This window comes from Nicotiana tomentosiformis, chromosome 6 (genome assembly GCF_000390325.3).
Source record: "Nicotiana tomentosiformis chromosome 6, ASM39032v3, whole genome shotgun sequence".
NCBI classification, from domain to species: domain Eukaryota; kingdom Viridiplantae; phylum Streptophyta; class Magnoliopsida; order Solanales; family Solanaceae; genus Nicotiana; species Nicotiana tomentosiformis.
The window spans coordinates 24,916,430-24,988,518 of record NC_090817.1 but is presented as its reverse complement, the minus strand read 5'-3'; the positions used below and the strand labels follow the sequence as shown (position 1 = coordinate 24,988,518).

Here is a 72,089-nt window from a genome sequence, read left to right as displayed (position 1 = left end):
CCTCCCTAAGTACTACAATGAAAGACTAGCTGAGGAAGTAAGGAAGAAGGCTTCGACCTAAGCTTAGTGACCTAAAGAGGAAATGATCTTATAACAACAGTCTCATAACAACGTTATATGCACTCCATAAGAAAGTGTCCCTACCGTGGCTAAGGGTGGCATGTGGGCCGGTTAGGACCGGGACCGGCCCAGGACCGCAAGCCCACATGGGCGGTGGGCCTAAACGGTCCTAACCGGATAGGACCGGGACCGTGGGGTGATGGGCCGGGTAGTAGGCCGGTCTCATAGGCCAGGCCCGCGAGACCGAGACAGTTTGGGATCGGGACCGGCTGAGAAGTGGGCCGGTTCAAGCGGTCCTAAACGGTCCTAAACGGGCCCAACGGATAATTAAAAAAAAAATTGACTGTTTGGCCATTTAAAAACTAGTCGTTGGCTATTTGCAAAATAGTCATTTAACCTCCCAAATTTTGTTTTAATCCCAAACTTTTTATAATTATACTTTTTTTCTATTTTCAACTATAAATACCCTCTCATTCTTTTATTTTTCTCACAAAATCATCAATCTCTCTCTAGTATTCTTCTATAATTTCTTACTTAATTGTTACAATTTGTGCAAAATTATGAAGTTGGTGAATTGAAGTCTTCAACGATAATTATTTTTCAACAAGTTGTTTGTCAATTCGGTAAACTCGTTCCAACTCTTAAGTTTTAATATTATAATTTTGTTTGTTTTATTTACTTTGCTTGATTAATTAAGATGGCTTATTCCTTAAAAAAATGTTTAGTAAAAATAAGGAAAAATTCAAGAGTGGTGAATCTAGTGGCCAATCTGTTCCTCATCCACTTCCTCCGGCTCCCCGGCCCAAACCTGTTACTCGTCCTACACCTTCTATTCTTGATAGCGATAATAGTTTATTACAATTTACCGAGAGTCAATTTTGCCATAATATTGTACCCGGTGAATAATTAAACCATGAATATATGAATGCTCTTTATGGTAATCCAACTATTGATGAAAATGATGATGAAGAAATAGATCTTGATGAAACGCAACCGGATGACGATACACCCACTAGTCCTGCTCCTGAAGTTAACCCAACTAATAATAATCCAAATGATCCCCCGTCTGACCCTCCTGTTACTGCCCCTACTTTTTCTAGACAACCTTCTAAACGGGCAGAAAACCCAACTAATAATAATCCAAATGATCCCCCGTCTGACCCTCCTGTTACTGCCCCTACTTTTTCTAGACAACCTTCTAAACGGGCAGAAACATCTCTTGTTTGGCCATTTTTTACTCAACTAAGAGAAAAAAAAGGGCTAAGTGTAAAACTTGTGGCAAAGAGTTAGTTTTTAAATATGTTGGAAGTCGGGGGGGAGTTTGACTAGACACGGGGGACGTAAAGTTTGACTAGACACATATTGCTACACCCTCAAGATAAAGCTAGATATTTTTGTATTAAAGCTTTGGCCGAGGGGACAAGTGCACCTAGTCAGGCTGACCTTAGTACCGGGTCAAATCAATTTCAACCGGAAATTAACATTGTTACCGGTGGTATTTTATATTATGATCCAAAAAAGATCGGAAAGAATTGGCAAAAATGGTTACTGTTATGTGCTTACCCTATAGTTTTCCTTCTAACCCTCACTTTGTGCATTATATTAGAAAAGTTTATAATCCTACTTATAAAGGTTTTCCTCGCACAACCGTAAAGACTGATATTTATAAATATAAACATGAATATGAACAATATTTGCGCTATTTATTTACTAATATAAATTATTATTTTGCTATTACAACTGATATTGGTAGAAGTGGTAATGACTGTGATTACCTTACCATTACCAGTCATTGGATTGATGAGGATTGGATAATGCAAAAGCGCATTATTGCTTATAGAATAATTAATTCACGTCACACAAGGTAGTTTATTTTCTAGCACGATTACGGATATTTGTAGATATTTTTGCATTAGTGATAAAATAATGTCAGTTTCAATGGATAATGCTACTAGTAACACAAATGTTGTAGCCTTGCTTACCACTACACTAAGTCCTGCATTTAGTAATATTTTTCATGTTAGATGTATTTGTCATATTTACCATTTAATTATGGGTGATGGTATGTGAATTTTAAATGTTGAAATTGAAAAGGTTAAAATGGCTCTTAATTGGCTTTTTTATTCAAACCGTAGAAGTAGACTTAGAGAATATCTTAAAAGATGCGACGAATTTGGCCTACGAGAAAGAAAGGTTCCTAAACCTTGTCCAACTAGATGGAATTACATGTATGAAAGTTTAGTTGTTGCATATGAATATAGAAACCCCATAAACTCAAAGTTTAATGCTCATGTAAGTGATGATGATGAGCACCTTACAAATGCGGATTGGGCTAATATTAAAATGCTTGTAGATTTTTTAGAAAAATTTCATACTGCTACAAATGAATTTTCTGGGCAATATTATCCTACTATTTCTAACTGTTTAGTTTATATTGCAGAACTTGCAAATTTGTTTGATCATTTTTTAGAGGGTGAGAAAATTTATTAACTTGCTATTGATTCCATGAGAAAAAAATTTAAAAAATATTTTTTTCCTATTCCCCCTATTTATGGTGTTGCTGCATTGTTAAATCCTACTATGAAATTAGGAGGTCCTCAATTTTGGTATGAAACTGTTTATAATGGTTTAGCACTTGAAGATGAGGAGTTGTCTAAACTTGCGGACGCAATAGCCTCAATTAAAATAAATGTTCAAACTATTTATAATGCTTATCAAGTTGCATTAGATCATGCTAGACCAAATGTTCCAACTCCTTCTTCTTCTAGTTCTCAATCATCTAAAAGAACTGCGGGAGTAAGAACACTTAGTGCTTGGGCAGGGTTCAGGGGTTCTCAAGGTTCTAGTACTAGTGATTTTTCACAACTAAATGAGCTTGAAGTTTATTTGTCACAGGGAATTGAGGAAGTGAATCCCGACGGCTCCTTTAATATTTTGGAATGGTGGAAGGACAAAGAAAAATATTTTCCGATTCTTTCAAGGATGGCCCGAGACATTTTAACTATTCAAGCTTCAACAGTGGCATCAGAGAGCGCTTTCAGTCAAGCAAGACTTCAACTCGGCGATTATAGAGCGTCTATGAGGGAGAGCTTGGAAAAATCAGTACTTTTCAGAGATTGGATCCGTTCAGAAAGAAGAAATTTTGGACTTGCTGAATCACAACCAGAGGTAGACGAAGCTTATGAAGAAATGTTAGCTGAACTTACGGAGGATGATGCTTCGCCTGGAAGCGGTGATGACCAAGCTTCATTTCTGCTACCACCAACGGAAATTCCTCCGGACCTTGGAGGATTTATGAAATTTGTAAGAGATACCATGTAAATTAATATGTAACTTGTATTTTGGCACATCTTGATTAGTTTCTTTTTCTTCTCAATGGTGGTATTCTTCTTTCGATGATTTAAAAATTGAAGTTGAAAACTTAAAACGAGAGATCAAATCTCTTAAACAAAATCAAATGATTTGTGATCATAGGATTACTCAGATTGAGAAAATCAATTCTCCAGCTGAGAAATCTAATGATAAAAACAAAGGTATTTTTGAAAATGATATTGAAGAAAAACCTATTAATTTTAATCCTAAACATGATATGTTTCTAGGAATGATGCAAATTATTACTGCTCATAAATGGTACATCAAATGTACTATTCTCATTGATAATAGTTTCTCAATTACAAACATTGCCATGATTGATAGTGGAGCAGATGTTAGCTGCATTCAAGAAGGTTTAGTACCTACGAAATATTTTCAAAAAACTACTCATATGGTTAGATCTGCATCCGGACATGCTTTAGATATAAAGTATAAACTTCCTAATACGGGTATTTGTCAGAATAAAGTCTGTATTCCTCACTTCTTTTTCTTGGTAAAAAACCAGTTATACCCTCCAATTATACTTGGAACACCGTTTATTAACGCCGTTTATCCTTTTACTAGCATAGACTCGAAAGGTTTTACTGCTACTTATAAGGATAAAGAGATAAGTTATACTTTTGTTACAGATCCAGTAACTAGAGATATTAATGCTTTAATTGATATGAAGCAAAAACATGTTGATTCTTTACAATTAGAAATGTTTAGTATGAATATATTTGATACTCTGAATTCTACTAAAGTACAGGAAAAAATCAATTTGATTTCCGAGCAGATTGCTATTGATATTTGTGCCGAGCATCCTAGTGCTTTTTGGAATCGAAAAAAGCATATTGTTACTCTTCCATATGAAGATAATTTCACTGAGGATGATATTCCTACTAAATCTCGACCTTGTCAGATGAATGCAGAATTGGTAGAATTTTGCAAAAAAGAGATTGATAGTCTGCTATCAAAGGGTTTGATAAAACCCTCAAAATCTCCTTGGTCTTGTACAACTTTTTATGTTAATAACGCAGCTGAAAAGGAACGTGGTGTTCCTAGATTAGTCATTAATTATAAGCCCTTGAATAAATATTTGAAATGGGTTAGGTATCCTATTCCTAATAAAAGAGATTTATTGTCTAGATTATATGACGCCAATATATTTTCAAAATTTGATTTAAAATCTGGTTATTGGCAGATTCAAATATTTAAAGAGCATACTTATAGAACTGCTTTTAATGTTCCATTTGGGCAATATGAATGGAATGTTATGCCTTTTGGTTTAAAAAATGCCCCTTCAGAATTCCAAAAAATTATGAATGATATTTTCAACCCTTATCTAGACTTCGTCATTGTATATATCGATGACATTTTGGTATTTTCCAAAACACTTGAAATGCATATTAAGCATTTAGATATTTTCAAAAGAATTGTTATACAAAATAGTTTGGTAATCTCAAAACAAAAAATGAGCTTATTTCAAACTAACATTCGATTCCTAGGACATTATATTTGTCAGGGGAAGATTACTCCTATTCAACGATCGATTGATTTTGCCTCAAAATTTCCCGATGTTATTACTGATAGAACTCAGTTACAAAGATTTTTGGGAAGTTTAAATTATATTTTACCTTTTTATAAAGATCTGTCACGTGATTTAGCCCCCTTATATGATAGGTTAAAAAAGAATTATAAAAACCCTTGGACTGATAGTCACACTACTTTGGTAAAAAATATTAAACAACGTGTTAAATCTTTACCTTGCTTAACCCTTGCTAATCCTACATGGCAAAAAATTATAGAGACTGATGCGTCTAATATTGGTTATGGAGGGATATTAAAACAGATAAATCCCATTGATAAACATGAATATCTGATTAGATTTTACTCTGGTAAATGGTCTGAAGCCCAGAGAAAATACGCTACTGTGGCACATGAAATGTTAACCATAGTAAAATGTGTTTTAAAATTTCAGGACGACTTATACAATCAAAAGTTTTTGATAAAAACTGACGCACAATCTGTTAAATATATGTTTAATAAAGATTTTAAACATGATGCCTCAAAAATGATATTTGCAAGATGGCAAGCTCAATTAGCCCCTTTTGATTTTGAAATACAATATAAAAAGGGAATTGATAATTCTCTGCCAGATTTCTTATCTCGTGAATATTTACAGGATGGAACCCCCCTGGGGTAGGGGAAGAGGTAGAGGTTGGGGAAGATCATCCCCACAGTCCAAAGGAAGGTCATCACCTTCGGGATCGTCATACGGATCCTCATCAAACTCCCCAGTTATACAAATGGGAAGAAGGAGTTTAGTCAATGAGAGGATATCTCTCAGAGAAGAATCATCGATTGGACCATCCGTCCATCTGGAAGATATTCCAGAAGATAGTCCGTTATACGCACATTTGCAGGCATATTTGACTGCTCAAAAACAGAAAGATACTTCTGTTAAGCAAAGTAATACTTTTGCTTCCATTACTAAAGATGACAATGATGATATCAAGTCATACGAGAAAGTGCCAAAAAGAGAAATGATATTTCTCTTAGAAAATTCTGACATTCAGAGAAAAGAAGAACCATGGAAGATATTCCAAAGGTATTTGATAAATGGGTTATATTATCCGGGTGAGTCATACAAAACCCGTTCCTACTATGAAACGATACTGACCAGTACTGGAAGTGCAGATTTTCAGCACTTTTCTGGGTATAGCACAGACGAGAACGTTTATAACTTCTCGAAGATTATAATTAAACAGATTATATCTGTTGAAGACTGGGGTATATCCACAATGAAGGAAAGGCAGATAAGCCTTAACAAAAATAAAATGAATTTTACTTATTGGGATTATATCCAAGCTTTTGATAAAGTATTATACTACAATAATGATAGACACAAACATACTTGGTTTATAAAAGTATGTGCAAAGATATTTGCAACAACTGTTCCTAATTGGTTTCTAAACTGGTGGTCATACCACGGTCCAACAATAAAGATTTTACCAGATCCATTTCTCATGTTATACAAAGAATGGATAAAAATTTCTCCTTTTATTAACGATTTATATCACGCAGATCATATCTGCTACCCAGAAAAAATTAACCAAATATATTTCTTTCTGGAATTTTCTATCCCTTGGATACACAAATGGAATCCAGAAGTCGGATTCACTGAAGAACAAGTCCCCTGCTTATATAGGACTTTTTACAACAATTTTTGGGACAAGTTAATGAAGAAGGATCCCAAAACAAAGACCTTATATGGTCAAGAGCTCTTGGATTCAATCGAGATGAAGATCCAAGAATATTCCAGTAAACCTCAGAAAGAGGTAATTGATGACAGTTCAGTGAGGCATATTGCCAGAAGGATCTCCTTTCAAGAAGGAGATAAAACAGAGATGATTAACAGTTACTTGGAAGAGGTTAAAAGAAATTTACTGTCTTCCATTAATCAATATGAAAAGTCAGATACGTCAATGCAAAGTGAAACAAGCAACGATGATACTGCTGAAGATTCTCAGCCCATTGAAGCAGAAAGGATATTATCTGAAGAAGACTTACGTGATACAGAAGAATTCATCCGCAAATTGAAAAAAGCGGAAAAGAAACCAGCACAGTGAAATAGCTGGACCCCACTCAAACAGTGAAGCCGCCGGACCTACAGCATAGTGAAGCCGCCGGACCCACTCGAACAGTAGATACACTGTTCATCAACAGTAAATACACTGTTTCAACAGTAGAAACACTGTTACAGGGACCCACGGGGACCCACTTTTACTGTTCATAGATTCCTTTTCTTTTTCTATTTATAGAAGTCATTCGTTCATTCTTAGGAGGCAGACGTTAAGACTCCCTCTCTCTAGAACTCTCTCTCTCTCTCTCTCTAAGTGTAAGTAAAGAGTTAGTTTGAAGTTTGTAGATTGTAATAGAAGAACAAATAAATAAAAGTTTTCAGTTCTTCATCTTCAGGGCCTTGCTTCTTGGCCACAAGGTACATACTTCTGTCTTTCTTAGTTTAGATTTTCTTCTAGTCTCTCCTCTCTGGCCGTGACGATGTCTGGCTAAAAGACTTCATATCTTTGTTGAGTATCTAACTTCTCTCCTATATACACTATGAAAGCGACGACATCTATTAAAATATAAATGAGTTTTATATATAGAGTTTTGACTTGGTGTCAAGATGGTTGGTACAGTCTGATATAACACTACTCTTATTGGCTTTGCCTTAGTGGCTCCGTCTAGCCAGCCGTGAACCTCAGCCCGATAAAGGAGTTAAAAGGGCATCTTCTTTCACGGTTAGAACTGCTAGACACAGGGTATAACTGGTTTTTTACCAAGAAAAAGAAGTGAGGAATACAGACTTTATTCTGACAAATGCCCGTATTAGGAAGTTTATACTTTATATCTAAAGCATGTCCGGATGCAGATCTAACCATATGAGTAGTTTTTTGAAAATATTTCGTAGGTACTAAACCTTCTTGAATGTAGCTAACATCTGCTCCACTATCAATCATGGCAATGTTTGTAATTGAGAAACTATTATCAATGAGAATAGTACATTTGATGTACCATTTATGAGCAGTAATAATTTGCATCATTCCTAAAAACATATCATGTTTAGGATTAAAATTAATAGGTTTTTCTTCAATATCATTTTCAAAAATACCTTTGTTTTTATCATTAGATTTCTCAGCTGGAGAATTGATTTTCTCAATCTGAGTAATCCTATGATCACAAATCATTTGATTTTGTTTAAGAGATTTGATCTCTCGTTTTAAGTTATCAACTTCAATTTTTAAATCATCGAAAGAAGAATCTCTTGCTGGAGTTGCATTTTTGTTTAACAAACGGTTATTAACCTCTAGTAAGGAATAAGGCAGGGAATATTCAAATTCTTTTTCAAAAGGTTTTGCAAAACCAGAACTTGAATTAGAACTTGAACTAGCAGCCAAATTAATAATTTTTTCACGAAGTTTTTCATCATTAACTTCTTTTAAAAGTTCTATTACATTATCAGAAGTAATAGTTTTCATGTTTAGGTCTTGAAACTGTGATTGTAATTTATAAAATTCATCATCACAAGTACATGTATCACCTTTGCAAGTTGTACAAGTATTATCAATATTTTTATCACTATCAGATAAATCAAGCAAATCAATTTCAGCTTCGGATTCTGATTCAGAATAATAATCAGATTCCGATCCAGAAGTGTATAACAAACTATAAACCTTATCACGTAGTTCATCTTCTAGTCCTAAGGTTTTCAGCTTTTGAAGCTTACAATTTGGAGCTATATGGCCAAATTTACCACACTTATAACACTTAATGTCAGCAAGATCTCGCTTAGACCTATTTTTGGTAAATCTAGTAGACTTGCGATGTGCTTTCTTGGCTTCTCGTTCTTCATTGGATCTATATCTAGATCTCTTTTTCCTATAAGGACTGTCTTGGTTGGGGTATCTATGATACTTATGTTTCTTTTTTCTATGAGTAGAAGTCTCGGGTAAACCGAACTGGGCGCAAAAGTCCCCTAACTGGTTTCTTTCTTTAAGCTTATCCATCTTAAGTTGTCTGGACAATCTTAATTCATTGCACATGTTTAATCCTTCCTGTGTGCAAATTCCTATTAATTTACCATAGGTATAGTCTGCGTAAGGAATTTCTCCATAACTACCTCTTAAAACCTTTCTAACTCTTTTGGCAAATAAAGAGGGAAGGCCATCTATGAACTTAGCTTTCCAATGTTCAAACTTATTTTCTAGTAGTTCCATCACTCTACTCATAAAGGTGTCTTTATACCACCTAAACTCACTTAAAGTCTTACATCTAAGGCTATTAAGAAGAGTACGAACAGTTTCATTTTGGTTGGTAAATCTACCATTGAAGTGTTCTAATATAGTAAGAATAAGGGTATAAACGGCATCTTCTCTATTTGCCACTAGGGCCATGCCTAAGTTATCAAGTCCTTCGTCAACGGCTTTAGCGTTAATAACCATTGCCCTTTCGTCGACAGACAAATAATTGTCCCACCAGCCACGAAGTTGGCCAGTAAAACCTGCAACAATCATTCTGCAAATATTCCTATCTGTATTTTTTACACTTTTACAGATAGTTGCATACATAAGCATTCTATGTACTAGAATAGTTAACTGCCTATCAGTCAAACCATCAAGATTCCATTCGTAAATTTCGGAACCACTGTAAGACGTATTAGTCTGATTCCAATCACGTTCCTCTATTAAAACATCTTGAGGAGTAGGACGATTGTAATAATAAGTCTGCATTCTAGGTTTATCAGCATATCTGCTATCTGCAAACTTACTATTCTTTTTGGGGTAACTTCTGAGTTTATTAAACTCTGACAAAACATCCTTTTTATAGTCAAAAGTAGAATCTAATTTATCAGCAAAATCATTTGATAAATCAATGGGTTTGATATTCAAACCGGATAACTTTTTATCAAGAAGTTCTTCTAAGTCTCCAAAAGATTTAAATTTAAAATCCTGAATATCAGGAGGTCTTTGAATATGAGTAACAACAATCTGAGGTTCTGATTTGCTTCCTGAAGAAGAGGCAATATCAGTCAAAGTCTTTTTCGTATTCATCTCCTTAATCAAGACTGTTAAATCATCAAGTTTTTTATTAAGAAAACTAACGTTTTCACCCAAAACTTTAACATATAAACTCAAATAATTATTTTGAGAAATTAATTTATTAATTTCTGCGATGCTGACTGCAGCAACATCTTCATCAATAAATTTTTGAAATGCAGTAAAAGTAATACCTGTATTATTAGGTAAAACAAAAGATGATTGAGGAGGGTAAATGGCTTTAGTAATATTGCCACTCCCGTCTTTATAAGATCTTTCCAAAACTTTTATAAAAAGTGGTAAATATGTGGTTATAAACCAAGGAACAAAATACATAATTTGATTATGTAAAGCACAAGTTTCATAAAACTCTTGTGAAATATTGTTTAAATCTTCCTTACTATAAGTATCAAAAAACCAAGTTTTAAACTGGTTCCATTTATCAGTAAAAAAATCTTTTTGAATATAACCTCTAGCTTGACCCTGGACTAAAATCAATTTGGTGTGGAATCATTAAGAATCATTGGGGTCAAAATCCATTTCGGACGCAGAAGGAATATCCTTATCAGAAATATTATCACTATCCTGAACAATATTTGTTTTGGGGTTAATCTTAACCCTTTCAACAGGTTTATCACCTACTTTAGTAGAAATTGTGTGTAAAGATGCAAGCACGATTTCTAGCTGGTCCATAGACTGGTTCAACAGGAGAAATGTGTTGAATATCAGGCAACAGTCTACGACTAGTAAAGGAATGTCTGTTATAACTAGAACTAATAGTAGGCAACAGTCTATTATTAGAAAATGACTGTCTACTATAAGTGGAACTATTATCGTCAAACTGAATGCAAATCCTACCATCCGGATTTTGAGTAATATGAGAATACTCAGTATTACTAACAGTATCAGTTATCTGACTGGGGGATATAACCGAATCCAAAGTCCATGTGGTTGGAAAATTAATTTCTTCCCACTTAATAGGTCTTCTCGTGGTGACCTTAGACTTTGCAAAATTCGTTTCCACTAGAATAGTCTGATCAGATGTATCATATAATTTACATCTGGGGTTTAACGTAGATAGTAATTTAAAATATATTCTATACGATAAACATATCAGTTCAGAACCAGGCGCATAATTATAACCATGCGTTTTCACATTTAATGTTAATGCATTAAGTATATTAACATCAGATAAAGATAATTGCAAATTGGGTTGAGAATTAAAATATACTGGGCCATAGGCGACAGTAGATTCAATAGAACCCATCAGAGACTGTCTAAAATTCAAATTTCTGGCATCTCTGAGAGCAGCCAAAAATGTCTCTGGTAACCCTTTAAGGGTTAAAAGCTTAAAAGCAATTTGAACCATACCAATATGCAAATAATTATACTGGTGTTTATAAACATCTACATCATGCTTGTTTAACAAACGAATAGTCTGTTCAGACGAATTTAAAGCTAAAGATTGCTGATATATACCATTAAAGATGTATATATAGTATAGTATAGTATATATATATATATATATATATATATATAAGATGTATATATACATATATATATATATACTATACTATATATACATATATATATATATATAACGCATTGCTTTGAATATCTCTTTACAATATTTTTGTCTTTAAATTTGAATTAAAAAATTTAGGTGACAATTCTATAATATAATTTACTAGGAATTGCCTTAGATATTTTTATTACCATTTTTTTCCTCTAACTTGTATAAAAATAATTTAAAAAATAGAAAGTATCCGTTGGGCCCTCTTGGGCCCGCTTAGGACCGTTTTTGCCCGCTTAGGCCCGGGACCGGCCTTAACACGGGACCGTTAGTTCGTGGTCCCGGTCCCGAATCGGTTCCAACAAGAATCCCGCGAAGCCCGAGACCGGTTAGGACCGGCCCACCTATGACCGACCCACTTAGGACTGGGCCCGCGAAGCCCACTTAGGACCGGGCCCGACCCACATGCCACCCCTAACTGTGGCTATCGGACAGGAAGTAAAAATCAGAAGTGATAATCAAGATCATATGAGTGGTATGGAATTCCAATATGTATGGGCACTAAGATAAGTTAAGTATGCACGCAACAAGGGGGCAGAAAGACCAGGAAAAGTAATTGCCTACATTTAAAGAAAGCTGAGAAGGAACGAAAGGAACTATTCGATCAGTTATCTAGAGTTAGTTACGTCATGAACGCACTTACGATTTCAGAATATTATCCATGCAACATATATATACTGACATTCATATAACCATAGAAGACTCCGGTATAAGTTAAAAGAAAGAATTTATCCCAGGGTATAAACAAAGAATTGAATTGTTAGAAGATTGTATCATGGATATTCTATAGCGCCCATGGAAGGCTAAAGTAATAACTAATACCAGGAGCCGCAGATCGGAAGATAGATCAAGCCTACATGAAGGCTGATCAGAAGGAAGAGGAAACTAAAGAGTTACATCAACCAAATAAATCAGGAGTCTGATTATTAGACCTAGAAAATTATAGAAACCGTGATTGAGAACATAGCAGAATCACTCTTAATATCAGAGGTGCAAGAGAGATAGTACAACAACCGTTTGAGTAGTCAATACTTCGGATAAAAAGCTAGAAGTACGGGGATTCAGTATCCAGGAATGATAGCGGCGTCGCCAGTGGCATATCTTCCAGCCTATGGTTTCTAGGTATCGAGAAGCCTAATTAAGAGAGTAAAGAAGAGTTAGAGACGATGTGATATCTCACTTGATGTTCCAGGATGACATAAGGAAATCTATGATGCAAGCAAGTTGAAGGAAGGTTGCGAGTAGTATAAATAGATATGTGTAGGTCACAAGCTAAAGTATGATAAAGCGACAGGGTTTTAGAAAGACAGGAGTAAGGATAAGAAAAGGCGAGTGAGAAGGTGACGAGAATGAATAAGTCCTCAGGCTTAAGCCCATGAAAATAAGAGGGCTAATGGTTTCTCTAAGTTATCGAAAGCTCAGTATAGCCTGAATGAACTCAAGGGAGTCTAAGACTAATAGCATTTAGAAGAGATGAAATGCTGCCCTGATAGTATAATGAGGGTGTAATTATGATAGATAAAGGATGACCTTTGGTCCTTCGATTGAGTAATGATTTGATTTCATGGACGATACGGGATTAGAATACCCCTACCCATAAGATGAATCACGTTGGGATGCTATGAAATACGATTATGGAAGTATGGTATCGCCCCCAGGTGGATCAGGAAAATCACTTCAAATGTTCCTCGATGCAACGTGAGCCCTAGTGATTACGTAAGAGGTTTCAAGTTATCAATGGTAGATTGTAGATCAATATTAAGGAGAATCAACAATAGATGGATAAAAGTCAAAAAGTATGAGATGAGATTAGGCCATTATTCTTAAGATGAACAGTAATGAAGAAGCATTAAAGGACTTAGATTTATACATATAGGATAAGCAACGAGAGTAACCTGAAGTTTGGTAGCAGACCTCAGTAACGATAAATTGAAGTAAGAGTTATGATATAGTATGACCTACCTTGATGCGGTAAAGTCATACGGATGGATAACCGGGTCTATGAAATAAGGTATAGTAGTATTCGTAAGTTCAACAAAATACCGAGCGGAGAACTTCAGTATACATATAGATGCCCAGAGGGACATCCTGTCAAGCTCTGTATATGTTTACAAAGTGAGACCTAGAGATTGGCTAAAAAATAACTGGAGGAAAAAAAGAGGGAATAATCGGCGCACTTACGAGGTCAGAGTCGTACATGCTGCATAATAAAAGGTAGCAAAAGTTACGAGATTGGAAGAATGCCTACCACAGGCCGTGGTGTGAGAAAGAGGCCTAAAGGGGGGAATGACCTGGCTTTTGGATTTATTCACAGAACATTTGCCTAGATGGCAAGAAGAATACTAAAGTATTCGCAAGGACTATAGGTTATGATAATGATAAGTGCATCAGTCAACATTCGAGGACAAATGTTCCAAAGGGGGGAATGATGTTACACTCCATATTTTCGTACGTAAAAGTACGCCATAACTAAATTGATATAAGCCTGAAAATGAGATGTTACATCTCCCATTCTCGTACGATAAAGTTTCATCATAAGCTAATCGACGTAAGCTCGGGAATGAGATTATTTGAGATTATAAGTATTACGCTATTTCAAATAAGTGATGAGTAAATTCGTGAAGGTGAGAGGGTAAGCGAATCGAAGGAAATGAGTTTCGTCGAAGTTTATCATTTTGGTATAAAATACGGTCCAAGCTATAATACCCCGTATTTATGGACTAGTGTCATACAAGGTATCACATGACCATGATAGTAAGGTGTATAAAGTATGTTAAAAGTGTTTAGTAGTTTAAGTGAATTAGGATATTACCTAATTATGTTAGGAAGGGATTAATTATTAATTTTAGTGGAAAATGTAGAATTTGAAAAAACAAATATTTGGTGAAATATTTAAGTGAGATTGTTTTAGGGGACATCATCCACTTGGGATATAGAAACTTGGCAGCAAATGATCTTCTTAAACAAGCCAAAAACGTGGCAGCAAACCTACACCCATATTAGTGACTCTTAAGTTGTATGGTAAGGAGGAAAAATTAGAGGTTTATGTTGCTAAGTCACCACATGAAGTGGGGCCCACAACCTACTAATTAAATAAACTTCTTATCTCATTAGATTGGATGTTAGGCTTGCTAATTAAGGATGGAAAACTTCACCAAGACAATTTCATCCAAGATCATATAAGATAGTAACATAAGTTACTTCAATTCATACGAGACTTCTTAGAAAATTAGCAACGGGATTTTGCGATTCTAAAGGAGTACGGTGTAATCTTTCTCAAGAACATCATACAGATTTTTTCCTACTTCGATTCGCCTTTATGTGTTGTCGCAATTGACATATATTAGAGCGATTATCAAGAGAATTGGCTCAGGTATGTTAAGGCTAAACCTTTCTTTATTTTGGCATGATCCAATAACTATATGTGATTGATAACGAGACATAAAGAGAAATTCATATTCCGGAATTTATGTACATTTTTCTAGTCTCATAAGTTACAGTATTCTCCCTTATCGGGACTTCATATTCAATTGAGTATTGTCTTCTTCCAGTTAAGAGAGCAGAGAGCCTATATATACAGTATTACAGTATTTTCATTACCATCGAGCTATAATCAATGGCCAGGCCCCTATTGGGCAACCTCTGATCAGATGGTAAGTTATATACCGAGCCTACTGTGGTCGAGCGCCTATGAGCAAGCTACTATGGCAGAGCAGTTATATATATACCGAGCCTTATAAGGCCGGACAACTATTTTGCTTACTATATTGAGAGAGTTGAGTCAGTGTCAGCAGGTGAGTATATCTTCAGATTATCTTTGACTCCCTCTTACTTTCAGTTATTCTATTATCAGTTCAATTTTAGTTTTCAGTTATTCTGTTGCCTTACATACTCGGTACATTATTTTGTACTGACGTCCATTTTGTCGGGGACGCTGCATTTCATGCGTGCAGGTTCAGTCAGACAGATGAGTAGACCTCTTCAGTAGGTGTTGCCCAAGCTCATCTTGATCGGTAAGCTCTGCATCCTTCAGAGCTGCCGGGTCTAGAGTTTTATGTACATCTTGTATATATATGTATATATATGTTATGGATAGGTCGGGACCCTGTTCCGATTACAGTACATCCATCAGTAGAGGCTTGTAGACATATCCTGTCAGTTAGTGCAGTATGTTGGACTTGTAAGCCTTGTATGTATATTTTGTTGGTTTGCCAGCTGTAGTATTTATGACGGCCTTGTCGGCCCAGCTTTATATTGATGTTTAGTCAGCATTCGCAAATTGTCTTGCAATATGGCCCATGCCCAAAGTATGACATTATATGTTCAGAGTCCCTTAGTCGCAAGTTGGTACGCAAGGATAGGTGAGGCACCGCGTGCCGGTCTCGCCCCCAGGTTCGGGGTGTGACAAAAACCTTGTAAGGGAAAAAGAGTACAACGCGTATTAACTCCCCCTGATGAGAGCATCAATTCATATCCTTGAGCCTTCGCATCCCAATCTTGTACTCTAGTTTCTTGAAGATTGACGTCGGTAGAGATTTGGTGAACAGATCAGCCATATTATCATTTGAACATTGATAGCTTAGTCGATCGCCAAGATATGGCAGTGCCTCCATATGTAAACACATAGCCTATTTGAGATCGAGCCTTGTGTGGGTCAGGTAAATACCCAACATCGGCATAACCAACAAGATCGGGACTGCAATCATTGCCATACAATAATCCCATATTGGTAGTCCCTTTTAAATACTGCAATATGTGTTTGATTCCATTCCAATGTCTCCTTGTAGGAGCAGAGCTATATCTTGTTAAGACATTAACTGAAAAAGTTATGGCAGACCTTGTAATATTAGAAAGATACATTAGTGCACTAATTGCACTAAGATATGGTACTTCGGGACTAAGAAGCTCTTCATTATTTTTATGAGGTCGGAATGGATGTGCTTTATCCATATTTAAAATCTTTTTAGTGTATGCTGATTGATGGACAAAAATTCTATCTTTCATATACTCAATTTGTAGACCAAGACAAAATTTTGTCTTTTCAAGATCTTTCATTTCAAATTCTTTCTTTAAATAGTCTACTGCTTTAGGAAGCTCTACTGCTTTAGGAAGCTCCCTAGGAGTTCCAATGATATTTAAATCATCAACATACATGGTGTTATAACAAATTTAGATCCAGATCTTTTTATAAAGACACAAGGACAAATTGAATCATTCTTGTACCCTTCTTTCAACAGGTACTCACTCAGGCGATTATACCACATGCGCCCTGATTGTTTCAATCCGTATAAGGATTTTTGAAGCTTTATTTAATAAATTTCTTGAAAACCTTAATATGCTTCAGAACAATTTAAATCCTTCAATGACTTCCATTATACGCGTATCACGTTTTTCTTGTATTGCCAGATTAAAACCTGAAATGGCGACATCCACCACAGGAGAACATGTCTCTACATAATCAATGCCGGGATATTTACAAATCTTTTTGTGACACAAGTCATTTTTATATCTATCGACTTGACCTTTTTTTTCGCACAAGAATACATTTATACCTCCACTGACTTTATACTTTCAGGTGTTGGGACTATCCGTCCAACTTCATATTTTTCAGGTGAAATCAATTTTGTGTATTTTTTATTTGGCCAATCATTTATCTGTCCAAATTTCATGACAGATTTGAGCTCAAGATCCTCGTCAATATTAATAATATTGAGCGCTACATTATATTAACAATATCGTCAACGATCATTTTATATTGGTTCTACTATTACCCAATAAAGACATAACTTATTGAAATCTCTTTATCTTATTATTTTCAGGTACCTGAGCCTCTCCCATGAGGTCTTATGAAGTGTTATGTCGTGGTGCTCTTCTAGAGCACTTGCCTCCTTATTATGACCATCTTGAACATTTGCTCATCTCCTTCCTCAAGGAGTTTTATCTTTAGAACCGATTAGTCTATTATGCTTCATGAATGCCATAGACTCTATTCATTATAAACTTTATTTTATTTAGAGCATTAGCAACTGAATATGATATTTAGCTTTGGGTCAGCAAATACGCCTGGTAATATTTTGTAAATGAATTATCACTTGAACTTCAAGTTCACATTTTCTCGTACGAGGATCTAGATGTACTCATAATAATTCATTAAATGCATTACTTTTTCAGCTGTCCATTTTCTCCCCCTATTGTTGGGATCACTAACACATATCCCTAACCTTATTTAGGGATCCATCTTTGTGCATTGTGGTGGAACAATTAAATCATATAGCACATTCATATTTCTAGATGGAAATTATTTGGTTTCTGACTCTGAATCGATTGTGATAGGGAGAACTTATCATAACTTGGCTAGATGCGTACAAGTATTGTTGTATATTAAATAATACATCACATACCAAATTTTATTTTGGCAGTTTTGTTCTCATAACCAATGGTTTAAATATAATTGGAGACATACAATTTCTGCTAAACCAACTTGGATTTAAATCAGTATTCTCAAGATAAATCATCATAATTTATATTCTGGAACTGTGCTCTATTAATTTGAGCAATCAATCTTGCAAAAGCCAAACTGCAAGTTGATAACAAATGCACATGTGACCATAGAATAGATGCATCTATTAAAATCATATAATAGTAAACGGTCCACATGGAAGGTGACTGAGCCTATATATTTATCACCTTTTATTCTTTCCAGAAATCAAGGGATTCAATTCCAACCTTAACTGGTATATCATAAGAATAAGAAGCACAAGAGAATTCTTGAAGAATCTTATATTTCTTCAATATATGCCAATATAATTCTTAATTAATTTTTCGCATCATAATTGAACCGAGATGGTCAACCGATCATGCCAACTAATATTTATTTTCAGTAAACCTCTAGTTTACTTGTAGCTTGTGATTGCATCATCATGCTTATACTTGTGTAGTACAAATAGAATAAAAGTCAGGTAACCTTTCATATTTACCCGGTATGATTATAGTAATATAAAGATATTCAATCTTCTTTTCATTTATAGTCTCAATATGCCAACCACTTTGGCTAATATATTTGTAAATCAAAATGTTTCTTTTGAGACTTACTACAGTAATAATGTCATGAACAATTTCATTCATCCGGGTAGTAACAAATTAGTTCTTTCAGAGCTCTTAACTGCTATTGTATTACAAGATCTTTTGTCACACCATCCTTATAATGAATGTCTCCTTCACAAAGAGAATCATATCATAATAATTGTCATGTTCAAAATCATCATAAGAAAAATAATTTCTTGCTTTAATTTTGCTTTTAATAACTTTCATAAGGCATGGCAATTTTTTTTTTTGGCGTGTCACATGTATGCGACCAATGATATATTCATGTAACTACACAGTAATATTCATTATCTTTCTTTGTCTCAAACCTCCCTTAGAGGTGAGTTGTAGTATTTATCCAACCATGCATAAGTATATTATTATGCATAATCTTTATCACATATATATTTTTACATTCACTTTCAGGAATGAGTATGCATTCTCAATATTTATCACAAGTCACATTCTCTTCAAAGAATGAAATATAATCATAGCGATGTACTTTATTTATTTTTTTCATACCAATTTAATGGTAAACATTGTCTTGTTCTCCCTTTTTATAATTACCATAGTGATAACTATTATTATTTTGGCCTTTCGCACGTCCACATTCATTGGTCAACCACTTGTCTTTATTTAGACTTATCATGTACTGCTATCACATTCACTTCAAGAATAAAGCAAATCAAGTGGGACAAGCTTCATGCTTTTTCATGAAAAATACATCATTTTTCTTTAGTTATTATTATTATCAATATGATGCATTAGGACTCAAACCCAATGCATTACCCATATAAAGGCATGCTAGGCCATAATGTGTTGGAACTTGAACCCAACGTCTTTTCATCAACATAGTGCGTTGGGACTTGAACCCATCGTCTTACCCTCAATCTTTGGCATAATAGGCCAAAATTCACTAGGATTCACACTCGAGCCTTTAAAATATTATTATTTTATAATTATAGGCATAAGTAAATTAACTTTCAAGAAGACATATATAACTATTTCAATCTTGAAACAGTTCCTCTGCAACAAAAATGCTAGTTAGGATATATGCCAATTTTTTTTTAAATGATACAATCACTTTTATATTTTAATAAATTAATTAGGGGAAAGGTGCAGATAACCTATAACCACTTATATTTCAAAGACTATAAGAACTTCACCAAACAAATTCAATACGGAGGAATGAGCCTTATGTTTCCAGCAAAAATATTTAAGGCTTAATGCATAACCATGACTATTATAAATTATAACTATAATGAGTTTATATTGATTGTATATTCGAATGCCAAATTTGCAAGGTACTGTAAAATCGCCTACATATTTGATAATTTTTATTTCAATGAAATACATCATGTGATGGTAAAAATATTATTACTAAATTACCTTAATAATTATCTAACATAGTATGTAAACGGTCAGAATATATATATACGTTAAAATATTATCTTTGTCCTATAAGAGATGTAGCAAATAAAGACATACATTTCTAGTTCTTTATTTCACTAGATACAATTGAAGAGATGTAGCATCATGTGATGGTAAAAATATTATTACTAAATTACCTTAATAATTATCTAACATAGTATATAAACGGTCAGAACATATATATACGTTGAAATATTATCTTTGTCCTATAAGAGATGTAGCAAATAAAGACATACATTTCTAGTTCTTTATTTCACTGGATATAATTGAAAATAATATTTTAACTAAACGCTGCACATAAAGTTAATGCAAAGATATGAAAGTATGAATGTGTTTAGATGGATGTAAAACTTATCTTTGTATTATCATCCAAGACATTTTTCATTGTACTTGATCTCATTGTCTGCCTATAATTTACATAGTCTTGACGTAGAAGATCAAGAAATGAGCAATTCGTGTTGATAACGTATTATAAAATAAAAGCAATTTAGTAAAACATGAACAAGAAATGGAGATAGAGAGAAGGCAGAGATTTTCTTCTTCAATTGTGTGTATTTTCTTATCTATTACAAGGCCTTTATATAGGCATGAAAAATGAAGAAAAATATATCATTGAATATGTCATTAAGTATTTGAGAAGATCATGGAGGAAGAATAGACATCCACCATAATTTAATTTTTCTTATAACAATAATTAAGTTTTTATCACTTTTTCGGTTTAAAGGTCATATAACTCTATGCTACTAGTAGTTATTAAGTTAAAGATGTAGCTATTCTCATTCCACCAATTAATGTTAATTTCCGTCACACATCCTTTTTCGAAAATAATGAGTTTTTTCAATTAAAGTAACATTATTTGAAATGAAATATATTTTATTTTTTATTTTTTAGAGTCGCTACTCAGAATTATTTAATTAACGGTGTTCCGAGTCACCAAATTTGGAATCCCAATTCAAGGAAGTTTGACTCTATTTATGGTCGGCGAACACAGAAGGCCGGGGAAGGAATTCTGTTAACTCGGGAGAAGGTGTGAGGCACTCCCGAGTTTTGTGGTTTTAGCACGGCCGCTTAACAATTAATATTTGGCTTAATTATCCGATACGTTACATATTTTAGACCTATTGTGCATTTTTAACTTTTTACCATTTTTATTATATATTTAAACTATTTTTAATATTTATGGAATTAATTTGAACAAGTTACGATGTCGTACACTTGTCATTTTGTGCACATCGGAAATCGCACCACGTAAAACGTACCCGCAATTTAAGACGTGTTTATTTTATTAATTGAATTGAAGTTGTAGGGTCGAGTTACGCGAGCGTGCACTCGAATTTTGGATTTATATATCATGACTATGCCACAAAAACCGTACCCATAGTCACAATGATTTAATATTAGTTGCGCCTAAAGTAAGTTACGATGTTCATCAATTATTTGTCCTAAACTAATTTGAGATTCATTGTGAGGTCTAACGAATTATGGAAATCATTGGTGTACAAGTATTAATTAATTCTAATCTTGGGACCTTTGCTGCATTAGAGTTCACTTGAAAATCAGATTCGCAATGCTAAAAAAATGACCTAACTTTAATAAAAGAAACTGGATGTGCTTGGGATAAGGCCCATTAGGGCTTGGCCTTTCGTTCATAGAGTCGTTGACTCTTTTCATTTTACAAATAAATTGGGCTCAAAAATCTCCCAAGGGTGCAGCCCAATAATTCTTACAGAGTTTTAAACATGATCGTAACTAGCCAGCTAACATGCTTTGCAAACCTTAAAAGAAAAGTCACCAGGAACAAATGCTATTACAGATTCAACCATAAATGAACATTATATAAATCAATTATTTTTACAGAAAATTCAGATTCCAAACTAGAGTGATACCTAATTGGAAACCTTATATTATACAAATGACCATTCTATCAGTCAATCAATTCAATTGAATCTTATTACACATACAACCACTCTATCGACTACAACCAACCTGCTTTGCAAATACGATACATCTATGAATCCCAATTATTACAGATTTAATTTCCAAATGAATCATCAGGTCATGGATCAGTTTCACAGAAGAAAATTAAATTGGAAAAACACCTTAATCAGATTAAACTATTATACTAATAATCACCTTTAGGCCTGTTACCATCCAGATTTATTGGTTGGGTTCACGACTTGATGTTGATATTCTATAACTCCAAAATAAAGTGAAATGTAACACCAACTCCTACTTTAATTGAGCAATACTCACATTTCAGTACATGAACGCATTAATCCATTTGAAAAACAGAGAAGTTTCACCAATGATTTTCACAAAATAACATTTATACATGGTTCTATGTTGTACTTCACATATAGAGGTAATTGAAACCAAATCAAGTTTGTATTTAATATTGAAGTATTTTACACACATAGATGACTGATTACAGCAAAAGCTAACAACATTATAGCAAAATAACAGTCATACTATTTGAAACCAGGATTCGTACCTTAACAACAGGTAAACAGGAAATCAAAACCAAATAAAGGTTGGAAGAAATGATAGGAATCTCAGCAAAGCAGACTTAGCAAAGAGCAGCTTTAATTCCCATCCAACAACCAGCTCGAAATCCTAGAAATTCTGAAGATTGCAGCAGAAATAAAAAACAGCTTTTTCTTTTAGATCTCAGATTGTTTTTTTTTTTTGAATTCCAAGCTTTCTTAGTTATTTTGTGCGTGTATCTAAGAAGAGTAGAATGTATGAGTGTGTGTGAAGAAGAGGACTGAAAAATCAGTGAGAATGCGTGTCGATTCTGAATGTATGCAGATCAGAGGATAAATAAAAAATTGCAGATGAGAGAGAGTCAAAAATGCGTATGTGAATGTGTATCCTCTGTATGCAGAATGAGAGTACATTTTATAACCAACTTTCATCATCTTTTATGTTATTTCAATTCTTTTTAATCCTTTTCTTTTTTTGTTATTCACTCCCTCACCCCCGATCCCTTTATTTTCTATTGCTAATTAGTACTTCCCCCAATTTCTGGAACCTTCCTCAACCAAATAATAAAAAGATTCCCTTAAAAATAATTCCCTAATGACTTCTTTAAGCTTTGTGAATTGTATTTCACTACTAATTCTGCATAGGCCTTGGGCCAACAGGCCCAAAACTCCTATCCGAACGAATCGAATCAGTAGCCCAAACTTTTAAGAGCAAACAACCAAACTCGAAAGTAACAGAAACCTAATTAATCAAAGAAGGTAATTAATTAATCATGCCAAAGCAATTAAGCGACTAATCAAAAATCCAATAATCAGATTCCCTAGCCAAGAGATGCGTGACTTAAACTAATGTTAATTTCGGTTGTTCAACAGGACTTGATCGGATTCCAGTGGCCGTAAAGTGAACTAAAACTAACGTTAGTCGGTTTCTCTCATCAAGAGCAATCGAATATGTAGGTTTCAAGTTCAAACAAGCCGAAATTGAGGAGAAAATCAAAAAGGGACAGATTTAGGTTTTGGTACTTTCTTATATATACTAAACGAAAGATTAGAAGGGATTTCTTTAAGTGAAGGAATGGCCAGTTCATGGCCTTTGGATCAAAGTTGATAGAGGGTGGGGATTGAAAAGTGACAAAACAGGGTCGTTTGGTTATTTTTAAAGAGGCCAAACGGACTGGATCGGCTGAAAAGACGGGTTTGTCGGATTTAAATGAGTAATTGGGCTATTCAAAGTTGGCCCAATGCCAAAACATGGCTAATAGTCTTTTCTTCTTTTGTTTTGAATTCAACAACTAGCCATTTATCCTAACAACACCCAATTTAAAGTTAATTTGTAATATTGACCCAACTAAACATTTCAACCAATGATTAACCACTTAACTAATTATCTAATTAATTAAATCTAAGAATGCAAAACAAAGACAAAGCAACTAATGTATATTTTTTATGTGATGTTTATGCATTTAAACCATGTATTTATGTAATTATAAAATAAAAATTCTAAAACTGCAAAGATGAATGATAAAAATATTTTTGATTTGATTTTGATTTTAAAAAAAAATATTTCTAATGATGCAAATGATTTACGAATGCAATCAAATACACAAATAAAATTTCTAAAACTCTAGAAAATAATTAAAAATTATTTTGAGTATTTTTAGGAGTAATTTTCAATGTGGGAAAAATATTACGTGCTCACAGCTGCCCATCTTTGCTCGAGAACATGAAGAGTTTTTGGACAAAGATAAAGTGAGCAATCATGGGCAATTGTTTCCCGTTTGGCACTCCACGGGAAGCAATTTTGAAAAAGTTTAACCGAACCTTGCTTCCGAGGTTGACTACATATCCTTAGCTATAAAGGAATAAGGTCAGTATAATTCTGAAAGTTTTGGTAGTTGGGACTACCGAGAAGCTATGATTTCACTACTGTTGCTGCTTGCTGAACTCCTTATTTCACTAAAATAAAAATCAAAAGAAACTAAACAAGTCTATCAGCTATGAGTTACAAGATTCCTATCTGTAAGTCTTCTGAAACTTGATCTTGAGTCTTGACTGGTTCTTTGTGTAGACTCTGATCTGAACCTTGATGCTTGCCAGCTGCGGGTGCTAGTTCATTCTTCTATGACTTTTTCTGATCAAAGCAGGAAATGCAAAACTCATGACTTCAGTCATGTCTTGAGCAATCCATATCCTTTCATCCGCTTTCGCATTTTGAATTTACTACTTTTCTTTTCTTTTCTTTATTGTGGATTGAGACTTCTTTATTTAGTTATCTTGAACCCTGTGCCTCGAGGTAAAACCTGCTCAAACACCAAAATAAACAAACGAACGCAATTTTTCTATCCCAATTTTTACTAGGAAAATTTTGTGAGTTATTATAACAAAAATTCTAAACTACTTCATTATTGAAAGCAATAAAAGGCCAGGACTAGTGTACCCTGGGAAAACATGATTCTTTGGGAATGGTGTACCCTGATTGTCTAAATGGTGCCTCAACTAAGGATTGGTGTACCTTACATTGGGAAAATACGGTCGGAGAATGGTATACCCTTTATCGGCAAAGATGTCAGGGAGTGGTGTACCCTACATTTAAGATCAATCAAATAGGGAGTGGTGTACCCTATGTTGGAAAACACAACTAGGGATTAGTGTACCCTATATCAGTAAAGAGACTAGGGAATGGTGTATCCTATATTGGTAATGATATCAGGGAGTGGTGTACCCTGCATTTCATATCAATCAAACAGTAATGATATCAGGGAGTGGTGTACCCTACACTTAAGATCAAATGGTAATGATATTAGGGAGTGGTGTACCCTACGTTTAAGCTCAACTCAACCAGGGAGTGGTGTACCCTATGTTGGAAAATACAGTTAGGGATTAGTGTACCCTATACTGGTAAGGAGACTAGGAAGTGGTGTCCCCTATGTCTAGGAATGATATCAAGGAGTGGTGTATCCTGTATTTAAGCTCAAATCAACTAGGGAGAGGTGTACCCTATATTAGAAAACACAGTTAGGGATTGGTGTACCCTATACCAGTAAGGAGACTAGGGAGTGGTGTACCCTATGCCTGAAATATTATCAACTAGGGAATGGTGTACCCTACGTTAGAAACAAATAGCTAGGGATTGGTGTACCCTATACTGGTAAGGAGACTAGGGAGTGGTGTACCCTATGTCTAAAATATCATCAACTAGGGAGTGGTGTACCCTACGTTGGAAAACACAACTAAGGATTGGTGTGCCCTATACTGGTAAGGAGACTATGGAGTGGTGTACCTTATGTATAGGAATGATATCAGGGAGTGGTGTACCCTGCATTTAAACTCTATCAATAAAGATATCAGGGAGTAGTGTACCCTGCATTTAAGATCAATCAACTAGGGAGTGGTGTACCCTACATTGGAAAACACAGCTAGGGATTGGTGTACCCTATACTGGTAAGGAGACTAGGGAATGGTATACCCTATGTCTAGGAAAGAGATCAGGGAGTGGTGTACCTTACATTTCAGCTCCACTCAATAAAGATATCAGGGAGTGGTGTACCCTGCATTTAAGATCAATCAACTAGAGAGTGGTGTACCCTATGTTAGAAAATATAGCTAGGTATTGGTGTGCCATATACTGGTAAAGAGACTAGGAACTGGTGTACCCTATGTCTAAAATCATCAACTAGGGAGTAGTGTACCCTATGTTAGAAAATGCAGCTAGGGATTGGTGTATCCTATACTATCATGATTTTGAATTTTCTTTCCTTTTTCCTTCTTTTTGTTTATTTTATTTTATTTAGAGAATGAGTAAAATGCAGGAAAGAATTTTAGGAAGACTTCCCTTTTTAGAGTTTTGCAGAGCTGTTTTTAGTCTCCGCGTGGTTTCCTTTTTGGTTGCACGTGCTTCTTGCAAGGTTGTTTTTCCGGCATTGTGTGTTTCCTATTTTTCAACAAAGAACAATTGTCAGTTTAAAATGGTGATTGGTTTTGTGGCCTTGAGTGTTTCAGTCACTTGATCTCGGCCCATCTTCTTTTGATGATGATTTCAACTGCAACTGGTTGTTTCCCAAATACTGATTGCATTTCTGGCCCCGGAGAACCTTTGGCTTTTCAAACTTTTGCCATGACGGCTAGTCGCATAGCTAAACTTAACCTTTCCAATGTTATTTTGCCTTTATGGGCATTTAACTTTTGACTTCTTTCTTCAAAGTTCCAATTTCAGAGCATTAGGGAACCTTTGGCTTTTCAAACTTGCAAGACAGTTAGTCGCATAGGACTTAACCTTTTCAACTTTATTTTTCCCTTGCAGGCACTTTAATTTGAATTCCTTCTTCCTACAGTTTTCGATTTCAAAACATCGGCCACCATAGCCTGTCGGGGTCGACTTGATACCCTTGACGAGGCTGGGTGCCTTTTGAATATCAGCTTGTGTCGAACGAGAGCCCTATAAATCAGTCTTGTCATCTCTTCTTTGGCTTAGTTTTGGAACAAGGTTAGACCAAAAGGGATTCAAGGAAAACAAACAATGGAATAGCGAATGAGTTTAAACAAGGGGTGTCCCTTTCGGGGAAAGGAAAAGAAGGACTTAACTGGAAATATATACGGACTTCAATGAACATGACATGACTTTTAGACTGGATGCCTGATCTGTGTAAACCGTCCGACTTTTCAGAAACTAATCGCAACTCTTGTCTTGAAATTGAGAAACCTACCTAGGACTGTGTTGATGCCATACCTGTGAGGATCCTCTTTTCAATTAGTAATGCCCTTTACGGGTTTTCACTAGCTGACCTCTCTCATTTCGCTTATTACCATCGCCTTAGAGGTACCCTTTTCAGTTTTTCATTAACAAGACTCTTTCATTTTCACTTTCTCTACTCACCATCGCCTTACGGTGCCCGTGAGAGTTTTCACCAACATGACTCTCTCATTTTATTTCTCTCATTTTGGTTGCATCAGATCCAAATATTTGTGACCTCCGATTTCCGAACATTCTCGCTGATTGATCGAAAGGACTTGAAAGGGGTTTGGGTAAAAAGAATTCGGATTGAATTACACCTTTGGAACCTTCGGGCGAAATCATCGCCAAAACGTTATAACTGCCTCCCCAGTTTCAACTTTTGGGAGAATGTGGATTTTTGTTTTGGTGTGACCGAACCCCAAAGTGAGGCCGCCTACGTATCCTTTCGGAATCAGGTCGAACGTAGTTCAATTACATGAATTTGTTTTGATTTTTGTTTTGTTTTTCTTTTCTTTCTTTCTTTTTATTTTACTTTTCACTTTTTTTCAATAATAACTTCCAGGTTCCAAAGAGGGTAATCAAAGAAAAGGAACCGACTCAAATGGTTTTCAAAAGGGTTGATAGTGTTTGGGTAACGAGAAAAAAAGCCTTCATCATCCTAATCAGAGAATGTTAAAACTGCATAAAAGGGTCAAATATAATACATTTTGACCGCGTCTACATTAACAGCTATCTCGGGGATATTGCCTTCAATGTCTCCCAAGTACAATGCTCCCTTCGGTAAAACTGTGGTTACAATGTATGAACCTTTCTAATTTGGAGAGAATTTTCTTTTAGCTTCCTCGTGATGCGGAAGAATATGCCTCAGAACGAGTTGACCCACTTCAAATTTTATGGGCCGTATTTTTTTGTTGTAGGCACGGGCCATTATTTGTTGGTTCAATTGCCCGTGGCAAACTGTGTCCAATCGCTTTTCATCAATCATAGTCAATTGTTCCAACCGGGTTTTGACTCAATCATCATCCTCGATCTCGGCTTCAACAATGATCTGAAGAGAGAGAATCTCGACTTCTGCAGGTATTGCGACTTCAGTGCCATAAACCAATAGGTAGGGGTGGCCCCAACTGATTTGCGCACGGTTGTGCAATATCCCAATAGTTCAAAAGGTAACTTTTCATGCCACTGCCTGGAACCGTGAACCATTTTCCTGAGGATCTTTTTAATCTTCTTGTTTGCAGCTTCAACGATGCCATTGGCTTTGGGCAGATAAGGGGTAGATTACAGTGAGTAATTTTAAATTGTTCGCATACCTCCCTCATCAAGTGGTTGTTCAGATTTGTAGAATTGTCCGTAATGATAGTTTTAGGAATATCAAAACGACAAATAATGTTGGAATGCATGAAGTCCACCATTGCTTTCTTAGTGACGGCTTTGAAAGTGACTGCTTCGACCTACTTTGTGAAATAATCAATGACAACCAAGATGAATCTGTGCCCATTTGAATCCTTTGGCTCGATTGGCCCAATAACATACATGCCCCAAGCAATGAACGGCCTAGGCGCTGACATAGGATGCAATTTTGAAGGTGGTGAGTGAATCTGGTCACTGTGTATCTGACACTGATGGCATTTTCGGACAAAACTAAAATAATCTTTTTCCATGGTCATCCAGTAATAACCTGCCCAGAGGATTTTCTTTGGAAGAACATACCCCTTCATGTGAGGCCCACATACTCCCGAATGCACTTCGTTCATGATCCTTTCAGCTTCTCGAGAATCTACACACCTCAATACATTCACATCTGGAGTTCTTTTGTACATGATCTCCCCACTCAAAAAAAACTGCTTGCAAGCTTTTTGATAGTTCTCTTTTGATCCTCACTGGCCTGCTCGGGATATTCTTTTGTTTTCAAGAACCTTTTGATGTCATGATACCATGGCTCACCATCTAGCTCCATTTCAATTGTGTTACAATAACCATGCCTTTATCGAACCTGAATTTCCAGTGGGTCAATACGAACATTACCCGGATATGGTAGCATTGAGGCCAAAGTAGCTAGTGCATCTACTAGCTCATTGTAGAATTAGGGAATATACTTGAACTCGACGGATTTAAACCGTTTACTGAGGTCTTCCACATTTTGCCTGTAGGGGATAAGCTTGATGTCCCGAGTTTGCCACTCACCTTGAGCTTGCTGAATGATAAAATCACAATCTCCCATGATTAATTCTCGTGTACATCCAGATCAACCGCCATGTTCATGCCCATGATGCACGCTTCATACTCGGTAGTGTTGTTTGTACAAAAGAGCTGAAGCCGGGCCGTAGACGGATAGTGCTGACCCGTGAGCGAAATCAGAATTGCCCCAATCCCTATGCCTTTTGCATTCACATCCCCATTAAAGAATATTTTCCAGGCATTAATGTTCTCTGGAATCACTTCGACCGAGTTTACTTTCTCGTCTGGAAAATAACTGCTTAAGGGTTGGCATTCATCATCGACCGGGTTCTCAGCTAGATGATCCTCCAAGGCTTGAGCTTTCATTGCCGTGCGAGTGACATAGACAATGTCGAACTCGGTGAGCAGGATCTGCCACTTTGCTAACCTTCCAGGGGCCATTGGCTTCTGGAATATATACTTCAAAGGATCCATCCTGGTTATGAGATATGTTGTGTAAGACAACAAGTAGTGTCTCAACTTCTGGGCGACCCAAATTAGGGCGCAACAGGTTCTTTCCAACAAAGTGTACTTAACTTAATAACTGGTGAACTTCTTGCTCAGATAATATATGGCTTGTTCTCTCTTCCCAGTTATATCGTGCTGCCCCAGGACGCAGCCAAAAGAATTTTCCAGTACAGTCAGATACAAGAACATAGGTCTTCCTGGTTCGGGTGGAACTAACACCGGCAGATTTGACATATATTATTTGATTTTTTCAAAAGCTTCTTGACACTCGTCCGTCCATTTGATTGTAGCATCTTCCTTCAACAACTTGAATATAGGCTCACAAAGGGTGGTAAGCAGAGCGATGAATCTGTTGATGTAATTCAATCTCCCTAGCAGACTCATAACCTCTTTCTTGCTCTTCGGAGATGGTAAATCCCGAATAGACTTTATCTTTGTCGGATCTAATTCGATGCCCCTCCAACTGACTATAAACCCCAAGAGCTTCCCAGATAGAACTCTGAATGCATATTTAGCTAGATTTAACTTCAAATTATACTTGTGCAACCTCTCAAAGAACTTCCTCAGATCTCTCACATGGTAATCTTGCGTTCTAGATTTAATGATCACATCATCCACATATACCTCAATCTCTTGATGCATCATGTCATGGAATATGGCAGTCATATCTCTCATATAGGTTGCTCCTGCATTTTTCAAACCAAACGGCATGACCCTGTAACAGTAAATGCCCTAAGGTGTGGTAAAAGTAGTCTTTTCTGCATCTTCTTCATCCATCAGAACCTGGTGATACCTAACATAGCAATCTACGAAAGCCTGTATCTCGTGTTTAGCACAATTGTCAACAAGAATATGGTTGTTTGGCAATGAAATGTTGTCCTTGGGACTCACCTTGTTCAAATCCCGATAATCAACACAAACTTAGGTTTTTCCGTCTTTCTTTGGCACTGATACCACATTAGCCAGCCATGTGGTGTATTGGACCACTCGGATCACACTAGCTTTTAATTGTTTGGTAACTTCTTTCCTAATCTTATCACTGATGTCAGTTTTGAACTTTCTCTACTTCTGTTGGACGGCCGGATAACCAGGATAGGTAGACAATTTATGTATCATCAAATCAACACTCATCCCTGGCATATCATGATAAGGCCATGCAAACACGTCTTTGAATTCAAACAAAAGTTGGATTAAGGAATCTCCAATTCTCTCATCAGCGTGAATGCTTATCTTAGTCTCTCGGACCTCTTATGAATTGCCCAAATTAACTGGCTCAGTTTCATTTAAGTTGGGCTTAGGATTATTCTCAAATTGTTCCGAATCTCGATTTATTTCCCTAAAAGCCTCATCTTCATCATATTCTGGCTCTTGATTCATTATTTCAAAATTAGACAACATTTTAGGATCTGAGCATGAAGTCCACAAACATGTCATGTTATTAAAGTCCACATCATTAGAACTGAAAAGAAAAAGATAAGAAAAATAGCAAAATTAAAAAAAGAAACAGAGACATCTATGAACAATGAAATATTGATTTCATTGAATTGAATTGAAAGATAGAAGGGTTGCATTAGAATTTAAAGATAGTAAAGTAAAAATATTTGAGTTACACCCTGAAATAACCCGTAATTCAAAAAAGATAGCAAAACTGAACTACCAGGACTCCAGCATGACGAGGAACCAGGTAGCCTCCCAGTTCTAGAGCTTGAAATTAGGTCCCATATACTGCACCTCAGCACGGTCCGTGCCTTCCCCTGGCTGGACCATGGTGGATTCATATATCATTTGTTTCAGAGCTCCGCAAATATCATCAATTTCTTCAGCCATGAAGGACTCTTTTTCTTCCTCCACATACTTTTGTTTGACAAATGATCGGTCGAGAAGTGGGATGGGTTGTGACATGAGCCACATGTTTTATTTGCATTTGTCAGCCCATGTTCTGTCAGTCGTTGTAGCTCAGAAACCCAAACCAAAAAACTTCTCATTCACGACTAGGGAAATGGGCTCAGTAATTCCCCTGCAAAGATGCCCCGAGCCCCTTTTCGGGCTTGTACCCATTTCTGATCATCTGGGTGGCAACCATAATTGAACCATTAGACAAACACGGTTGAGGTAGTGGGGCTCCCTCTTCAACCTGGTCTGCGACCATGATTTCAAAAGCTTTATATACGATGTGCTCATTGCCTTCCCTGACTTCAAGACACGGGACTGAGGGGTACTGGTAAATAAATTGCTCATCTTCTCCATGGAAAACTATTTCTTGACTGTCATACTCAAACTTGACGATCTGATGGAGAGTAGATGGAAGAGCTCCGGCGGCGTGAATCCATGGTCTGCCAAGAAGGAAATTGTACGAGGTTTCCATGTCCGAGACTTGGAAAGTCACCTCAAAGTCCACAGGGCCAATAGTTAAGACTAGATCAATTTCTCTAATCCTCTTAACCCCATCGAAAGCTCGTACACAGACATTGTTGGCCCGAATTCTTTCTGTACCGATTTCCATCATCTAGAGCGTTGAGAGGGGACAAATATCTACTCCAAACCCACCATCCAGCATCACCCTTTTCACATAGTAGCCCTCACATTTAACAGTCAGGTGGAGGGCTTTGTTGTGGGCAGCTCCCTCTACAGGCAAATCATCACGGCTGAATGAGATCTTATTGACCTCAAAAAATCTCTCAGCCATTCTTTCCAACTGTGTAATAGTAGTTTCAACTGGGACATACGCTTCACTCAAAGTTTTGAGGAGCACTTTTTGGTGTTCATCTAAACTCAACAACATAGATAGAAGTGAGATATGAGAGGGAGTCTTCCGAATTTGGTCGACTATCGAGTACTATGAAGTCTTTATTTTCTTAAAGAACTCATCCGCTTCTTCATTGCTCACAGGTTTCTTGGGTGGCATCTAGTTGTCCCTGTTTTGTTTGGCTTTCCTTAGCTCATCTGGGGTATAGTACTTCCACAACTTCTTTCCCTTTGTAAGTGACAATTGTTTTTCTATAATTCCAAGGGACCGCAGTAGGATCTTTCATAGGACTCTATGGTGCAGGACTGATAACCACGGGCTCAGTCAGTCTTGGTGAAATTATCGGCCCCCGCAAGTGCTGAGGACAAACTGTTCTTCGGGGCTTTTGGAACATAAAGAACCAAATTCTTAGCAGGTGCCAGATCAGCTTTCGTTTCAATGGCCTGAGGGACCGGAGCTACTTTCTTTTCGGTTTTGGCCGGTTTTGCTGCTACTTTAGGTTTTGCCTCTGGACTAACGATGGCAACAATGGCCTTCAGCTCTGGGTCAAATTCTTTGTCATCACAGATCATACCGATAACTGGCCTGTTATTGTAAGCAGACAATGGATTATTGGTCACATTGGAAGCCTTCTAGTCCCTTAGCACAATTCTTTTCGCTTCAATCAAGTCTTCAACCGCCTCTTGAGGGTCCAACAATCTTCTGTATCATGACTTACCACCCTTGAGTGGTATGCACATCTGGCATTAGCCCTGTATGTTGGAGACTTGAGATTTAGCCGATTTGGAGCCACAGTTTGCAGTAAACTCAATTGGATTAATTTCTGGAGAAAACTCGAATATGATTCATCGATGAGGGTGAAATAATTTCTTCTAGGAGGCTCTCGGGAATGTGGATTATATTGGGGTGTATTTTGTGGTGGGCGAGGATTGTATAGAGCTTAGTAAGGATGGTTATTTCTGGGAGGTGGAGCTTGGTTTTGATTGTAGTTTTATTGGGGCCGTGTGTAGGGTTGTGCATTCATCACCGCATATAGAGGCGGTGCCACGGGGTAAGCAATATCATGGTATGAGTAGTAATGTTGTGGGGTTCGAGGTGGCATATAAGACTGGTTAAAAGATATGCGAGACTCCCTCGAGCTTGAAGCCATCATGGCTCCCTCTTCTCTCTTTTCCCGATTGGCTAGACCCCCCGAGCCATTCTGGATGGCTTGCAATGCAGCTTTAAGGACTGCTTGACTCAATATCCATCCTATTTTCAACCCATTTTCAACCATTTCTCCAATATTTATGGCTTCAGCAAATGGCTTTCCCATGACGTATATAGTGTTCTGGAAATAATCAGCCTCTTGGGCCTGCAAGAAAATTGTGATCATCTCTGTCTCATCCATCGAAGGCTTTACACGGGCAGCCTGCTCGCGCCACTTAACATCATACTCACGGAAACTTCTCATGGATTTCTTTTTCAGATTAGATAGGGAGTTTCTATCCGGAGCAATATCCATATTGTATTGAAATTGGCAGATGAAATCTCTGGTAAGGTCGTCCCATACGTGCCAGTGAGCGATTTCCTGGTCCATGTACTATTCCTAAGCAATTCCCATTAGACTCTCTCTGAAGTAGGCCATCAGAAGTTCCTCTTTTCCATTGGCACCCTAATGATAGGTTATAATTACGTATTTTAGTCGCTTATTACACTCTAATTTACTGCACTTTAATTGAGTTTGAGCTTTAATCGCTAGTGTTTTGCACTAATTATGTATTTTATGCCTTGTAGGAGCGATTCCGAGCTATGTAGATGTTATGGAATAAATTCAAGTGATTTGAAGCTTTGAAGTCTAAGTAAAAGCCCAAGGAATTAAGCCGGGATCGTTTTCGGGGATCAAATTTGATAGTTAAGAACGAACGAAGAATCGAGTAGGCATATTGCGCACTGTCTAGTAAAGTACACATAACTTTTCTCTCAGAACTCCATTTGGTCTTCACAATATATGGTTGAAAATCTAATTCAAAGGGCTACAATTTTTATGTTTTACGCTTTTCCAAATTCCAAACAGAACAGGGTGAAAAATGCGGTCGAATTCGCGGCCGCGGATCTGGCCGCGGATGTGAGGCAGAACACTGCGTAAAATCCGCGGCCGCGGACGTCCTGACCTGGAAAAGTATCCTTTTTTGCGTAGGAGAGGGTATAATTGTTTGGGCCCGACCCTACTTGGTATATATATATGAAAAACGGTATTTTGAGGACAGCCTTTGATATACTTTTGATATACTTTTGACATAATTTAGACCTAAGGAGACTGGAGATTCGACCTAAGGAGGCAAGAATACGCGAGAAGCAAGGAGGAAGATTCAACCACGAGTTTTTCCCTTCTTCTTAGAAATAACAAAGTCTTGACGTGGTCATAATGAGCGGTTAGATAAAGCCAACTAGCGTAGTTCGAGAGAATATGCCTAGTAAATTGTTGTAGTTGCTCGAAAGAGAATTACGGCACCTTAAGTGCTCATGATCAGTAAAGAATACATAGGTAAATTGCAGGGAACATAGCGGGAAGGATTCCGACAATTGGGAAAATCATAACTCTAGACCTCCTTAATTTAGTCTCCAACCCTTTGTCTCGTTAGTTGATAATTTTACCGTTTTCTAGTATTTGCTAGTTACTTCGCTAGAAATTTCTAACGAATTAAGGAGACAAAGGGTTGGAGACTAAATTAAGGAGGTCTAGAGTTATGATTTCCCCAATTGTCGGAATTCTTCCCGCTATGTTCCCTGCAATTTCGCCTATGTATTCTCTACTGATTATGAGCACTTTAGGTGCCGTAATTCTCTCTTGAGCAACTATAACAATTTACTAGGCATATTCTCTCGAACTACGCTAGTTGGCTTTATCTAACCGCTCATTATGACCACGTCAAGGCTTTGTTATTTCTAAACCTACCTTTAAATCTGCTGTATTGATTTCTCACATACGTTAGGAGTGACGTTGTTCAACAACCACCTAAATATGTATCCTTTCTCAAGCAACACATAATAAATAGGCACATTCAATCGATGGCCATTCAATCAACTGAAATAAGCACGTAGTTGAACAAATAGACAAATTCAAAGGTTAAATTATATTAAAACATAACAAGAATTCATCCTCCAACAGGTTCCATCAAAACCCTAGATAACAAATTAGTTACTCATAATAGCATGTAAAAACTACAATACTAAAAGTCATAACCAATAATGAAAAGTAGGAAGAAGAAGGGAAAAACTCGTGGTTGAATCTTCCTCCTTGCTTCTCGCGTATTCTTGCCTCCTTAGGTCGAATCCCCAGTCTCCTTAGCCTCCTTAAGTCTAAATTATGTCAAAAGTATATCAAAAGTATGTCAAAGTCTGTCCTCAAAATACCATTTTTCCATGTATATATACCAAGTAGGGTCGGGCCCAAACAATTATACCCTCTCTTACGCGAAAAAAGATATTTTTCCAGGTCAGGACGTCCGCGTCCGCGGATTCAACCGCGGATTTTACCCAGTGTTCTTCCTCACATCCGCGGCCAGATCCGCGGCCGCGGATTCGACTATATTTTTCACCCCGTTCTGTTTGGAATTTGGAAAAACGTAAAACATGAAAGCTTTAGCCTTTTGAATTATTTCCAACCATATATTGTGGAGATCAAATGGAGTTCTAGGCAAAAAGTTATGTGCATTTTACTAGACAGTGCGCAATATGCCTACTCGATTCTTCGTTCGTTCTTAACTATCAAATTTGATCCACGAACACGATCCCGGCTTAATTCCTTGGGCTTTTACTCAGACTTCAAAGCTTCAAATCACTTGAATTCATTCCATAATATCTACATAGCTCGGAATCACTCCTACAAGGCATAAAACACACAATTAATGCAAAACACTAGCGATTAAAGCTCAAACTCAATTAAAGTGCAGTAAATTAGAGTGTAATAAGCGACTAAAATACGTAATTATAGGCAATCATCACACCCCTTAACTGGTTGTAGTACCTTTTCAAATGAGCAATCAGGTCTTTGTGCCCATCGTACTTTTTGAATTTTGGCGTCTTGAAATTAGGCGGCAAATGGACATACGGAAACATGCACAAATCGGAGTAGGAGATACTCTTTTGGCCACTTAGGCCTTGCATGTTCTTCAAACTCTGCTCAAAGCTTTTCATTTTCCGAGCCATTTCTTCCTGCTCAGGATTTTGTTTTGTTCTTTCTGGTTCAGCCAGAAGCTCATACTGTGGATGTTGGGTGTACGAGTCCGGAGTGATGTAAGTCATATCCTGCTGAAATTGGGGGCCCTAGAATGTGAATGTCGGAGGTTCAAAATACGGCCTGGGCACGGTTGTTTGTGTCGCAGTGAAGACAAGTGTTGCGGAGAACAATGCTGGAGGTGCCCCGAAAATCGGTGCCTGGGGGCAAACCACAGAAGGCATGTCGGAAAAGTTAGATGATATTGGAGGGTACCCACATGGGATAAACAGGTTGGATGCTGAGATGTGGGTAGACCCACCCAACCTTGGGATCAACTCAGGGAATCCAGGAATTACACTTAGCGGTTCCCTACCATTAAACCAGGCGTCCCACATTTCCAACATGCGGAGACATAACATCTTATTCTCTTCAATAGTTGCTAATTCTGGTTGTGAAATAGCCGGTGTCAGGCTATCGTCAGGGTTGATAATGTGTAGATTGCTTTCAGAACGCCATCAGAACCTTTCCTTTAGATCTTGTAAAATAGGGATAGGAAGCTAAATTACCAACAAAAATCAACCACTTGAATAGAACCTGATTTTATTGCATGCACAACTATAAAGCCCCGTAACTTTTAAATGTTTATTTGGGCTAACTATGTATCCAATGACGAGTTGAGGTACTCTCCTTGCGTGAATAAACCCACATGAAGGTGGTGGTGATTATTATTTTAATAGTTATACTATATATGTATATGAGATACATGAATTAAGAAATGAAACTCTAAAGTGGGATGTTATGAGGAGTTGAGAGTTTTGAAGGGATTAAGATCCTTTTTATCTTGAGAACAAAGTTGGAAATGAATTATACATTACATAACTGGATGAATAAGACCCGATTAAAACTATCATGGGCAGCAACTTTAATGGATAATTATATTGGAGCTTACGTGTGTCAAAGAAAGGCAGGTCAATAAAATATTGCTTACCCTATCATGTGAGAGAATATTGCAGCATCTAGTTTCTACAAATACAAATATATAAAATGTTTCTATAAGAGAAGAATTATATTCCAAAGGTATCTTATAAAGTAGCTTTACACGTGAAGATGAGAAACTAGTCCAATGTACTGATAAATTAGATAGGGACATAAGGGTCATTTTAAGACAATATAAGATATGAATCAAATGAATTCTTGGTCATTCTTGGCTGAACAGAGGGGAACGAAACAGAGCCTTCTTCTGTGTTTGAAAATGCTAGCGACACTAAAGTGGGATGGTGAGCTTGAATCCCACAAGTTTTTTTTTTCATTGCAAATAAGAAGAAGTAACAACAGTAGCAAGAATGTTGTTCTAATTTTATTTCAAGGATTCCTCCCAAGAAATTTAAGAAGAGGATTTCTAGGGTTTCTTCAAGAGGTAATTTCTTGTCTTCTCTTTCAACTATGATGAACATAGAGGTTAATGAAGGTATTTAGGAGTTGAAAACATCATTTAAATTAGGATTAAGTGAATTTTCGAAGTGGGTATTCTTAAAATTGAAGAAATAGGTGCAGAAGGACATAACTAGTATTTTGGGGTTGTGAAATAAGTTGAATATTGATCTTCATGATTTTTAATAATTCAATTATTATTGGGTATTGAATTATTAAGCTCATTAGATGGAAGAAAGATGGGTTTGAAACTTTGAATTGAGGATGGTCTTGTAGCTATGTTCTGAACTCTATATGAGTTGAGTTGGATTTCGTTGATTCAATTTGATTTTAAAAAAAAATGATTATTATCATGTAGATTGAATCGAGTTGAGCGCGTTGAAGATTATTGCATGGTGTGGAAGGCTAGAGTAAGGTAAGTTAGGATGTACCTTCCCTCAAGTATTATTTGAAAATATTTCATAAATTTCAAAGAGTTACTAAAATTCTTTAAATGTTGGTTTCGCTTCGTTAGAGCGAGCGAAATCTACCAACCATGGTTTAACATTATATAGTGTATAGTGTTATTATATAGTGTATAGTGTTATTATATAGTATTGTTTACGCATAAGTTGTGTCGCTGAATATTTTTATGCTTTCATTCTTCGATAACACTTTCTATTGCATTTTACCAACTTGATTTGAGTTGATAATATTGTTAAATGTTAAAGTTTATTTGTGAATAGACTTTCAAGTTATTAAATTATCTCAAAGGAAATATTGCTCACTGGAGATATTAAAAAGTGTACAGGACCTATGGGTCAAAATGCTTTAAAGCTATAGTTTCAGAAGAATCATATATATATTGAATATGGATCACACTTGCCATGTGTGTATCACTTGATGTCCATAGAGACAGTTTACCGTGCTAGCACTATCGTCAAAATCCCACAATATTGGGTGAGACGGCCTCGTGACCAGGCGATGGTCACTACAGTTATCGAATATTGTTGCTTATGGAAACTATGGAACTCCCCACAAAAACGTTTAAAGTTTATTGAAGGTTCATAATCATAGAAAGAGTTACAGTTTAATAAAAATTGTTTAAATTGTTGAAATGCTTAAATGTTCATTGTTTATCATCACTGTTTTTACAAAGTGTTTGACTTATCACATATCATGTGTATTTTTTTATGTATCCCGAAAGTATCGCTTCAATCTTAACAGAAGGATTCAATGATACTTACGGGGTACAATTTCTATAGAAATTTTACTCAGCCTCCTTCGTGGGACATCTTACCTCATTGTTTCAGATCCTACTCACTTTGGGGCTGACGGTGTGTGCTAGGCATCTTCTCCATCTTTCAGTTGCTTTTGGTGAGACCCAATACTACTTCCGTGGGTTCATTGCTATTTTAGTACTTCTTTTGGATGAGCCGGGGATTTATGTCTCGTGTACTTTCTTAGAGGTTCCAGGCACAGTTGTGGGAGGTCTATGGGTGTTCATGGGAACTATCATTTTATCTTTTATGTTATGTTGTTATTTTTATTTCCGCTACTTATGTATTTTGGCCATTGGCTCAACTTATGTTTTGAAACTAGAAGGATGCTTTGTCATCGATACTTATTATTTTTGGCAAAGTTTTATTTTGATTTATCGATATGAGAGTTGGTAGCTAAAACAGGTGGTTCGCCCGGTGGAAGTTAAAGGCACTGGGTGCCAGTTGTGCTAGCCTTTTTGGGGCGTAACAACAACGTTGTTAGTTTTGAAACATTTAACAGATAGGAAATCGCACGTTGGGATGCAATGCACCTAAACAGTTAAACGCTTCTACCATGTGTTTGCAACAGTCGCGTGTTTCATCCCGGCTTTTAAATGTCTGTACTCTTTTCTTCCACTTCTCGCTCTCTTTTTATCTTTTATTTTGTCGCTTCTGGTTTTTTCTCTTTTGTATTTCATCGCTCTTTGTCTTTCTCTTTTTGTTTTGTCACTCTTTGTCTTCTTTTCTTTTTGTTTGGTTTTTCTTAATTTCTCTCTCTTTTTGTTGATTTTTCGCTCAGTTTTGTTTATGTCTATGATCACATTCGATGGGGATTGCCTACGTATCATGATGCCGCATGAATCAGACCATTACGTAGTTCAGGGAATAAATGTAAAATGAAAGCAAAGAATTTTTTTGGGGGTTTTCAATATTTCATTAATAAAAATTTTTTTTAGGTTTTTCATTACAAAGACTCAAAAACATCGACAACTGACTTTAAAAGGAAAACATACAGACTTGAAGAAAAATAACAACAGACTCAAAATAGACGAAGGACAAACAGACTCGACGCAAGAAAAAAAAGTAAACTACAGACTCGATGACTGAACAATTAAAGAACACAGATGACTCTCAAACTTTATTTCAAGGGCCCGGGTGACATCAGTCGGTCTCGACGCGGGCCCGCTTGTAAGCTCATCCTGAAGGAACTCTAGGTCGGTCATGACCTAGCGAGCGAATGATAGCACTGAAGCAAAGAACATAGCTTTAGTCATATTCTCACACTCATTGCATTTCATATCGGTGTAGTAAGCTATTTTTTTAATTCTAAGCTTAATAGAACCCTTCTCCTGGAGCAATCGTCCAATCTGTTGTTCTCGGACTTCCACTACTTGCATGGCTATGTTGTTTCGATTTTGTAAATTCAACACATTCTCTTCTAATTTGTTAATCAATGCATAGCAATGCTCTCTCTCCGTCTTGAAGTCTTTTACCTGTTGACCCATTTCATTTTCGAGAGTGGCCAACTCTTTCCTTAAAATCGCGACCTCTTTGTTGTAACTTTGCTTTGCCTGGCGGGCTAACCTTGTCTGTTCTTCCACATCTTTCCCCAATTGGACCATCCTTGCCCGAGCTTTTGCTAAATCTTTTTCGGCCTTTGTTAGATCGGTCGCATAGTCGTGCACTTTTTGCCTCAAGTTGCCTATGATTTTTTGGTCCCTTTCACTTCTTACAGGCGTCTCAACGGCTATTCTCATTTCCCGGAGTTGAGCTCGGAGGGCTTCATTTTCTTGAGCTAACCGTTTCTTCTCTCCCTCATCTTCGGCAGCTTGCAAACCACTTTCAAATTTAATGGCCCTCACCTGATTCTCTAATTTGCTTATGGTGGCCCAATAATCTTTCTCTTTGGCTACCCAAGCCCACTGCTCTTGCGATGTATCAATAAATTCCTGGACATGGGGCCTTTTAGCCGGCCTTTCAGATTCGTTATTCATTGTGACTCTCTTTCCATACCAAATGGCATACCCAGGTTCAACCTCGCCCTTAGACAAATCATGTACTCTGGTGTTTGACCCCAAATACTAGCACTCGCTCCAAATTTGACGTACCACATCTTCGGAAAATTGAGCATCAGAGCAAATTTCAACCACGTAAGTAATAAGGTCCTCATCTTTGGGAACTATCTGGCACCTTCCCAGCTGTCTCAAAATTCGGTATGGGGCATATGGCTGGATACTGCGAAGACCCATCAAAAGGAAGTAGGGACCAGTGGCCGGCATATGAACAATCTCATCCGCAGGAAGCCAACCCAATATCCATTCTATTTGATCCGCGGTCAAAGAACGAAGGCGGGTAATCCAATTTCTGACTCCCTCCGGCATTACGAATCCAATCACCCATGTACCAAATTCCTCGATGCAGTTTTTTCGGTAGAACCATAATTCATGTATCGGGGACGGTGACAAAGGTGTTCGATCATTCACATCTGCATTAGCAAATTACACCCCTAAAAAAACTTGGTTCCGGCCTTACAAAAGGTCAAGGCTCGGAATATATCAGTTACAATCATAGGTGCGTGGGTGCTTTTGGCCTGAGTAGTCAACACATGGGCAATTCTGTCTAGACGCAGGTCAATATGCCCATCCTCCCTTGGAAACAACACAATGCCTAAAAATGCCACCATGAACGCAAAACATCTATGTACCTCCTACTTTGACTGGTTACTTTTACCGTAGAGTCCACTTTCTGGATTCTCGAATGCCCCCTGATGCATGTATCGCTAGTATAGAAAATGGAAGAGTGTAAGCTCCACCTGCCAAACTTTCTGTCTTAATCTGCCTATTTATTTTCTGTAGATCTAGAAACTTGTGGGGAGTGATGGTCCTTGGAGACATCAAATACTTGTGCCTCGATCCTTCTATACTCCCGGCATAGCCTGCCATTTCTTCCAGAGTGGGTGTGAGTCAAAAATCGAGAAGTGAAAAACATTGTGGGTTGGGTCCCAAAATGGCACTAGTGCCTCTATCAAATCACTTCTAGGCTGAATCTTTAACAGTCCGGTGAGCGCCCCCGGATACTGATTGACTCGATCTCGTCCTTGTTTTCCTAAATGTTCCGACCATATGTGGAGTGTCAATGGGATCTGGTCTACAACCCTTACAGGTATATTTTGAATAGTGCTCATTTTGCACATTTTAATAGGGTGACCAGGTTAAAACAAGTGGAATTATTTTTAAAAAATGACCAAACAATAGTAATTTTTTCAAAAACCAAGTCAAAATAACACGGCTACTTTTGCAAATACGGCCTTTCAGCACTTCGAAGGGGAAGATTTTAGGGTTGTGCTTGCTAAGTAGCCTAAAATTTGAAAAAAGGACCATAGGTGGCTATTCTTGCAAAAATAGCCTTCCGGCGTCCCGACAGGACATTTCTGGCTGTTTGAAAAAAAAAGCGTCACCTGACTTTATTTTCGACAATTTTACTACATTTCATGTTTTTCGTTATTTTTGCTAAAGCGGGGCTAAGCCCGATGAAGGTTGCCTACGTATCTCACATCTAGTGAGAATTAGACCCGCGTAGTTCGTAAGTTTTGGCAAAATAGGAAAACATGACTTTTGAAAGTATTGGCTCATTTTTGTAATAATCCATTAAAAATTCGATAAAGTTTCGGGATTTTCAAATACCGAGATTTTTTAGAAACCGGGTAAATTTCTCTCTCTTACCTTTCGCTCCTGTTTTTTTTCTTGATTTTCTTTTGCTATTCTAGAAGTCGGTCAACATGCAAGCCAAAACAAACAAATGCACAAGTAGCACGTAAAATGCATTAGGATGGTCTTTTTAATTTGGGTACACATGTCCTAGACGGACCCAACCCCTATGTTGAGTCCCTAAAGTCAAATGCACGTGATGCAAACAAACGTTCCTACTAGGGATTCGGCATGAGGCTATGTTATTCTAGGTTTGAATCCTGGGGTGTGTTGCTCTAGACCTGGCTTACCCGAACGGACAACTCGGGCCGGGGGGAAGGGGGCAACGTACATTAGGCTCAAACAAGTAATATCAGACAATCACAAGTAGCCAAATATAATAGTTATTCTAAGCTCGAATTCTGAACCCTGAACCAAAGATTCTGGGTTCGATCACCAGTATAGTCGCCAGAGCTGTCACACCTCTTTTTTCCAAAGATAAGGGATTTTTTCAACTAAAGTGACATTATTTGAAATAGGATTTTTTTTATTTTTTATTTTTTAGAGTCGCCACTCGGAATTATTTCATTAACGATGTTTCGAGTCACCAAATTTGGAATCCCAATTCACGGACGTTTGACTCTATTAATGGTCCGCGAACACAGAAGATTGGGTAAGGAATTCTGTTTATCCAAGAGATGGTGTGAGGCACTCCCGAGTTCTGTGATTTTAGCACGGTCGCTTAATAATTAATACTTGACTTAATTATCCGATTTGTTACATGTTTTAGACCTACTTTGCATTTTTTCCTTTTTACCACTTTTATTATATATTTAAACTATTTTTAATATTTATGGAATTAATTTTAATAAGCTACAATATTGTACACTTGTCATTTTGTGCACATCAAAAATCACGCCGCGTGAAACACACCCGTAATTTACGACATGCTTATTTTGTTAATTGATTTGAAGTTATAGAGTCGTGTCACGTGAGCGTACACTCGAATTTGGGATTTATGTATCATTACTATGCCACGAAAACCGTATCCATAATCACAATGATTTATTATTAGTCGCACCTAAAACAAGCTACGATGTTCATCAATTATTTGTCCTAAACTAATTTGAGATTCATTGTGAGGTCTAAAAAATTATGGAAATCATTGGTGTACAAGTATTAATTAATTCTAATCTTGGGACCTTTGCTGCTTTAGAGTTCACTTGAAAAATCAGATTCGCAATGCTAAAAACAATGACCTAACTTTAATGAACGAAACTGGATGCGCTTGGGATAAGGCCCATTAGGGCTTGGCCTTTCGTTCATAGAGTCGTTGACTCTTTTCATTTTACAAATAAATTGGGCTCGAAAATCTCCTAAGGGTGCAGCCCAATAATTCTTACAGAGTTTTAAACATGATCGCAATTAGCCAGCTAACATGCTTTGCAAACCTTAAAGGAAAAGTCACCAGGAACAAATGCTATTATAGATTCAACCTTAAATGAACATCATATAAATTAATTATTTTTACAGAAAATTCAGATTCCAAACTAGAGTGATACATAATTGGAAACCTTAGATTATACAAATGGCCATTCTATCAGTCAATCAATTCAATTGAACCTTATTACACATACAACCTCTCTATCGACTACAACCAGCTTGCTTTGCAAATCCGATACATCTATGAATCCCCATTATTACAAATGGAATTTCCAAATGACTCATCAGGCCATGGATCAGTTTCACAGAAAAAAAATAAACCGGAAAAACACCTTAATCAGATTAAACTATTACACTAATAATCACCTTTAGGCCTGTTACCATCCAGATCTATTGGTTTGGTTCACGAATTGATGCTGATATTCTATAACTCCAAAATAAACTGAAAGCTAACTCCAAACCCTACTTTAATTGAGCAATACTCACATGTCAGTACATGAACGCATTAATCCATTTGAAAAACACAGAAGTTTCAGCAATGATTTTCACAAAATAATATTTATACATGGTTCTATGTTGTACTTCACATATCGAGGTAATTGAAACCAAATCAAGTTTGCATTTAACATTGAAGCATTTTACACACATCAATGATTGATTACAACAAAAGCTAACAACATTATAGAAAAATAACAGCCATACAATTTGAAACCAGGATTCGTACCTTAACAGCATGTAAACAGGAAATCAAAACCAAATAAAGGTTGGAAGAAACTATAGGAATCTCAGCAAAGCAGACTTAACAAAGAGCAGCTTCAATTCCCAGCCAACAACCAGCTCGAAATTGTGAAGTATTGCAGCAGAAATGAAAAACAGCTTTTTCTTTTAGATCACAGTTTTTGTTAATTTCAAGCTTTCTCAGCTATTCTGTGCGTGTGTGTAAGAAGATGAGAATGTATGAGTGTGTGTGAAGAAGAGGACTGAAAAATCAGTGAGAATGTGTGTAGATTCTGAATGTATGCAGATGAGAGGATACATGAAAAATTGCAGATAAGAGAGTAAAAAATGCTTCTGTGAATGTGTGTCCTCTGTATGCAAAATGAAAGTACTATTTTATAACCAATTTTCAACATCTTTTCTGTTATTTCAATTCTTTTTAACCCTTTTCTTTTTTTATTATTTACTTCCTGACCCCTTTATTTCCTATTGCTAATTAGTCCTTCCCCCAATTTCTGGAACCTTACTCAACCAAATAACAGAAAGATTCCCTTAAAAATAATTCCCTAATGACCCCCTTAAGCTTTGTGAATTGTATTTCACTACTAATTCTGCCTGGGCCTTGGGCCAACAGGCCCAAAACTCTTACTCGAATGAATCGAATCAATAGCCCAATCTTTTAAGAGCAAACAAACAAACTCGAAAGTAACAGAAACCTAATTAATCAAAGAAAGTAATTAATTAATCATGCCAAAGCAATTAAGCGACTAATCAAAAATCTAATAATCAGATTCCCTAGCCAAGAGATGTGTGACTTAATTACTGATTCAAATAAATTTTACTTATGAGTAAACTTAAACAACTAAACAATTTCAAACCAAACCAATGAAACATGTAACTGGAAGTAATTAAAGGGAAGACGGAAAGATGTATACCTGCTGGAATTGAAATGATCAGAGAAAAACCATTGGAGGAAAAACTGGTTGTTCAACAGGACTTGACCGGATTCCAGTGGCCGTAAAGTGAACTCAAACTAACGTTAATCGGTTGCTCTCATCAAGAGCAATCGAATAATGTAGGTTTCAAGTTCAAACAAGCCGAAAGTGAGAAGAAAATAAAAAAGGGATAGATTTAGGTTTTGGTACTTTCTTAGATCTACTAAATGAAAAGATTAGAAGGGATTTCGGTGAAACTAAGCATGGATTTGGATTAATGAGGTTCTGGGATTGTAGGGTGACATTTTGGGGTGATTTGGAGTGGTGCCGCCGCCGTAGGCGATTTCCGGCGATGGCCATCGCGGCAGAACAAAGAGAGGGAGATGAGGGGTCGGAGAGATTAGTTTGGGGGCAGGGTAGGGCTGGTTTGGACATCTTTAAGTGAAGGGATGGCCAGTTCATGGCCGTTGGATCAAAAGTGATGGAGGGTGGGGATTGAAAGGTGACAAAACGGGGTCGTTTGGTTATTTTTAAAGAGGCCAAACGGACTGGGTCGACTCAAAAGATGGGTTGGGCAGATTTAAATGAGTAATTGGGCTATTCAAAGTTGGCCCAATGCCAAACCATGGCTAATAGCCTTTCCTTCTTTTGTTTTGAATTCAACAACTAGCCACTTATCCTAACAACACCCAATTTAAAGCTAATTTGCAATATTGACCCAGCTAAATATTTCGACCAATGACTGTCCACTTAACTAATTGACTAATTAATTAAATCTAAGAATGCAAAACAAAGGCAAATCAACTAATGTATTTTTTTGGTGATTTTTATGCATTTAAACCATGTATTTATGTAATTATAAAATAAAAAATCTAAAAATAAAAAGATGAATGATAAAAATGTTTTTGATTTGAATTTATTTTTAAAAATAATATTTCTAATGATGAAAATGATCTACTAATGCAATAAAAATGCAATCAAATACACAAATAAAATTCCTAAAAATCTAGAAAATAATTAAAAATTATTTTGAGTATTTTTAGGAGTAATTTCCTATGTGGGACAAAAATTACGTGCTCACAATTTCAAGTAATTGTTTTTTGAAGTTTGTTTTGGTCATGAGAAATCCTTTTCTTTTTACCGGCCTCTATCTTCTTCTAGCTTGGTTACAATTAGAAGGGCTTCAATTTTTACAGTCTATGATATGAATTAGGAGAACAAAAAGATGTTACTTCAATAAAGTGCTTAAATAAAGGGTGCATTATTATGTCTTTTTTCTTGAGGCTAAATTCAACCATATGAATCATCTGGTGTGCAAAAGAAGAGTATTGTGAATGTCTCTAGGATACAACAAAATTCAAAAATTTAACTTTGTTATTCATAGATGAAATGAAATTCCTGAGTAGTCATTGACTCACCAAGAAGAGTAAGTATTAACCTGTATAGAAATTGAATAGTTTTCCTTTAGTAGAGTGATCAAGATGTTTGAAATGGTCGAGAGAGATTGATTGCTGCATTATATATATTTCAGTGTGTTGTGTTGTGTATATCTTTTTTCCTTCATTACTAGCTTTTATAAGCAGAAAAAAGACCATATATGTGTGGAGCTATACTATTTATACATCATGCCCCTTTATAGTTTTAAAATTAAGAAAATGATATTTTTAGAATATTTATGTGTAAAAGACAGATCTCTTACATGTAAAAGTAAATCTCTCATATGTAAAAAAGAGGTAGGGTCATAAAACTAAAAATAAATTTGTAAAGAGCCACAAAACCAATTGATCCGTGTGCATGGGCGAAACTACACTCTGATAAGGGTGGTCAAGTTAGAAAATTACATTGCTTATATAAGTAAAATATTAGGTTTTAAAGGTATATAACATGTATTGAACACCCTTTCTCGAAATTTATTTTTTACTTATTTCAAGTTTGAACACCCTTAAAATAAATTCTGGCTTCGCCACTACCCTTGTGAGCTAGTGCTGAGGTCAATGATTAATGAGAAGGAGCCCATGAATATTACAATTTAAAATGTATTGATAGAAAGATTTTATTACTACTCCCTCTGTTCCAGTTTATGTGAACTTATTTTCTTTTTGGTCCGTTCTAAAAAGAATGACTCCTTTCTAAATTTAGTAATAATTTAGCCTAAACTTACAATTTTACCCTTAATGAGAAATTTGTATAACCACATAAATACTCTGGACCTCTTTTTGACTTGTTTAGGACCACAAATTCTAAAAAAATTTATTTTTTCTTAAACTTTGTACTCAGTCAAACATATTCACATAAATTGGAATGAAGGGAGTACACAATATGACAAGCGATAATGTTCAGGTAATCGGGAAAAAATATAGTGTTTAGATAATAAGACAAAACATTTCTACCCCTACCCACTCACATAAAGATTACACCCCACTTAAATTTTGACTCAATACGAAATTAATTTTTATTTTTATTTTAAAACTTGTAATCTTAAATCTTCCTTTGTAACACCCTCATTTCCAATCTATTGATTCTTTCCCATGAAGTAATTTTTACGATTCTACCCCTAAAGTGACTTTCAGTCATAAAAACATAATTTCAATAAAAAGAAGTAGGTCAATCTAAAAATCTGGATGCTCCCATGCACTCTTCTCGAGACCTTTCTCTCTCCTACTTCCTAGAATGCCTGAACTACCTTTTCCGGCGTAACCTTTACCGGATACACCTACTTTTCGTTACCCCAGTTTTCACCCGTTGTGATCACTGAAAAATCACCTTCATTTTCTCTCCTTTAAGCTGGTAGCTCTAACATCACTTCCATGGGGGATAACAAAATTTATTTCAACGCAGGTTTCAAATCCTTTGACATCACCAGGTAGACCTCGAAAAAGAACACATGGTATGACTGGGTAGAGAGAAGCCGTAATATGATGAGACGTTCAACAATAAGCAAAAAAGCTATGGAGTGGATTTGCTTCGTTCTCAAAGAAGCCCCTAAGGATCAGAAAAATCTGGTTAGGAGATGGAAAACCAAAGACCAACTAACAGACTATTTTTGTACTAGGAAGTACAATGACCATGGAAGATATATGAGTATTCTGTCATTAATGGGAGATCGGTTATTATAATCCCAGAAACAACATTGCATGCGGGATGGAATGACATAGCTTTTAAGAATGAAAGGTTCATTAAAGGCTCTTCAAAGCTGAACTATCCCTATACCAAAGCTATACGTGAGAGCAGATGGCAATCGAATATCCTCCGTGAATCAACTGTCAGCACCAATAAAGGTGCCATTTTCATTTTGGAGCCACCTGGGTTAAAGGACACTGGTCTGCTAGAAAGATGTGTACTTGGGTATTTTGGGGAAGAAGTAACTGAGAGACCCACTCTATCAGACATTAGGAGATGTGTCTCTATTACTTGAAAAGCAGTGTTTGGGGTGAATATGTACGAGATGACTGAAAACATGTTTCTGTTCGAGTTTCCTAATAGATGCATGGCAGAGCAGATTCTCCAAAGTGAATAGAGATGGAACAAATTCAAGTTTTATCTTGAATGGTGAACCCCATAGCTGGTTGTATCTCTAATTCTTTCTCCGTCAAAACTAGATGGGTTAGAGCACTGAGGGTCCTTCTTCATCTTTGGTCGCAGAAGATATTCAAAGAAATCGGAGATCTCTGTGGAGGATGGATTGCTACAGAGGAAGAAACAAATCTCAAAAATCATCTCAAGTGGGCTAGAATAGAAGTAGCCGGAGATGGTCAAAATTGCCCTATTGAGGTAGCGATTGAGAGGGATGGGATCAAATTTCTCATCCCAATTTGGGTTGAGAGACAAACACAATATGAACTGGGATCATCGGTCTCCCTGAAAAGAGCAGGTGCAAATGAAGGTTCCAGAGAAGGGGAAGGCCAGAAGCTCCCAAAGGACGGCTGTACAATATCCACATATATGATAGAGATAGGTCAGAGCAATATTATAGTTGCATAGGAGATGGGTGTTAATCACGTGGGGTGCTTGAGTGATGTGTCAATTGTTGTTGACTTTAAATTAAAGTAGAAGGCACGTGAGATGAAGATGGGGGAGTCTGCAAATTTAATTTCAATATTGGGCCTTCCTACTGGGCACAAAGCAGACACATTTATTAAAAAAACTCTTGGACCAGATGTAGCTGCCCAAGTCATTTTTAATGACTTAAGTGGTAGGCCCATCAAAGATATAAGGTTTGACCCTTTGTTAGAAGGGCTGGAAGCTATAGTTTTGGCAGAACAAGAATATAGTCAAATTATCCCATGTTGCTTGCTCGAAACAAGTGCAGCCAAGGAAAATTTGACACACATAGAGGCGTCAATGTCGTGTAAGAATTCAGTAAAGCGAGAAGGTGCAGACATATAGGGAGAAAAAGAAGATAATGCTTTGTCTTTAATCAATCTGGGGGTTTCTCTCTAACAACGATCTCATGCAACAACAAACTTCGACAACATGCAATGCATGCACTGATTTTAATGACTGGGAAGTGGAAGATGTTGAACCCCTTCAACATCAGGATTTATTTCCTGAGAAAGAGATGGATGCGACTATTTGGGTGCATCAAAATTTGATCAAACTGGGGAAAATATTCGGGGTTGACTTTTTGGGGCATGAAGAAGAAGCTTTGGAACTGTTAAAGCAAATTGATAGTTGCAGACAAGCTAGAATGATGGAGACAGACTCGAAAAGCAGAAAGCCTAGATTCAGAGGTATTCAGGAATTGAAAGGTTTATCTTCCTTTAATTTGAACTTTAAGAGTAATGGGAAGAGAAACAGGGAGAAATGAGTGTTATCAATTGAATTATGAAGTTCAAATTAATTTCATGGAATGTAAGGGGTTTTAATAATTTGGAAAAAAGAAGAATTGTAAAGAGTATAGTAATAGACTGGAATGCAGATATCCTCTATGTCCAGGAAACAAAATTGGAGGGGGTCAAATAAAGGAGTTAGTTAATCAGATTTGGGGAGGGTGATGGGTGAGGTTTGCATGTTTGGAAACCATTGGTACTAGGGGATATTTTGAGATAGTAGAGTTTGGAAAGGGGAGGTACTGCAGATTGGAGCTTATACTCTAACATGCAGATTTGAGGCACTTTTGCAAAGTTTTGAGTGCCACATAACCGGGGTATATGCTCCTAATTATTACATTGAAAGGAGAGCAGTTTGGAGGGAAATAGGTGGTGTTAGAGGATTGATGGAAGGACCATGGGTTTTTTATGGTGACTTTAATATCACCAGGTATGTTTCTGAAAAAAGAAATTGCAATAGGAGAACTAGAGCTATGTTGGAGTTTTCAGACTTTATAGAAGATATGGAATTGATTGATCTTCAACTAGAAGGGGGTTCTTTTACTTAGTTCAAAGGGGATAACCAAGTCCATGCTTCTAGAATTTATAGAATATTGATATCGAAAGAATGGGATGCTAGTTTCAGAAATATCAAGCAAACTCTTCTTCAAAGATTGGAATCTGATCATGTATCGGTATCTTTACAGTGTGGTTCTTGGGAGCAAACAAAATTATATTTCAAATTTGATAATTGGTGGCTAGGTACTGAAGGTTTTGTTGACAAGATCAGAGAATGGTGGTCTTCTTTAAAATTCTTGGGGAAACTATACTACATCTTAGCATGTAAACTTAAAGCTCTTAAAGGTAAACGTAAGGAATGGAGCAGAAGTAGCAAGGGGAATCTGGCCTTGCAAAAGACCAATCTGCTAAGTCAACTAGCAGCTTTTGATTCAATTCAGGATATTAGAGCCTTGATGGAGGATGAATCAGTCAAGAAAACATCTCTCCTTATGGAATATGAAAAGCACATAAAAAATGAAGAAATTGTATGGAGGCAAAGATCAATGGGCCCTTTGGCTTAAGGAAGGGGATAGGAATACAATGTTCTTTCATATAATTTTTAATGCTCACAAGAGAAACAACAACATAGACCAGTTAGTGACCCATGGTAAAACAATAGAAGAGCCAGGTAGAATCAAGAGTGAGATTATTAATTTTTATAAAAGATTGTATGCAGAGGCTGAAGGGTGGAGACTAACGAGCAATTCTGATAACTGTCCTGTAATATCTGAGGAAAAAAAGGAGTTTTTGCAAGGAAGTTTTGAGGAACAAGAGATTTTAGGTTGTCTGAAGATGTGTGCAATAGATAAAGCTCCTGGACCTGATGGCTACACAATGGGTTTCTTTGTAAAGTGCTGGGATGGTTTAAAGCACGATATTATGGATTCTTTCCGGAATTTCCACTCCCATGAAATTTTTGAAAAAAGTTTCAATGGTACATACATTGCTTTGATCCCTAAGAAGACAGAAACTAAAGAACTGAGAGATTTCAGGCCTATAAGCTTGATAGGCAGCGTCTACAAGTTATTCTCAAAGGTTTTGACAGAGAGACTCAAAAAGGTGATAGATAAATTGGTAGACTCACAACAAATGGTCTTTATTAAAAGAAGACAAATAATGGATGATGTTCTGATAGCTAATGAAGCTGTGTACTCTAGAATCAAACAGAAAAAGTCAGGAATTTTTTGTAAATTAGACATAGAGAAGGCATATGATCATGTCAACTGGAACTTCTTGTTGAAAATGTTAGACAAAATGTGTTTTGGGGAGAAATGGATCAAATGGATAAAATATTACATCTCCACTGTTAGATTCTCAATTCTTATTAATGTATCTCCTAAAGGATTCTTTCCTGCACACAGAGGTTTAAGACAAGGAGATCCTTTGTCTCCTTTTCTATTCATATTATTAATGGAAGGTCTTAACAATATGGTCAATACATCAAGAAATCAGGGTTGGATCAAAGGTTTTGAGGTAGCCAAAAATGGAAACAATAGTCTGGAGGATATGCATCTCCAGTATACTGATGACACTTTAATATTTTATGATACAAAATAGGAATAACTGAGGTTCCTGAGAATTATCTTGGTACTATTTGAAGGCATTTTAGGATTGCACATCAATTGGAGAAAAAGCCATTTGTTCCCCATCAATGAAGTTCCTGAAATGGAGCAACTGGCACTGATCGTGGGTGGAGAAGTAGGAAGCCTACCTACTATTTACCTTGGTATGCCCTTGAGTCTAAATCTAAGGTGATTTGGAATTCTATTATTGGAAAATGTGAAAAGAAGCTGGCTAGATGGAAATTTCAATATTTGTCTTTGGGAGGTAGACTCACCTTGATCAACTCAGTCTTAGATTCTATTCCAACATACATGATGTCTTTATTTTCCATTCCTGCAGGGGTTACTCAGAGACTTGATAGACTTCGAAGATCCTTTCTATGGCAAGGAAACAAAGAAAAAAGAGTTGTTCATTTGGTTAAGTGAAAATCTCTTACAATTGGCAAAGATCATGGTGGTTTAGGCATTAGGAACCTGAAGAACCAAAACAAGGCCCTAAAGATGAAATGATTATGGAGGTACTCATAGGAAATTGAAACCTTATGGGGCAAGGTAATCAAAGCTAAATATGGAGCGGAAGGAAAGTAGGTATCAAAGGTAGTTAATACAACATATGGAGTTAGTTTATGAAAGTCCATTAGGTCACTTTGGCCTATGATGAAGAGTCATTCTTCCATCAGAGTAAGTAATGGCAACAAAACTTCCTTTTGGAAGGATAACTGGTTGGGATTTGGTTGTTTAAAGGAACTTTTTCCTGATATATATGATTTGGTTCAACATCAACATAGAACAATAGCTGAAGTATGGACTCCCCAAGGTTGGGATCTTATATTTAGGAGGATGTTAAATGACTGGGAGGTGGTTAGGTTGACTGAGTTTTACAAGCAATTGGAAGACTTTAAAGGGTTACAGAGTGGGGTGGATACACTATGGTGGCAGGGATACAACAAAGGTATGTATAAGGTGAGTTCAGCATACAAACTCTTAAACCATTCAAATCAGCAATTAACTAATTGGCCATGGAAGGATATTTGAAAAGTAAAAGTTCCATATAAGGTAGCTTGTTTTACTTGGCTGCTAACATATGAGGTTGTCTTGACCTAAGCCAATCTCAAAAAGAGAGGGATTCCACTTTGTTCAAGGTGGTTTCTATACGGGGAAACAGCTGAGACAATCGGCCATCTATTTCTTCACTGCAGGACAACAGATCAGCTATGTAAAATCTTTATTAATCTCAGAGGTATAGCTTGGACAATGCCTAGTAAGATTACTGAAGTGCTTTTTAGCTGGGATGAAGCTGGAGCTGGAGCAAGAGATAGAGATAGACGGAGGACTGTCCCAACATGTATTTGGTGGACAATTTGGAAAGAAAGGAATTTTAGATGTTTTTAGGACAAAAGCAACTCAGTACAGAAGATCATAGTAAATTGTGTTTTACTTTTTTATTTTTGGTGTAAACAGAGCTACACAGAGGACATTATGTCAATCCTAAATATTATACAACTTTTCTAGGACTGCATAGCAGAACTTTTCTTTTCTTTTGCCTACTTGTAAATAAGGTTTCAGTACAACCTATGTACTGATTTGATTAATATATACAAATATGTTACCATCTCCATAAAAAAAAACATAATTTTAATATTTAAGTCATAAATATCTACTGAATAAACAAATAATTTAAACATGTATTGGTAAGTTGTAAAGCTTGAAATTAGTGTAAGTTTTCCTTTGGCCATTGATTCTGGTTTCATTTTTTTTAAAATTAAAAATATTATTTGTTTATGAAATATGAACATATTTTGGGGGGAAACAAATCAAAAAAGTTTTCCAAAACTGGTTTAGGGCTGTTCTTGAGTGAAATTTTTTCTTCCACTCACAAAATTTCAATTTTTCTTTAAATAAAATGCATGTCCAAACATGACTTAAACTTTCAAAAAATATTTTTCAATACAACTTCAAAAACTCTTTTTTCAAGTTTCAATCAAATCTATGTCCACACGCTAGCTAAGTGTATGCAAATTGACATGAATAAAAATGTACATAACTTGTTTTCCCTCAATAATAGGAAATTAATTAAATTTTAAATTAAAATATTTTGTCACTATTTTCTTTGGGTCATTTTTGGCCTTATAAATCACTTTCTATCTAATTCGGCATTTTTGGGTCTCATTGCCTATCACACTTTTCATTCATATTATCTTCCATTCACTCATTTCCGCTGAGAAAAAAAAATCACTCATTTCCTAGTTCCTACCAACACTACCCTTTCTCCTCTGTAGCGGCTCCCTTTCATTCTTTGAGGGCATTTTCATCTGTCGGTGGTATATACCCTTTTCCTTCTTCTTTCTCATTTTTGATTTCATTTGGTTTCTTACTGCCTATTTGATCTCGTTCAATGCATCTTTTTTTAATGCTTGAGTTTGATTATAGTTCTTTTTTTAAAAAAAATTCAACGAGAAGAGTTTTGGCATTCTTAATTGATTAATACTATGTTGCTTTTCTGTTTTATTCAAGATTTTCCCCTTCCCGAAATAGAAAGTGTGGAATTGCAGTTTGATCATTCGATTTCAGGGTAAACCTTAAATTGGAGCTATGATTTTACATTTCTGTGGTTAGAAAATCTATCAGTAGTTTTTTAATCCTAACATTAAAAAGGATGAAAAATGAGGAAATAACTCGAAGAAATAATGTTAAAATGTCTGCAGAATACTGAAAACCTGATATTTGGGTGTTTGACATCTTCTTGTATGGGAATAAAAAGGAAAAGTTTATTACTCTTCATTTGTTGCCACTAACCCCTTTTGGCTAATCAATAGATTAATCTGACTCTCTCATTAGAAGGGAAACCTTGGAGCAACGGTTAAGTTGTCTTTTGTGTGACCTGTAGGTCATGGGTTCGAGCCGTGGAATCAGTCACGTATGCTTGTATTAGGATAGGCTGCCTACATTACACCCCTTGGGGTGCGGCCCTTTTCCGGACCCTACGTGAACCTTGGAGCAACGGTTAAGTTGTCTTCTGTGTGACCTGTAGGTCATGGGTTCGAGTCGTGGAATCAGTCACGTATGCTTGTATTAGGATAGGCTGCCTGCATTACACCCCCTTGGGGTGCGACCCTTTCCCGAACCCTGTGTAAACGCCTTGGAGGAACGGTTAAGTTGTCTTCTGTGTGACCTGTAGGTCATGGGTTCGAGCCGTGGAATCAGCCACGTATGCGTGTATTAGGATAGGCTGCCTACATTACAACCCCTTGGGGTGCGGCCCTTTTCCGGACCCTGCGCGAACGCCTTGGAGCCACTATTAAGTTGTCTTCTGTGTGACCTGTAGGTCATGGGTTCGAGCCGGGGAATCAGCCATGTATGCTTGTATTAGGATAGGCTGCTTACATTACACCCCCTTGGGATGCGGCCCTTTCCGGACCCTGCGTGAATGCGTGATGCTTTGTGCACCGGGCTGCCCTTTTAATCTGACTCTCATTAGAATCCTGTGCGATATTTTGGTTTCGGAGCTTTTGTAATGAGGCATTTAGAATAGAGCACTTTGACAACTACTACTATGCCTCAATGCCAAGCTAGTTATGGCCGAAAGTGGATCATAAATCAGTCTGTTGAGTACACATAGAAAAAGTCCATTGGATTTGAAGTTTGGTTTCAAAAATGACATGAACACCAGTAAGTTCTCCCAAGTTATTAACAAGAAACTGGAACAGTAACACGACGATATCTTGAACCCTATTTTCAAATGTAAACCGGAAAATCTATATGATCAGTCTGTAAATCTATCCTAAAAGCATCATTATAGGTCGAGAATATATGTTTGTGTTAAGAAATATTTACTATAGGTTGAGCATGATCTTGCCTTCTTATTCTAGGGCTACTGCATCCCTGGATTAGTGGATAAGCAATTAAACTTGTGTATGAGCTTCCAGCATTCTTGCACAAAGCATTTCTCCATAACAATATTTTTCTCCTATTAGTAGCAACACAAATGATACATGCTCAATGTTTTACTGAAGATTTTGGCCTGTAATAGTGTTTTTAGAATAGATTTACACACTGCATATTCAGATATTTCTTCTGATCTAGACAAGTTGAGTTCGACAGACTGGACATTTAGGATTTTCTTCTAATCCTGGTGTATGCTCTTCTGTATTTAGTGAACAGAAATGAAAACAGAATTGGTACTTGGCTGTTGAGCTTAAAGGGGGAGGGGGAGGGGGAGGGGGAGGGAATACTTTGTTTTTATGTTATCTGGCATGGCGTTATGTTTCCATCTGATACCTTCCATTTTTATGTGAGACTAAAAAGAAAATTGAAAATGACTAGGAAACGTGATATTTTCTCACAGAAGTGCATTTTTCAAATCCTTTTATCCAAATGGAGTGTTTGGGGTGGTTTAGCTAATAATCTAGGTTTATCTATTTAAATTTTGGGAAGCAATAAGCCAATAACAAGCTTTTCCCCCCTCTTTATACAACTTGAACTAGTAAGTAAATCTTTCATTGATTGGTTCAGAAAGGACAGACTCAAGCCAAAAGAAATGAAACTTCGTAGGGCTTTGTTTAGTGCTCGAATGGAGGGTCTTTAAATGGGACTAGGGCTTTGTATCCAATCCATGCCGCTTGCTTTCATACTCTCATTCCTATTTAAAGCTCAAAAAGGAAGAAAATAGGAGAAAACAATGACATGCTTTCCTGGTTAGCTTTTTAATTTTGCACAGAATTAATGATCAATTCACCAAATCGGACATTAGTTACTGCCATTTGTACATATCATGTAGTTTGCTGATAAACATAGATGTTTCAGTCCGTTGTGCACTTTTTGAGGCGATTAATTGATTTTGAAATTTTTTCGTTAACAGATTTCATGCCTATTACCCGTGTTGAATCCGATGAAGATGTTTCCTTTAAGAAGAGAAACTCAGTTACCTCTGAAAATATGGCGTCCTGTTTTGATTGCAACATCTGCCTTGACTCAGCACATGATCCTGTAGTCACCCTCTGCGGTCACCTCTACTGCTGGCCTTGCATTTACAAGTGGATCCAGATTGAGAGCTCTACACCAGGATCCGAAGAAAAACCTAAATGTCCAGTCTGCAAAGCTCATGTCTCAAATTCCTCACTGGTGCCTCTCTATGGTCGTGGGACATCATCACTGGAGTCTGAATCGAAGAAGTCTCAAGTTAACATGGACATACCTCATAGGCCTCAAGCGATTGGGACAATCACACCGCATAATTCACTGTCTCCAACTTCTCACGTAAATCAGCAATTTCATCAATCTTCTGTCAATCCTCCACAACCGTCATTTCAACATTACCGGCCATACTTGCCCCAAGCCTTTGGTAGCTATGCAGCTATGGCTCCGTCTAGCTTTGGGGGCACTGCAATGACCAGTTTGTTCAGCCCAGTGGCTGGTGTGTTTGGAGAAATATTTTCTGCGAGAATGTTTGGAAGCTCAGGCGCAAGATTAATTGCTTATCCTCATCCTAGCCCTTACCTCATCCCGGGAAGTGGTAGCCCTAGAGTGAGAAGGCAAGAAATGCAGGTGGACAAATTTCTTAACAGATTGTCCCTCTTTCTTTTCTGCTGCTTTATCTTGTGTCTCCTCCTGTTTTGAGGGTCATATAATGTTTCTCTTCATCATACATTTGTACAAAATATGTGACTGCTTACAACAGTCTGGGAGTAGTTCATAGTAGAAAAACATAGACTACTTAAGAGATTTAACAGAAATAGCTTTACACCATGCAAACATTGCTTCATTCCCTTCTCTTTATGCCTCTTTGGCAAAAGGATATTGTTCTTCAGAAGGTAGTAAGACAATTAAACATGCTCTGTGTTTGTTCTATCATAGATCTTCTGTTAATGTATTAGTTGCCATTGCAGATGATAATCATTTTGGTTGTCTTGGCCTGACATTTGTTCTATCATAGTACTTCGGGTTTTTACTATATGTGTACGAAATTTTAAACTTATTTACCTGGTTTTAGTTGGGTTTCCTATTTACAAAAAGTAACTAAAGTTTTTAACAAAATATATACAAATCCGGTCAAAAGCTACAATTTGTGTACAACTTGAATTTTTTGTTGTACGGAATCTGGTCAAAAGTTATAATTTACATACATCTTACATATAACTTGTATCAAATTGTGTTCTTTGTATATATCTTGTATGTCGTTTATACAACATACAAAATATATACAATTTATTAATATCTTCTTTTTCGAGTTTTAATATAAAATTTCAACCAAAACAAACTCGAATCTTTAGCAAATATATAAACTTCAAAAGATACTCCCAGTCATTTGCAACAACACTCAATCCAAACAAACAACATTTTTGCAAAAATCCTTTTCGAATTCAAAAATTCAAAACTTTTTAATGGCTATCAATGGAGTTTACAAATCATGTTCTTGTATTCATCTTGCACTAACAACAGAATCACTAATTTGTCACGTCCCCAAATCCATTAAAGGTCGTGATGACACCTAACACCACTGTCAGGCAAGCCAACAATAAAAGTTTCACTTAATTATTCCTTTTAGTATTTTAAAATCGAAATTTTCCTTCAATTAAATAATCAGAAATAAAATTTACAGAGTAAATGATAATATTTTCCCAATTACAATACTGAATAACTCATAAGTAGCCCCCAAAATCCGGTGTCACAAGTGCATGAGTATCATCTAGGAAGTAAAATAAAATACAACATCTGTCTGGAATATAAATTAGATAGGAAAAATACAAATAACCCTGGAGGAGACTCTGCTGGTTGCGAACCGTAGCATGAAATGCAGTTCGCGGCAAGTCCCCGCATCATCCGTGCCTCCGTGCCCGAAGGACCACCAGACATAAAAGTACATGCACAAAAATGTGCAGCAAGTGTAGTATGAGTACGTAAATTCACGTGTACCCAGTAAGTATCTAGCCTAACCCTGGAGGAATAGTGACGAGGGGTCGACATCAACACTCACTAGTGGTCCAATAATATCAGGTACATTAAGGAGGTGAACAAATATGAGGCAGAGTAAATAATAAAATAAACAAGTATAAATACATGTTAAAATTCTCCTCTTTACAATAGGCTCAAGCTCTCACTTAGAAAATTTTCTCCTCAATCGGAGCATATATATAGATATATAGTGGACCTCACCAAAATGGGTCGTTATACTTCAAATTAGGAAGAACTCACAGATACACTGGCTTCTTTCCAAATGTTACGCACGATTTCGTGAGGATATTTTATAGAAATTCTGAGGCGTACGACCCGATCCAACATAAATATTAAACTGTGCACTGCCGAGGGTCGAACGGCACGAACCATAGATACATCTATTAAACCGATGAGGCGAACGGCCCGCTCCCATGAGAGTGTGGTACATAAATCCTGCCGAGGCGAACAACCCGATCCCATTAGAATAAGAAGTACATAATCCTGCCGAGGCGAACGGCCCGATCCCATTAGAATAAGGAGCTTTGACGGGTCCTTGACCCTACTCACAAATAAACGTGTGAGTTGTAATTTCTTAAACAAAAACCTTTCAATGAAACATATATATCACGAAAACATATCGTAAGAGGAGTATAATTATTCAGTGACTAATTATGAACTTGTGAAGTCTCTACAATAGCAAGTCTAGTCTCAAGTAGTAATGTAAAACAGAGGAATTTAATAGGCGAGAGGGTGCTCAAATAGTACAGCTATAGCATGATGTGAACTTAAGCCTACCCGGACAATAACATAAATGTAGCTACGTACGGACTCTCATCACCTCGCACGTACGTAGCCCCACGACAAGTAGCACACATCAATATACAACACCTAGGGGTAATTTCCCCCTCACAGAGTTAGACATGAGACTTATCTCGCTCTAGAGTTCCATAGCCGGCTCCCAAACCTTTCCAACAACTCAAACCGATGCCCAACGCTCCCAAACTAACCAATAAATGAGTAAATCCATAAATATATACTCTAATACTCATTATAATCCATTTTACAATAATTTTCAACTCCGCTCGAAAAGTCGATAAAAATTACCCTTGGGCCCACGTGCCCGAATTCCGAAAATTTTCGAAGATAAACTTTACCCATAACATCACGAACTTAAATATATAATTTATTCTCAATTCCATGTCCAATTTCGTGGTCAAAATCCAAAAATATAAATTTTTAGGTTTTCTACCAACCCCCCCACAATTTCTAGTAATTTTCATGTTTAAATACTCATACAAACCATGTATTTAACTTATAATAAGTGGGAATCACTTACCTTGTGTTGCTTGATGAAAATCTCTCTTTGAAACTCTCCAAAATCACCCCAACCAAGTGAAAAATGGAAGAAAATGGGCCAAGTCCCCGTTCTTAAAGAACCCTTCTGCCCAGCGACTTCTCGCACCTGTGGTCACTTGATCGCTTCTGCGATTCCGCAGGTGTGGCAAATATTCCGCTTCTGCGGAGATGCCCCCAGCTGCCCGCTTCGGCTTCTGCGCCTTTCCTTCCGCATCTGCGCCTTCGCGGGTGCGGACATTCCCCCGCACCTGCACTCCTACACAGCATCGCTTCTGCGACCCTCCTGGCCGCTTTTGCGGCTCCGTACCTGCGGCCAAAACCTCACAAGTGCGGTTACACCAGATGACAGCAGCCCCAGCATTCCTCCAAGCCCAAACTAAATCTGTTTGCCATCCGTAATCCACTCGAGGCCCGTGGGACCTCAATCAATTACACCACACGTACCGAAACACATTACGAATCTAGTTGAGCCCTCAAATCACATCAAACATCACCGAAATCACGAATCGCAACCCAATTCAAGCTTAATGAACTTTACAACTTCGAACTTCCACATTTGATGCCAAAATCTATCAAATCACGTCTGATTGACCTCAAATTTTTGCACACAAGTCACATTCGACATTACGGACCTACTCCAACTTCCGGAATCGGAACCCGACCCCAATATCAAAAAGTCCACTCCCAGTCAAACTTCTCAAAACCTTCAAATTTTTAACTTTCGCCAAATAACCCCGAAATGACCTACGGACCTCCAAATCCACATTCGGGCGCGCTCCCAATACCAGAACCACCATACAGAGTTATTCCTAGACTCGGAATCCCAAACGGACATCAATAGCATTGAAATGCACTTCAACCCAAATTTATGAAAATTTTCCAAAATGCCAACCTTCCACAATAGGCGCCGAAACGCTCTCGGGTCATCCGAAACCCGATCCGGACATACACCCAACTCCAAAATCATCATACGAACCTGTTGGAACCTTCCAATCCCGATTTCGAGGTCGTTTACTCAAAAATCAAATCTTAGTCAATTCTTCCAACTTAAAGCTTCCGAAATTAGAATTTTCTTCCCAAATTAACTCCGAACTTCCCGAAATTCAATTCCGATCATACGTGCAAGTCATAATACCTGAAGTGAAACTACTCAAGGCCTAAAACCGCGGAACGACGCGCTAGAGCTTAAAATGACCGATCGGGTCATTACAGAATTCAAGTAATTAAAATGCTATAATCTTATTACTAGTAAAACAAAGCTTGTAGATAAGATTGGAAAAGTCTAGAGTTATAATTTCCCCAATCATCGGAATCCTCCCCGTTGCGTCTCCTATAAATTTCTCTAAGTATTCTTTACCGATCGTGAGCACTTCAAGTGTCATAATTCTCTTTCGAGCAATTACCACAATTTACTAGATGTATTCTCCCGAACTACGCTAGTTGACGCTAATTTACGGCTCACTAAGATCGCACCAAAGTTTTGTTATTCCTAAACACACCTTTTTACCCTCCGTATTGATTTCTCACGTACGCTAGGAGTGATGTTATTCAACAACTACCTAAATATGTATCATTTTTCAAGCAATACATACTAAAAAGGCACAATTAATCGAGGAGCATTCAATCAACAACAATAATCACGTAGTTAAACAAGTAGAAAAAAGGCAATGGAAAACTTATATTAAACGCAACGGAAAATCACCATTCGAAAAATTCCATCAAACCCTAGATAAAAGAGTTTAGCTACTTATAATTTTACTAATAATCATAATAATATTCGAAAGCATTAAACTGCATATTAAGGGAGAACGGAGAGAAAACTCTTGTGATTCATTGCTTTCAATAATATCTAACCCTCTAAAAACTAACTTTAAGAGGTATTTATAAGATAGGACTAAATTATCCACGTCCAAAACTGAGGAGGAAACAAAAGTGGCTCGGATAGATAACGTCAGCGTGGGGGCATCATCAAAGGCGCCAAAATTACAGTGCAAGGCGCCATTAGAGGCGCCAAAACTACTCTGCCTTGCATCATTAGGGGCTCCAAAGTTAGCGCGTTGGACAGTGCCTTGCACCGTCTAAGGCTGTGAGTTTTTATGGCATTGCACCGTTTAAGGCTGTGAATTTTTATGTCCTTGCACCATATGAGCCTTGTGATGCCTTATTTTTGTGCTCTATTTTGTAGCATCTAGGTATCTTTTCATACAATTTTTCACCACTTTATATACATGTGTTCCTACACATAAAATACCTAAACTCAAATGTCGCACGCATTAGCATCAATACAACAAACAAGTAAGGTGAATAACGTCAAAAGATATGAAATTATAGCACGACATCAACATCCCACACTTAAATATTGATCGCCTTTGAGTCAACCAACTAAACACTTCCTCTTCAAGTACCTAAGAAGCCACACATTCAAAATACACTACACCCATGAATATGGTTGATAGCAATAATTAAGCTCTAGCATATGCAGTTAATACACACTTCCCGTACTTATGACAAATGTCAAAATATCCAACACATGAATAACATGCACATTACAATCCTATCTCGAAAACTAACCCAATGTCACAATGCACTAAAGGCTTGAATACTTAATCTAACAGAGAACTCTAATAACGTTACCAATCCATTATGAAATCATGTGCCCTCACAATAAAATCAAGAGAGTAAGCAGTCCACACATCCAAATCAAATGATCGAATATATTTTAAGGACTCACATATATGAAGGAAATCACTCACAAGAAGTCACATGCACGCAAAAGGTACTATAGGCTTGCCCATTATGTAAACCTCTACTAATGTAGGTCTGCTCGATTCAAAATCAATCAGGACTTTATTATGGTGGTAATTTAGGCTAACTGACGGGTATGATATATTTAGGAAATAGTAGCTAAATCTCCCAAGCACTTTAACACAACACGTAGTCAACTTTAAGCGCAAAATTTCTTCAATCCACTTTAATTATCACAAGAAAGCTCATCCCAAAATATGTTCCCTTTTTTTTCCAGCACTATTATAACTCACACTCACTAGCATAAACAAGAGCCATTGTTTTTTTTCCCATTTTTTTCTCTCTTTTTTCCTTATTTATTTATTTATTTTTCTTGTGTTTTTCCCTTGCCGCTAGTGGTGTTTTATTAAGATACAAGTGCACCTTTCTTCTTTCTATTGATTCCACTCAACAGCTATCCCAAGTTTCCTCATTACTTTTTTCTAGCGCTCTCTTTACAATTCAAGTGCATTACGAGGAATAAGGATCAAAAGGATTCAATTAAGAATAAAAGGGTATATACTTGTAATGCGGGTGCCAAAATAAAGGCTTATAGGCTCAAAAAGTTAAACTTTGGATGATTTTATTTGTTATAAGCAACAAAATTCAAAAGGATCAAAGAAAGCCTAACATCACTTTTCAAACCGAGCAACACCTAGGATTTCACTTCAATTCACATTCTAGGTAAGTTCTAGACTCAAATGCAATAGCATGGACTAGACTAAGAACTCACTTCACACATGGCACATGACTCACTAAGGACGGTCTCATTCCGACTCTCAATCAAATAAGTATTCATAAAGCCAAGAGATATATTAAGGATTTAGCACAAAGTGACACAAGTCAAGCAAACGAGACATAAGAGTCATACCATATGCTATTCATTTTTTTTAGGGAATCATCATATATTTAAAACCAAGGTAAGGTGGAACACCTGCCAAAACCTAAGTATGCAACCATCAAACAAGTCAAACGATGTGAATCACATCATTCTTTCTCCTTTATTTCCTAAGTACTACTCTACTCTAAAAATAACTACTTTACTACCCGGTTCAAGTGACATCCCATGGAAAAGAATCGAGACACAAAAACAAATACGAGGGATTATTACTACCTATGAAAAATAAAGACTTGTTTCTGTATTTTTCTATTTTCTAAAATTTTTATTTTTTGTATTTTTGTTTAGACTTTATCCCTGAAGAAAGCTGTCTAGGAGATCCACCGTCAGGAAAAGTCCATTCCTTTTCTAAATTTTTTTTTATTTCAAGCTCGTACTAAAAATACTACACCGCTAAATACTATACTAATGGTTATACTACTCTATATAAGTACCCTAAAATAATAAAACAAGAAGCTAACTGTAAAAGAACACAAGAAGCTAGAAATAAAAATATAAGAAGCTAAAATTGTTATTAATATAATACTACTATACACAAAGAGAGTCTCCCATCCCACACTTTAAAATATACAGTGTCCTAAATGCATAATTAAAATAGTAAGGGTGAACAAGAAACTCCATGGTCAATCCTCAAGACTATGTCCTTCATCGAAGAAGGCTCTATCAGCACCCTCCCAATCATCTGCATCATTGCCCAGATCTTCACCAGTGGTATCAAACTCTGGATCCACCCGCTCTTCATCGCCATGCACAGAATGCTCCAGTGTTGACATCCTCATCCGACGACACCCCTAGCCCTCAGCTATACTAACCAACCGCTGAGCATGTGTGGTGAGAGGGAATCGCTCAATCAACTGAGTACTCTCCTCTGGAGTAGCAGGTCTACCCCCAATCCGCAACTGCAAGTTCATAATCCCATACAAATGAACCATAATGCTATCATCGCGAGCCTGATGCTAGGCTATATTCAATGTAGTACCATCCTCCTCATCGGGCCCATGGATATAAGCAATATCAGTAGCTTGAAGTACAATTGGAATAATCATATAATACCTGGGCTCCTCATCCACTTTCTCCTGACACAAATATTGTGTAAGCACATTCCCAAAGAATGTCCTGGTAACCATGCCTTTTCTAGTTTGTGCCATATGATGAAGCATCAATTTTTCCATATTTACGTGTCATAAAAAATACACAAGACCTGCTCTATCTTGGACAATATTAGTATCATGATCACAGAAGTAGTCTCGTGTTCACCAGGCACAACCACACTTTAGTAATTTTGTAAACTTTATTTAAGGAAAAGATGTACGGGTGTTGTATCGCTTGTCCCTAGTCCACGCAGTATTCAAATTAACACCACACAATGTGTGCTTAATATCCGTGTAAGAAGGTCACACAACAAAGTCACATAATGGCCCCGTTGGAACATTAGGGACATCCAAAAATATACATAACACACTCGCTGAAGTATCAATAAGCCTCCCAAAAATTGGCACTAATTGCTCCTCATCCTGGAGGTCCCAGCTTGCATAAAATTCCCGAATTAAGCTAAAGTTTGCATCTCCTGGATTTTTAAAGACAAAACTCAATCCCAGATCAAGTATTGTCTTCTAAATTTGAGTGTCACGGAACTTCAACTTGTGCTCATCGACTGCCAAATTAGGGTGATATATGTTTGGACGACACTTCCTGTATCATGTCCTCCCAGATGGGGGTACGCTCTTGATACCATATTCTCGAGTTGCCTTCTCCTGCAGTTGCTCCTTGGTAGAAGCAGAAGCCACTTACTTTCTGTTGCCACTGTGACTACCAGGCGTAGCCTCAACTCTGTTCCTTTTCTTTGGCGGTGGGCCTGACGGGGTAGCATTTGCCTTTGGCGGTGTTTTGGCCTTAGCACTAGGCTTTGGATGAACCATATTGTACGTACCTATCAACCATACCAATTGTCAATTCAAGGCCAGGAGATATCACAAAAATAAGGTCGGAGTGACCTAACACTTAAAGCTCCACTATATGCTAATTAACTGAATCATAGGCTACTCAGACTTCGCCATTATCAGGTAAGTGCATTAGCATCTAAATTTCGACATTACACTTAGCACGTATGCATTGCAAGAACACATCATCAATCCATCTCGACTCTGTGGAGTCACCCCACACATAGTTTTTCATGTCAATCATGATCACAAAGTCAATCAATTTTGAAGACTCAGGCTCCAATTGGGACTAAATCGCCAATGAGGCAATTTATCGAATACCTAGCATGCATTATTTGTGCGTGAGTTTCTTTGTGGGTGCATGATTGCGTCACCCTCCCAAGTCGATTTAAAAATTGTGTGTGAAACACTCTTACAACAAACACAAGATATCCTATGGGGTATGAGGGGTTGGGAGAAATTTTAGTGCAATTTCACCATCGTTGCACCTTGCAAATCATGCAAACTATCAAATTTTTCTTTTACCTTGGAGAAAGAGAGACTAAAGGTAAAAGAAAGGAGAGACATACCTATTGTCCGAGAGAGAAGCAAGGCAGAGAGATAAGTGGGGCAGATGGGGGTAGTATGTGTGAGAACTTGTGTTGGGTAAGGGGAACTGTGGGTTGGTTTGTGATATTGGCAGAGTTGTTTTATTTGTAGGAGGTTATGGGGTGTAGTGTTTTTGTAGGGCTGGGTTCGTGGGGGATTTTATGTAGGGTAGATAGGTTTTATTTAGGGGTTAGGTTGAATGGTAAAACAAAAGAAATATTGAGGGACTTACTTGGGGCCTTGGCATGTTGGACGATGCAAGGCAGCGTGAGGGGAGCCGCTTGAAGACCGCGAGGAAGTGGCTAGTGCGCCAAGCTTGGCGCAGCAGACAAGGCGAGTCCGAGTGAGGCGTGAAATTAGAGGTATGCGAGGCACCAACAGGTGCGCTAACCATGGCGCACTGGACCTTACGAGGCTGTGCGTGGGGCGCTAAAATTTCAGTGCGAGGCTGGGCCATTTTAATGCTAGGCCGCATGAAGCGCGCTAAGGTAGTGCTTTAGACTTCACCCCACGATGGATCGATGTTTCCTTGTTCATTTTGCAATCTTTAAGCTTGTTTTGGACCCCCAAGCACATATTTCCTCCAAATAGCTCTAAAACCTAGCAAAACACATGAAATTCACACAAAATTAACTTGTTAATTTGCCTCTATATCAAAAACAAAAGCAAAAATTAAACTATGTCTACTCTATGAATTGGGTTGCCTCCCAATAAGCGCATCAGTTAATGTCATGGAATGGGGAGTAATACACAACCATTTGTTTCCTCCCAGGAATTTCCCGATTTAATGTTGCGTCACGACGCAATCAATCACGATTAGAGTTCACTCAACACTTGGGGTTCCTTCAAATAAATCAATGACACAACATTTTCCTCATTGCCCATGTCAAGGAAATATTTCAACCTTTTCCCATTGAATGTGAACTTCAAGCTCCATCTTCGGACTTAATTGCAATTGCTCCCATAGGATGTGCCTCTAGCACACGAAATGGTCCTGACCATCTTAACTTCAACTTTCTCGGAAACAATTCCAGTCTTGAATTGTACAATAGTACCACGTCTCAAGGCTTAAAATTTTGCTCCATAATATTTTTGTCATGGAACATCTTCATCCTTTCTTTGTACAACTTGGTGCTCTTAAAAGCATGATAACAGAACTCATCAAGTTCATGCAGCTATGTGACTCTACTTGTACCAGCGGCCTCAACGACAAGAATTAATTGCTTAATGCCCAGAACGCTCTGTGCTCTAAATCCATATGTAAGTGACATGCCTTTCCAAGTACCAATGTTTACAGCGATTTACCAATCAAAGTTTTGAATGCAGTGCTGTAAGCCTATAGTGCATTATCGAATTTTCTTTCCCAATCCGTCTGAGAAGCAGGTACTTTCTTAGTAAAAATACTCTTGATTTATCTGTTTGACACCTCCACTTGTCCACTAGTTTGTGGGTTATACGGAGTGGAAACCTTGTGGCGAACACCATATTTCTCTAATAATTTTGCAAAGGCTCGGTTGCAAAAGTGGGTGCCTCCATCACTGATTATTGCCCTTGGAGTGCCAAATCGGGTGAAGATATTCTTTCTCAGAAACCCAATGACTCTCTTTGCATTATTCGTTGGGAGTGCCACATTTTTCACCCATTCTGAGACATAGTCCACAGCTACCAGTATGTACTTATTGCAATATGAGCTACAAATGGTCCCATGAAGTAGATTCCCCAAATACTTCTACCTCTTGAATTGGATTCATGGGCATCTCATATCGATGAAAATATTCCTAGTCTGTTAGCACTTATCACAACCCTTCACCCAAAAACATGCATCTTTAAATAACATCGGCCAATAAAAGCCTGAATCCAACACCTTAACAGTTGTCCTTACTTCTCCAAAATGGCCAACATATGGTGAAGCATGATATTCTTGCAAAATAGAAGACTAGTCTGTCTCGGGGATACATCTCCGGATTATGTTATCAGTACAAATCCTGAACAAATATGACTCATCCCAGAAATACATGCGACAATCACGAAAAAACTTTTTCTTTTGCAGAGAGGACAAGTCATAGGGAATAATACCGCTCGCCAGGTCGTTTGCAATATCTGCATACCATGATACTACCTCAAGGCTAGTGGCATATAGTTGTTCATTCGGGAAGGTCTCCACGATCTCTTCCACCTCATCCTTCTTTTCATATCCTTCAAGCCTGGACAAGTGATCAGCCACTTGGTTCTCCGTTCCCTTTCGGTCACGAATTTCCAAGTTAAATTCTTGCAGTAGTAGCACCCATCAAATTAGGCATGGCTTTGACTCCTTCTTCTCAATTAGGTACCTGAGAGTAGCATGGTCAGTGTACACAATTACCAGCCTATCAGGTATGACTTGAATTTGATAAATGCGAACACCACTGCTAGCATCTCCTTCTTAGTCATTATGAAGTTTAGTTGTCCACCACTCAAGGTTCTACGTGCATAGTATATTGGATGCATGACCTTCTCTTTTCGCTGCCCAAGAACTGCTCCCACAACATAGTCGCTTTCATCGCACATCAGCTCAATAGTTGCTCTCAGTCAATTGCAATTATGATGGATGCAGTCACCAGCCTCTTCTTCAACTTCTCAAAAGTAACTACAATCATAAGAAAATAAAAAAGGGTGATCTTTCTCAAGAAATGTACACAAATGGTTAGAAATTTTAAAAAAATCTTTTATAAATCGCCTATAGAAGTCGGCCTGACCAAGAAAACTTCTTATTGCTTTGACGGAAGTGGATGGTGGAAACTTCTCTGTCATGTCAGCTTTAGTACGGCTACTTCAATACCCTTACTTGACACTAGTTGTCCTAAGACTATACTTTCATGTACCATGAAATGACACTTTTCCAGTTTCATACCAGATTAGTCTCCATATACCTACACCTCTTCAGCACTCCTCTCAGATTTATACGGCAGTCATTGAATGAGTTCCCTAGCACTGAGAAATCATTTATGAAAACCTCCATTATATCCTCTAATATATCACTAAAGTTGGCCATCATGCACTATTGGAAAATGGAAGGTTCATTGCATAGGCCAAACGACATTCTTTAAAAAGCATAGATGCCATATGGAAAGATGGACAACATTTTCTCTCTATGCTCAGGGGTAACAGAGATCAAGTTATACCCTGAGTACCCCTCTAAGAAGCAAAAGTGGGACCTCCATGTCAATCAATCTAATATTTGATCAATGAACGACAAGAGAAAATAGTCTTTTCATGCGGTCTTATTCAATCTCTTGTAGTCCATACTGATTCGCCATCCCGTGACTGTTCTTGTTGAAATAAACTCATTGTTCTCATTTTGTACTACTGTCATTCAACCTTTCTTCGGAACACGCTGAAATGGGCTAACCCAGTTGCTGTCGGAGATGGAGAAAATGATTCGTGCATCCAACCACTTGATCACCTCTTTATTCACCATTTCTGTCATATTTCGGTTCAACCTTCTTTGATGTTCTCTAGAAGGTTTGTGTCGGTCTTTTAGTAGAATTTTATGCATACAAAAGGATGGGTTGATACCCTTTATGTCTGCAATGGTCCAACTAGGGCTGTCTAAGAGGAGGGTATTGGTTCTTAAGGGTTAAGGGTATTGGGATGGTAAGGGTAAGGAAAGGGTTCCTTAAGGTACTTTTCTTAAGGAGATTTAAGGATACGAGGTAAGGGTACTTTTACTAGTACCCTACCAGTAACCCTACCGGTCCTAATGGTGCGGTACTTAGGGGTGCGATATCGGTACTTAAGGGTAACTTTAAATTAAAAAAATTATATTTAAAAACAAACAAACTTTAATGGATGAAAAAAATTTAATACTTTTATTTCAATACTTATTAAAATAAAATTATAATTTATGTAATTTTTTAATAACTTCTATTGGTTCTTCGCTTGAAATTGATAGCACTTGTTCTTCTGCGTCCCTGCTGTCTCCGGTAAATAGTATTTCACTATACACATCGTCGTCTTCTTGAGTTTTTTCTTGAAGGCCATAGTTTTTTCTCTTCCAATATTTCAGCAAGTCTTCATTTATTTCATCATCGAAAATATTATTTCTAACAGTTGTTCTAGGAAAACCTTGAAAGTCAGGATTATACGTTTCTAGTATGTAACGCTTAAACCCGAACAAGTTAGGATTTGTTTCAAAATGAGGACTCTTCTCCTTAGAATTACCCTTAGTCAATCTATTATACACTTTTTTTACCAGTTTAGGAGCCATTTTAACAATAAAT

General features: G+C 37.1%; 1 protein-coding gene and 3 long non-coding RNA genes across 4 annotated transcripts; 2 read left to right on the top strand and 2 right to left on the bottom strand.

Annotated features, from left to right (window-relative positions):
- Positions 1-38,132: 38,132 nt before the first annotated feature.
- Positions 38,133-39,998, top strand: LOC104120990 (uncharacterized). The gene is made up of 3 exons (XR_691774.4): positions 38,133-38,364; positions 38,737-38,793; positions 39,671-39,998. It is a non-coding gene; the product is annotated as an uncharacterized lncRNA (long non-coding RNA).
- Positions 39,999-40,845: 847 nt separating this feature from the next.
- Positions 40,846-41,613, bottom strand: LOC138893699 (uncharacterized). Its single transcript, XM_070178352.1, has one exon. It carries the CDS (start codon positions 41,611-41,613, stop codon positions 40,846-40,848), a length of 768 nt encoding a protein of 255 aa, XP_070034453.1.
- A 3,182-nt stretch (positions 41,614-44,795) lies between these two features.
- LOC104120989 (uncharacterized) lies at positions 44,796-46,807 on the bottom strand. The gene is made up of 2 exons (XR_691773.4): positions 46,401-46,807; positions 44,796-45,210 (listed from the first exon to the last, which is right to left on the bottom strand). It is a non-coding gene; the product is annotated as an uncharacterized lncRNA (long non-coding RNA).
- An 8,685-nt stretch (positions 46,808-55,492) lies between these two features.
- Positions 55,493-59,246, top strand: LOC104120988 (uncharacterized). Its single transcript, XR_011408423.1, has 2 exons — positions 55,493-55,652; positions 58,190-59,246. It is a non-coding gene; the product is annotated as an uncharacterized lncRNA (long non-coding RNA).
- The last annotated feature ends 12,843 nt before the right edge of the window (positions 59,247-72,089 follow it).

What these genes read in the sequence shown, in the direction of transcription:
- LOC138893699 (XM_070178352.1), bottom strand. Translation starts at nt 41,613, where the DNA reads ATGAATAACGAATCTGAAAGGCCGGCTAAAAGGCCCCATGTCCAGGAA.